The sequence below is a fragment of the Macaca nemestrina genome, chromosome 2 (assembly GCF_043159975.1).
Source record: "Macaca nemestrina isolate mMacNem1 chromosome 2, mMacNem.hap1, whole genome shotgun sequence".
Taxonomy (NCBI): domain Eukaryota; kingdom Metazoa; phylum Chordata; class Mammalia; order Primates; family Cercopithecidae; genus Macaca; species Macaca nemestrina.
The window spans coordinates 118,997,829-119,069,355 of NC_092126.1; the positions used below are offsets into that span (position 1 = coordinate 118,997,829).

General features: G+C 44.8%; 2 protein-coding genes across 21 annotated transcripts in view; both read right to left on the reverse strand.

Moving 5' to 3' along the window:
• Positions 1–4,343: 4,343 nt before the first annotated feature.
• On the reverse strand, positions 4,344–43,772 carry LOC105480585 (Wnt family member 5A). Of its 6 annotated transcripts, XM_011739682.3 has the most exons (7): positions 32,252–33,157; positions 31,691–31,746; positions 28,608–28,740; positions 19,390–19,523; positions 17,905–18,155; positions 12,875–13,167; positions 4,344–9,176 (listed from the first exon to the last, which is right to left on the reverse strand). In XM_011739682.3, the coding sequence occupies exons 3-7, from the start codon at positions 28,728–28,730 to the stop codon at positions 8,718–8,720; spliced, it is 1,260 nt and encodes a 419-aa protein (XP_011737984.1). In that variant the 5' UTR covers positions 28,731–28,740; positions 31,691–31,746; positions 32,252–33,157; the 3' UTR covers positions 4,344–8,717. The 6 variants fall into 6 exon arrangements, with proteins under 6 accessions (XP_011737984.1, XP_070948025.1, XP_070948026.1 ...); XM_071091924.1 differs by adding an exon at positions 43,690–43,772 and having other exon boundaries at positions 28,608–32,333; XM_071091925.1 differs by having other exon boundaries at positions 28,608–31,746.
• A 3,056-nt stretch (positions 43,773–46,828) lies between these two features.
• The window catches only part of LOC105482397 (ELKS/RAB6-interacting/CAST family member 2), a 981,466-nt gene continuing 956,767 nt past the window's right edge, over positions 46,829–71,527 (reverse strand). For 10 of the 15 annotated variants that reach the window (XM_071091912.1, XM_071091916.1, XM_071091914.1 and 7 more), the window contains one exon: positions 46,829–49,791. In XM_071091912.1, coding sequence (XP_070948013.1) covers positions 49,552–49,791 — 240 coding nt within the window. In that variant the 3' untranslated portion in view covers positions 46,829–49,551. The remainder of the gene's footprint in view (positions 49,792–71,527) is intronic. The other 5 variants (XR_011620093.1, XR_011620095.1, XR_011620096.1 and 2 more) reach the window with 4 other exon arrangements.

The following is a 71,527-nucleotide window of genomic DNA, read 5'->3' on the forward strand; positions in this document are numbered from 1 at the left end:
CTTTCTCAGATGGCAGGGAGGCATCCCAGCTGATGGAGGGAGGAGCCCTTTTGATACTGAGTGTGGCCAATCAGGAGGTGTCTGAGTTTCCCAGGGGATGGAGTTCTCCAGGTGAAATGGCATGCCTCTCAGGAGCCTGTGAACCCTGGGGTGGGGTGGGATGGCCTGCAAGGGACCTTCCCAATCTATGACTCTGCTGGCTAGGGGTCTCCCATTGAGTTTGGGGACTCAGTGACAACCTTGGAAAGTACCAGGAGAAACAATGTGTTGGGTAGAATTACTAATTGCTGTATCAAACTCCAAAATGGTACTGACTTAACATAAAACAGAAGTTTACAATTTAGTCACTCAACAGTCTAAGGAAGGAGTTTCTGGTCAGATGCTAGCTTTCTTCCATGTGGTGAGCCAAGGATCCAGGTTTCTCCCATGTGTGGCCCAATCAACCCCTAGGACTTCAGAGTCCTCTGCTCCCAGCTGGTGGAGGGAACGATGCAGTGAAAAAGTCACTCTGACTTTTCAAAACCCTGGACTTCAAAACTGACACACTTCACTTCTGTTCCCCTTCCATTTGTGGGAACTAGACCTCTAGCCATACCTGGATGCAAGGGAGTCTGGGAAATGCAGTCTTTGTTTAGGCAGGATCAAGGCCACATTGATAAAGGGAGAGCATGCATTTTTGTTGGACAAATGGACTCTTGGGTCAGACTTAAGCTCTCCAATCTTCCATTTCTTCATCTGTAAAATGAGGATAACAATATTATCTCAAAAGTGTCTTGGTAATCTTACTGAAATGGGATAAAAGATAAAATCCTTACCAAGTGCCAGGCACAAAAGAAACGCTTGTCATATATTACCTTCCTAAACCACTGTAATTTTTTTGCTAGTAGAAATGAGATTTTTCTGAAGGTCATGGTCAGAGGACAGCTAAATCTTCTCAGTCCTCATTTGCTTCCTTTGCATTTTATGCCTTTCCCCTCCTTTCCTATCCCCTTTCTGCTTTTTCTTTCTTCCTCTCTCCCACCTTTAGGTTTAGTTATGTCTTAGGAGTCTCCTTGTTACCTCCCAGAGCACATTCTTCCCCATCCCACCACCCAGGCTATAAATAAGTAGATTAACCGCCAGTTGGGACCAGCCCTCCATTAGGAAGAGGAACAGAAATGTCACCAGGTAGCACTCCCTACCTTTGCAGCCATAAATTTCAAGCCAGGGAGCTCTTCACCTCAAGAGAGCATATGCCCACAAAACCTGCCAGAAATGGGTTGCTCCACCCCAGCACTTCCCAACTTGCTGAGAGGATGGTAATATTAACAGGTCTCCCATGAAAGGAAGTCAAAAACTCAAGTCGACAAAACTCCCAGTTAAAGAACAGATCTCTTTCTTGCAGTTCTTTGATTTTAGCATTGCCAGTATGCTAAGGACCATCATACATCTCTCAGCAGGGCAAGGATCCATCAGTCCTCATTTCCCAAACTTGTTCGGCCATGAAACACTTCCTGTTGAGCATCCTTTGGGTCTGTGAGTGATGGAACGCTCTTTGGAAACTGCAACTCAAAAACAAGCATCAAAAACTGGAGCTCGTATTTATTTATTATTTATTTATTTATTTATGAGATGGAGTCTCGCTGTGTCGCCCAGGCTGGAGTGCAGTGGCGCGATCTCCACTCACTGCAAGCTCAGCCTCCCGGGTTCACCCCATTCTCCTGCCTCTGCCTCCCGAGTGGCTGGGATTATAGGCGCCCGCCACCACACCTGGCTAATGTTTTTGTATTTTTAGTAGAGATGGGGTTTCACCGTGTTAGCCAGGATGGTCTCGATCTCCTGACCTCGTGATCCACCCGCTCGGCCTCCCAAAGTACTGGGATTACAGGCCTGAGCCACCGCGCCCGGCCATTATTTTTACTTTCTGAGACGGAGTTTTGCTCTTGTTGCCCAGGCTGGAGTGCAATGGCACGATCGTGGCTCACCACAACCTCCGCCTCCTGGGTTCAAACGATTCTCCTGCCTCAGTCTCCCTAGTAGCTGGGATTACAGGCATGCGCCACCACACCCAGCTAATTTTATATTTTTAGTAAAGAGGGGTTTCTCCATGTTGGTCAGGCTGATCTCAAACTCCAAACCTCAGGTAATCCGCGTGCCTCAGCCTCCCAAAGTGGGAGGATTACAGGTGTGAGCCACTGCGCCCGGCCTGGAGCTCGTGTTTATTTAGCTATGCAGGGCAGGTTGGCTAGAAACATTTACCTGTTAATTCATTATCTTTGTTTTTAAAACGAATTCCACCTCTCATTGAACTGCTCCTATCATTAGGCTTTGGAGGTGGCCTTTTGCAGGTTCTATCATGTAATTTAAATATCAAGCCTAATTGGGCGGTGGCTTTTGTTCTCATGTTCTCCTGGTGGACGCTAAGTTTAGAGAGATTCAAGCATCTGTTCAAGGCCACACTGCAAGTAAGTAGTGAGGCTGAAACCTGGGAATGGTTGTGTTTTTCATCCATTCATTAAATATTTATTGAGTTCCTGTGATAGGCCAGGCATTCTTTACACCAAGAAACTAATCCGTTTTGTTTATTTCTTTGTTTTAGCCTCATTGGTTAGCTTATAAATATGTACAGACGTTTTTTATTTAAACCAGTGGTTTTCACCTGGGATGATTTTGCTCCCCAGAGGACACTCATCAATGTCTGGAGACATTTTTGGTTGTCACAAATGGGAGGGTGCTACTGGCATCTAGTGCGTAGATGCCAGGGATGCTGTTAAACATACTGTAATGCACAAGACAGCCCTCATGACAAATACTTATCCTGCTCAAAATGTCAATAGCAATGAGGTTGAGAAACTCTCAGAGGGAAAACACTTTAAAAAACAATTACAAATGCAAAAGCCTGCAGGGGCCAGTTAGGTGACATAAATGACTGGCTAATTAGACATGCCTAGCCCTGTCTAAAAGGGAGTAGCAGCTGCTTGGATCCAGATGATTGTTGCTACATGGGACCTGTGACACATGCTCCCAGGTGACCAGCCCTCCCCATTTTTCAAGCCAGAAATCCAAATTTTAATGTGAAAATACTCATCTTTTAAATGTTGGCAACTAATTTTTTAAATACTATGCCAGTCAAACAAAACACATCTGGAGTTGTGGTGTAGACAGCAAGCCATAAGTTTGCAACCTCTCTAAAACACTGGGAAGTGTGCCTTCCCACGCATTGAGCCAATAGTGTTAGGTGTGTTACATAGCACTGAGCCCACATTGCCTTGGTTTAGCCTTCATACTTATTCCAGTGTCCCTTTCCTCAACACCTTTCTTTCTCAGCTAACATTTATTGAGCTGTTACTATGCAGTAGAACATACTGTAAGCACTCCCTAAGTGTTAACTCATTTTTATCTTCACAACAGCCTGAAGAGGTAGATAGCAATGTTCTCTCTCATTTTAAAGACAAAAGCCTCAGAAACAGGGTGAGGTTATGCAACTTTCCCAAGGTGAAAGGAGTACTGGGATTTGAACCCAGGCAATCTGGCTCCAGAGCCTACGTTCTTAACTGCTAAGCCAGGCTTCCCTGGAAGAGATGCCACCTCTCCATACTCTACACAGTGAAACTCCCGAGGACTTGTCTCACTCATGAGTCAACCTAGGCAAGCAACAGTCCACCATGGTGGTCAGCCAGTATTTCCCAAGTGCTCAAACCTCAGTCCCTCCAACTAAAGTCATGGTTTTAAACTGGGGGTGATTTTGCTCCCCGGGGCACATTTGGCAATGTCTATAGATGCTTCTGATTGTCACAAATGGAAGGATGTTATTGGCATCTAGTGGGTAGAGGCCAGGGATGCTGCTGAACATCACATAAAATAAATCCCTACAACAAAGAATTATCCAGCTCAAAATGCCAATAGTGCCAAGATCAAGCAACCGGAACAAAATCTAAAGAGCTTACTGCCAACTGTTGCAAGATGAAAAAAGCCACCTGCAGAATATTCCAGGTGGTTCAGTCTGTTCTTCATCTTCAACATTGTTTAATTTCTCTCCTCAAGTCACTCTTTCTTTCCTTGCCCTAGAATTTCATGGTAGTCCCATCTCACTGTGCTAAATGCCTACACTAAAAAAAAAAATCTCACTACAACTCTTAGGGATTAACAGCAGCAGAGCAGATAAGAAATGAAGAAAATCAGCAATAGGCAAAAGAAAAATGAGCACTAACGTACAAAATACAGGCTTGAGCTTCAACCACCGTATCATCTACATACCTGAAATGTATGTGTTATTTTCTGGATACCCTAAGCCGTAATCCACGCCCACATCAAACTTCAATGAACACTCTCTCTGCTAAACACACACACATGACTGCACTGGATTTCATAAAATGATTTTAATAGAAAAGTACAAGATATGAACAAAAATAAATAATCTTTATCTCATTTCTAGCCCAGCAAATTGTACACTGCATATAAAAATGGTCTAAGATGCAATTTTCCTCCATTCCTTTTTTGCTTTTAAAATACTGAGACAGCATTTTAATTCAATCTTCTAGGTTCAAACTGATACATTTAAAAAAATCATACCAACCTTTAATCATTCTACATCCATTTTTTAAAGTTAGCTAACAAGATGATGTTTCACTAAAATGAAATATCCAATCATCAGATTAAAGTGTAAAGTTTGTATGAACAGGGAAATTAGATCTTTTTTTAAGTTTTAATTCCTATGTTTCTGAATGCTTCTTGAATTAAAAATTCATTTCATCATCTTACTTTCAAAACAAGGCATCTCTCTTTCACCATTCCACAGAGAGAGAAAGGACTAGAAAATACTTTTAAAAAAATAAATATTTTAAAAGTATAGTTTACAGTGACAATGTAGTATTTTAGACCTGTGCCTTGGTGCCTATTTGCATTAAATATATGCTTCAAGTTATAACTACCTTTTCTATCTCTCTATATATTGTGGGCCACTCAGTCTTTGTGGACTGATGTTGCTAATGATCTCTTGGAGTTAGCTAGTATCGGTCTCTTATTTACAGTACTTATTCTGCTATAGTATCATATTTGATCATTCTAGTGGCTTGAGTAATGTTTTGTAAAAACAAATTGAAACTTGGTATTAGCAAAATCGTATGAGAAAAGAGCTAAGGTAGGCAACTAAAACTTACACAGTGCCAGTCTCAGGAGGTCAGTAGCTCACAGAACTGAACAGATAAAACTGGATTAAAACTTAAAAGTCTTCTTTTTACTTGAGCCCATAATGACTATTTTGAACACGGCTCTTTTGCTGCTGCCTATATATAAATTTTTTGTTAATTTTCTTGTATTGGGAAGATCTTGAATGCACTCCAGGATGAGAAGAAAAAATATGCTGACACTGCTAAATCGGGTATATGTTTTTGCAATAAAGAACACTGGTCAATATACAACTGAGGAAAAACTGAAACAGATGTGAGTCCTAGAACCACAAGAGTTTGAATTTGCCCAGAAATGCTATTTTAAACACTCTATATGTTGGTCTACTGTTTTTTTTTTTTTGTGGAATAATGCATTCTTGGCATCCTTAAAAGGTTTCAATATGTTACAAGGTTATCCGGAAAGAGAAAAAGCAAAGACTAATGTATCAATCTGTGCAGCACTGTCCAGATTTCCCTGTACATTTTTGAAAAGCACAAGAACTTGTATTAATTGCACTTAACACAACAAACCTTTAGTTTCCAACCAGTTTTCATTCTCTGCAGACCGGGGCTTTCTTTTTATAAAAACTGCTTTCAAAGGGCATAGAGACACCACACATGGTCCACAGTAAATTCAAATAGAGAGGTGCAATAATTGCAGTGGTAAACACACACAAATAAAATACATTTTTTTTTTTTTGGACTAAAAATCTGGTCATGGATAAAAGCATGTGCCTTTTGGTTCTTCTCTGGGATGTTACAACAGCAACACGCTCTAAAACAATTAAGTTACATGCATAATGCTAAAAGAATGTGAGCAATCCTATAACCAGCTTTAAGCCATCTGCTTGATTTTTTTTTTTTTTTTTTTGAGGAACATATATAGGAAAAGAGAATTCCCCTTTTGTTCCATTACATATAGAAACCTTTTGAAGCTTCCAAATAGTTTGGTTGTGGTAAAATTCACCACTCTTCTATTATTTTGACATGTAGTCATCCTAAACTATCCGTCATGGTTTCTCCAAAAATCTCCACATGAATTATCTGAAGGACAATTGAAACCACTTACCAATATACAAGTAACGTTTTATTTTATATTCTATCTTCCATTTGGCATAAGCCTTTCGATGTTTGTTTTTTAAACCAGTGAAATATACAAATCACGCAAGACAGAAATATGTACATTAAAAGTACAGAATAAAGGCTAGAAGATATACATAATATCTGAATGACATGTAGAATATTTTACATTAAATAGTTTCTTTTAAAAGCTAGGATTGTTAAACTCAACTCTCTTCATAAACATGAATCACTAAAGAGGAACAATCTGATTTAGCAAATAAAAAAAGTACTTCATGGTTTTTGTATAATAAAAACCAAAAAAGTGACATTTTAAACTAATTAGTGCTTTTTGCTTTCAAGATCTTTTGCTCACAATTCACTGCAACTGAGGGGATGTGAATATCATTATGCAATAAATTAAGAGCCACAGTTGGCTGAGGTGATATGAAAGCCATCCTGCCTAAGAGGGGTATGAAAGATGTATATCTTACCAAACTTTTAAAACAATGTAAGTCTGAGATAAGAACATATTTGATGGCACTGTTTGGAAAGAGGTGTCCTTATTTAAAAAAAAAAAAATTAGCTATCTATGTAGTAGGCTGAATTTTCCTTAGGGACTCAATTAATAAGTACTGCCATTTCTAATAGGCATGGGTTTCCATTCTGCAGAATGAACTAAGAAAAGAGAAACACTGCTGATGCTTCTGAGTTTTGAATATCTCTTAATGTCCATGTCTATAACAATAAGTAATGCCCTCTCCACAAAGTGAACAGAAATGGAGGTTGGAGACAAAGGGATGAGGCAGGAAAGAAAAAAGATATCTTCAAGCCAACATGCATTTCAGTGAGTCAGAACTCAAGCTTCCTCAGAAATAAGGTTGCTTCGTCGTGCTCAAGATATGATCACGGAAGGGCCACAGCCCAAGCTCAAGACTCAAAAAGCTTTTGGAATAATCCCAACTGGACTGCAGTGAAGGACAACAATGCTCTAGACAGAGAAATAACCCCAGAGTAAACTGTAAATCTAAATCACTGGCTGCAATGAGATATATTTATATTTATATTTATATATATGTGTATATATATATATGTTATGTACAAAAGACTTTGAGATATCAGGCACCATTAAACCACATTTCCCCCCTTATAAATGCAACTGTTCAAGTACACTGGGAACAGTTTTAGGGTACACCTGCAGTACAATAGGAGAAGCTTGAGTGGATAATCTAAACACAGGATCATAACAGTGAAATGCTGCAACACCTCTGTGAATTCCATTAGCCAAGTTACGCCATTAAAACATAGAAAACTACTGCTCCTCAAAATAAAAGTTTTAGGAAACAAAAATCTCTAAGTAGTGAACTGTTTTCCAAGCAGAGCTCCTAAAGTTTCATTTCCTGTCCTACCACCAAAGGGGACCCAGTGGCGCTGGCATTTGGAAATGTGGCCAGCATCACATCACAACATGGAGGAATCAGAGAGGGCTCAGTGTGAAGAGGAAGGTGGATTTCACTGTTTTTCCTCAAACAGGTTGTCTGCTCTGGTGCAGTGCTGAATGGCACGCAATTACCTTGTTGCTTGGGCTAAGAACCTGTGAATGGGATTCATGTATTATTTTTATCATTATAATTTACTAACCAAGTATCCCTAAGAAAATATCAGGATATTTTCATTTATATTCAAGCCAACCTCCCCAAACAAAAAAATCTAGTGTCCAGAATCATTTGGGGATCTTTTTATAATCTGGAATCCTAATTCCCATAACAGCGTCAAATCAACATCTTGATGTGAGAGCTTTAAATTTTTTAATTTCTGGGGACTTTCCTCCCTGCTGCCTAAATTTCATGAGCTATTAGAATATGACCATCTGCAAACGGAATATTTGAGGAGAATGAAACATGTGATATACCTTTTTTCCTTGAGAATATGAGATTCTTGTCCTTACATTTTAAATTATCATTTTGAAAATGCAAAAAGCAAGCTAGCAGCCCCCCTGGGGTAGGGAAGTTTGTTTTGGGGTTTTTTCCCCCAAACCTTTTATCTTGCACCAGAGAATTTACAACTCATTTTGGTCATAGAAGCTGAATTGTGAATAGATTTCTACCACCCTCTTTGAGCTGGATCCTACCCATCCCATATGATCACATATTTGAGAAAAAGAAAACGTATTTCTTTACCTTCTGGATGTGTACCATGTCCACACAGCTAAGTTAGGGTATGTGTTATCTCCCCTTCATTCTATACTATCCAAAGAAGTCTTGTATTACCTTTTCAAAGATCCACAAAATAAATATTTTTCTTGGTTCCCACCCCCATTATTGCCAAATAATAATTATAATATTAATAATAAACCACAGAGTTCTTAGATGGTAACAGGAAAAAAAATGGTTCCGGTTGCAATTCTTGGGGAAAAATAAAAAATATTTTTAAAAACCAAAAACCAGAATCACTGTACTTTCTATAAATAAGCGGGTCCTGGGAGCGGGGCTGAGTGCTGGGCGGCGCCCACTACTTGCACACAAACTGGTCCACGATCTCCGTGCACTTCTTGCACTTGACGTAGCAGCACCAGTGGAACTTGCAGTGGCAGCGCTCCGTCTGCACGGTCTTGAACTGGTCGTAGCCGCGGCCGCAGCACATGAGCTCGCAGCCATCCATGCCCTCTGACGTCTTGTTGCACAGGCGGCCCTGCGTGCCCAGCGAGCCGGTGCTCTCGTTGCGCACGCAGTAGTCAGGGCTGGGGTCGATGTAGACCAGGTCTTGTGTAGTGGGCGCGTTGAAGCGGCTGTTGACCTGCACCAACTTGCCCCGGCTGTTGAGCCGCATGGCCGCCGCACTGTCGTACTTCTCCTTCAGGGCATCACCCACCTTGCGGAAGTCCGCCAGCTGCAGCCAGCATGTCTTCAGGCTACATGAGCCAGACACCCCATGGCACTTGCAGGCCACATCAGCCAGGTTGTACACCGTCTGCAGGGAAATGGGGACAATCAGTACACACATTCATGGAGGAGCCAGATGCAGGCTGTGGGAACAAAGTTCTCCACCTTCTCCATGGAGCTATGTTCCCCAGCTGAATTAAGGGCTGTATGATAGTTCCTTCACCAGAAGTCTTGTATTGCCTTCTTTAAAAAGTCTTCCAAATAAATATGTTCTTAGCCGCTCATTATTATATCATCATTATCAACAACCGTGGTTTTTTTAATAGGAACAGGAAAAAAAAAATTGTTCCAGCTGCTTTTTTTCAGAGAAACAGCAACAGCACATGTGGACACTCATCCCAGAGGTTGTTCACAATGCATTACCTGAATTCATCCCCAGTACCAGCTAGGTGAGAAGTGCTAGTATCATTCCATTTCACGGAGAAGGAAAGTGAAGCCCAGAAAGATGAGCTACTCAACCAACTCCTGGGAGTAAGGGTGCCAGGATTTGAACCCAGGCAGCTGGACTCCAAGCCCATGCTTAGTGACTTGCCCATGGATATCCAGCCGGTAAGTGCAGAATTGGGAGGAGTCCAGCCCCAGTGGGATCAACCTTCAAATCTTAACCCACTACTACTATTATTGCTGTGCACCAGGCACTGTAAGTGTCCTTACACTCATGATCTCATTTAACCATCCCAGCAACATTATGACATGGGCTGGATTGGATGACGGCACAGTGATGCTGAGTAGTCTGCACAGGTCACACAGCTAAAGTGTGGGGGGACTGGGTCTGGAACTCAGGTATCCTCACTCCTGTTTCCCACACAGTCCCTACCCCATCCACCACCCCCGTAGGCCAAGAGCATCCACCCTGGAGCCAAGCGACGTGGATTGTGTTCCTGACTCTACCCTTGAATTCAGACGACAGGCTGCACCTTTTTGGGCCTCTGTTTTCTATCTGTGAAGGCGGCAGTGATGGCACCAACCTCCAAGCACTGTTATAAGGATAAAATCAGAGGAGATGTGGAAAGTGCTTGGCACTTAGGACACAGTAAATCTGGTCTTTCTTTAGGGTGACAAGGGACACAATAAATCTGGTCTTTCTCCAGAGTGATGAGGACATGGCATCTGGGCCCTTGCCCAGTCACCTCGGGCCTCCCAGTAGCAGTGCCCATGGGTCTGGCCCCACAACACTGCCCAGCAGTCTGGGAGGTGGTGGTTGCCTATTTATAGACCCTGCTGCCCACAGTTCCTTGTGCCAGTGACCCTCCAGAGTCCACGTAGTGTGAGTGTGCTGGAGAAGACCTGTCAGGAACCTGGAGGCTGGGGGTGTGTCAGAAGGCCTCTTCCACAGACAACAGCCACCTTCTTCCTCCAGGGATTCACAGGGGCTCTTTTAAAGGGGGCCAAAGTGTACTCTCTTGGCATAAGGAGTTTCAGGCACTCAGCTAGTCTGAGGAAGGGTTTTGCAAATGTATTTAACCTTTGCTCCACATTGAGGAAAATTTAAAAGCTAATGCCCTGTGGAAATTCTAAGATGATTTCCTGGCATGGTGCCCAAATTTCCATCCCCTAGCCCCACCATCCTAGAGAAAAAAACTATCTTCTTCGTAAAGTCACTCACTGAAATCCAAACTCAGCTCACTACTCCAATGATCAAATTTACCCCCAAAAAACTCTCTACTAAAAAAATGCAGAAGTGTAACATTATAGGTGCTTTTCAAACTTCCCCAAATCCTCTCTTGCCACTTGGAAATCCCTTGACCCTCTCTTCTTGGTTGCCAAGTCTGATGATTTCTGGACATGACAGAAGGCTAAGAAAGTCCCAAAGATGTATGAGAGTACCAAATATGGGCATACCCCTGGATAGGGGCCTTTAAGAGTCAGACATAGCTCTCTTCTGGAGGCATTTCTGATCTGAGGCACTGGGCATGTCATATATAGAGATCCCAGTGATGCATCCCTGAAGAGGGTGAAAGCAAGGTTTTATGGGCTTCCAGAGAAAACGGGGCTGATCCCAACCCACCCCCCACCCCAAATTTTCATATGGCCCTGGGTCCACCACAGAGGAGGCAACCGACACTGCAGACACCATGGCAATGAGAGGCCTGAGAAAGGAGAGGCCACACTCTGTCTGTAGCAATTATTCGACCCCTCAGGGCAGCACAGGCAAAATTCTGTAGAGTTTAGTCCTTCCCCAATATACCCAAATGTTTAACATCAAATTTGAGAAGATACGCTAGCTGGAATTATCTACACGATCTTTGACTTCTCTATGTCTTTTGCTTATAATGTTTAGTAGTTATCATCTATCAAGCACTTACTACTGGCCGACACTAAACTAAGACCTTTAATTAAACCAACTGAAACTGTTATTTTGGAGGTCAAAAAGAGTCAAGTGTTGGCAATTTCACATGGTTCAACCTACTAGATGATCTCACTTCTCACAATAACCTCATGTGATTGTTTGCCATGGCCATTTAACAGATGTGGAAATGGGAAAACAGACGCTCAGAAAAAGCAAAGAACAGACAATGCTGCATTTTAACCCAGATTTCTCTAATTCCCACACTGCTAGCTCTTCACCACTTAGCTGTGATGCATGAATTCAATAAAAATGTACCTAGGCTTATATTTCCATTTTTGAATTTTCTCCCATGGTCATGAAGTGGTTTTCTGGGCCTCAGTTTCCCAATCTACAGTTTACTCTGTGATTATCTTCCTTCTCCCTCACCCCAAAATACAGAAGAGTGAAATCTCTGACCAGAAAGTTCCTGGCACCTACCTTGGGTTCTGTGAAAAAATAATGGCCCTGGTTTTCGATGCTGCCAAAGTTAAGAAAAGTTTTCACCCCTTCATTTTAAAACAGCCATAAAGTGCCATGTGTTTAACCGCAGGAAAAAAAGGGTCTTTTTAACTATTGAGAAGTAGCTTTTCATATCCCCACCAGGGGAAGGAAAGAAGGGGAACCAGGAGACTTGTGAGTACTGCAAAGATGGTCCTCCCTGAGCACTTCTGCTGCTCTCTTCTCTCCAGAGCTACTTTGTGATTGGCCTGATGGTCAGACCTATAAAATCCCACACTGTTAAAAATGCTGTCCTTTTCCTAGAAAAGCCCTTTTTAAAAAAACCCTGCATCCATCAGGCCTGCTACCTAATGACATAAAGAGAGGCAGGGAGAAAGAAAGGAGGGAAAGAGCCTGAAAGCTGGGGTGAGGGCTTTCCCATCTGGGGACCTAGGAAGACAAAAAATCCCTGTCCCAAACTGAAAGCCAACCACAGACATCGTCCAGGCAGGAGGCAGACAGTTATTCCCATTCTTATTTCTGTGCTCCACTAGCCGAGGGTACCGGGGACTACCTAAAAAGGCAAGGAAAGGTATTTTTCAGACAACTGCTGGATCACCTTTGCTGGGGGCGCAAAGGAAGGTTATCTCCCCAGGAGGCCCTTCTGGGATGTGCGGGGGCAACTATGGAGAGAGATGGAGGAAAGAGAGAGAGACAAAGGGGGAGAAGAGAGAGACAGGGAAGGAGGAAAGGAAGGGAAGAGGGAGAAAGAAAGTGAGACGGGAACAGGACGAGGAGCAAAGAGACAGGAAAGACAGAGAAAGTTAAGGAGAGACAGAAAGAGGCGGAGAGAGAGAGACAGGACCATATAGCGAAGGAGTGGCAGAGGAGGGGAAGGAGCGACAGGGAGGCTGGAGGGCAAGGCAAGGGGACAGAGATGCGTGGGCGGGGGCACTCACCCTGCGGCCCGCCTCGTTGTTATGCAGGTTCATGAGGATGCGAGCGCTCTCGTAGGAGCCTTTGGCGTGGATGCGCTCCCGCTCGCGGGCGTCCACGAACTCCTTGGCAAAGCGGTAGCCATAGTCGATGTTGTCGCCGCAGCCGCCCCAGAGCCAGTCCCGCGGCAGGTCCTTGGGGCGCGCGGCGCGGCTGCAGCCGCAGGTGGACAGCTCGCCCTCGCGGCACGCCCGGCTCATGGCGTTCACCACCCCCGCTGCGCTCACCGCGTAGGTGAAGGCCGTCTCGCGGCTGCCTGCGGGTAAGAACAAGTGGTCACTGGCCGCCTGCCCCACACGCTGGGTCGGGTTGCTGCCGGGGGCGGGGGTGGGGGCAAGGTAGGGAATGCAGGGGAGGTAGGAGGAGGGGGACAAGGTAGAGATGGAGGGGAGGTAGGAGGTGGGGTGGGGGCGAGGAAGGGAGTGGGGGAGGTAGAAGGTAGGGGAGGCTGGAGGTTGGGGGGAAGTAGGAGGTGGGGAAGCAAGAGTAGAGGGGAGGTAGAAGGGCAGGTGGGGATTGGGGGAGGTGGGGGTAGAGGGTAGGGAGTAGGGGTTGGTGGGGGTAGGGAGTAGGGGATCAACAAGGTAAAAGCTCGGGCTGCCCCATCCTTAACACGCACCAGGCCCTGGGCCCAGCTTGAGGGGAAGCCGAGCAAGATCCCCCAAACCACATAGAAGCAACAATTAGCAAAGGAGTAGCAGATCCCCGGTGTCTCGGCTCAGCCATTTCAGAGCTGAAGGCCGGATTCTAAGCAGTGCTGGATTGATTTTCTCTGTAACTCTTTTGAAAATAGTCAAAACTTGGTATTTCCAAAAATGCAGGTGAAAGAAGTCATTGAAGGAACACTCAGAATACGGGTAGACTGCCTTACACTTATTTTAATGTTTAGTATTATTTTCATTTTAGTTACATATAGGGCAGGATTACAGAATTTGCTAGGCCTTGAGTCTAAGGCAGACACTGCCAGCGGCCACACTAGTTTCTGCCACACTCGTTTTGGCCTTGTGTCCCCTCCTCCTCTGGCAGTTGTAACCTCTCCTCCCTCTTTCTTCACGCAGCAGAAAGTATTTCTCAGGACAAGGCTCTTTACTTTCCCAGAGGACAATTCTAAATCAGCTCACAGAGAGTTATAAATGAAGCTTGCTCTTCTTAAATCCCAGGCTGACTGGCCTGATACTTCTTGTTCAAGAATGAGTGTCTGCTTTTAAAACAGCCTGTTGTTCTTTAATGCCACTTCTGCAAACACCCCCTGCTCACTCCTCCACTGCCTTTGCCTCAAAGTATTAGAATGACAGCAAGAAGGAAAAAAGCACAACCTATGGGGAAAAGAGGGAGGGAGGTTATCTTCTTCCTCAAAACTTGTAAGGAATATCTCTGCATATAATAGTTACAGGGACCCTATTTGTAAGGAAAAAACCGGAGGCTATCATAGACTACCCTAAACTTCACTTGTACATAGAGACATTTCCGCATGTAACAAGAGCCAGTTAATAAAAATACTGTAATCTGGGAGAGAAAGAGTTATCTATCATCCAGCCAGCTGAAGCATGGGGTAGGGGTGGGACTGCGGGGCAGGCTCACTTTCCTCAATTGCAAAATAAGGGTACTTAAATAGATGCAAGGAAAGGGACCTCTTCTGGTGCTGAAATTCATGTACCCCAATCAGTTTATCCTATACTTACTTTGAGAGCTTGCTAACAATCTTTTTTCTGAGGGGGAAGTGGGGAACATAAGAAAAGCTGACAACAGGACTCAGTCTCAACCAGAAAGGTTATTCTGCAGGAGGACAGTGATGCCAGTTCAGGCATCCAGCAGGCCACCTCATTCTTGGTCTTTGGCTCCATGCCAGTCACAGCCATTTGTGAATGGTGATGGTTCTGATTTACCATATATCCTCCCCCTCCCATATTTTCAAAATGAATGACTTGAAGGTATGTGCTGGTGGTTGGCAGGAAGATCTAGAAAGTTCCTGTGATGCGTTACATCTATCTAGTAGGATTAGAGAGGCAGAGCACATCAGGGGAATGGAAAGGAATGAGGACAATATATAGCTTCTAAGGAGTAATTTGATAGTACAGAAAATGCCGTGGCCCTGGATGGGGGATTTATAGAACAAAGAGGTAGTAGCTAGAGGAAGAGGAGATGAAATGATCCTCTGGGGATAGAGGAAAAGAAGACACTGTCCTTTGAGTATACAGAGCATAAGAAGGCTTTATACAAAACACAAACAATGCTGCTTTTTTCATAAGTCTATTTTGAGCATTTCCTTTTATGCCCCAGAATACAAACCTGGGAGATCCCTCTAAGCTAATTGGCGACTGCAGGGTAAGCGTCAGTTTGAAAAGTATTCTTTGGCTAATTGCCGGAGGACACAGTCATCCTGGTTGGAATACTGCTGATTCAGTTAGGTTTCCCTTCCTGTGAAACCCACATCTACACCCCTTACAAGTGGTGCCTTCCTTACATATCTTTTCACAGCATGGAAACAAAGAAGAGACAGATGGGGACAAAAGCTGGAAGGAAAGGGTAGCATGATGAAAAATGAGAAAGTTTCCAAAATGAAGAGTGGGCCCTTCATGAAGTAATTGTGCATGGTGCCTCCAAGGCAACTGGCATCTCAGAAAAATGAGTTGAAGAGGGGGTCAGAGGTGGCGGCCTGAGTTTCTCAGACACTGGCCCCATCACAAGGTCAGATTCTCACAAAGAAGAATTACTCTCAATATCCTTGGTATACTGAGGGTTTTGGGGTGGGCGCACACACACACACACACCCCCCTACACACACACACACACACACACACACACACCTTTTGGCATCAAAGGTATTTTAAATTTTCCCTCAGCTCATTCTCTTCAAATATACTCTTAAGTGGAAAAGTGAAAGCGAAGAAATTTTCCAACTATTGGAACTGGGTCCATGTTCCCCTTTCATAAAAATCTATTGTTTTCTCTTCTCTCCTCTCTCTTTTTTAATTAAGTAAAAAACAGAAGGCCCCATCGGTGTCCTACCACAAGCCACCCAGCAGCAGCTTTCTGCTCTGAGACGCTAGGCACCTGGGGGACCTTTGGCAGGGGAGGATGCCATATGCACTCTCATCTTCCCAGGACATCAGCTGACTTGATAGTATCTAGGAGGGCTGTCTCGGAGGCTGTGGGGAGGTACCACTCCCATCCACTTCCCATGGACCCAGACAGTAGTGCCGTGCAGCTGAAGACCAGAGAGCATACTTTTCAGGGACAATTAAATATAGGCTTTTGTACCAAGGGTTCTGCTTGTTCCCTGAGGAAGCAGGCTCTTTGAATCTTGGACCGCATTTAAAATAAATCTCCAGCAGAACTCAAATTCACTTAGCAAATGATAGCTTATTCTGAACATTTTGGCCCAAAACAGGCTACGTATGAAAGCGAGAGGAGGATCTTAAATCAAAGCTGTGTTCAAGTGACTACACAGATAAACAGTTCCGACTGCTGTTTTCCTTCTTGGTTACCATCAGAGGTGTATGATTTTTGCTAACTCATATACATGTGAAAAAGTCGTCCCATAGTTTGCGAGGAAGGCAGTTTAGGAGGAACATATAAGAAGGGGGAAAAGTTGACAACTTACCATCCTCACAGAATTTTTCAGAAGTATTTAAGTTCACTTATGATATCAGCACACGGGAGAATAAATCTACCACACTCCCAGTTAACTACGTAAGACAGGCCACAGGCAGGGGAAACTCCTGTGTTCCTGAAGCTTAGCTCTTAGATTCAGATCCCAGTATATACATTAGCACATTTTAATCATTAACAGAAAGGACAAAGCCCCATGAAACTTTGCAGGCTGAGGCTACAGGCCATTCTCCCATTCAATCAGGGCAACAGCTTCCAGTCTTGTATTATTTTAGTTTATAAAACTGCTTGGCTCAAACATCACCTGACAACTCTTTTTTGTTCTCAATGAATGTAATTTTCAGGGTTTTGTTTTTTTGTTTTTTTGTTTTTTTAATAAAAAAAAGCATTTTATCCATCTGTGATGGATATTAAGCCAACTTTTTCTCTTCAGTCAGTATAAACAGTTAATTGCCTTGATAAATTGCTTCTTACTTTGGGAGTCACTGCAGTCATATTAATTATAAGGGCTTTTTTGCATAAAAGTAGAGAAACCTAAAATAGTCACACTAGAAAACACACATTGTACCACATCTGTCAAATAGTATCCTATACTATTTACACAAAAGCAGAGGCAAACAAACAGATTTTTGAAAATCTTTGCCTTTAGCCCATTTGAAATGCTGTCTCTTTGAATGGGGAAGTAAGATGTTCAACAATGTATTTAAAATTAAGACTCGGACCGTGAGCAATACTCTTAATTTTTTTTTTTTAAAGTTCCTAGGTTGACATCTCAAGCATGTGCTTTTATTATATCAGTTGCTGAAATCACAAACATAAATTGGATCACTTTTAATTAAAATTCTTTCTGGGACTAAAATTAAAGCTTTTAACGTCTATATCTTTGTAGCCTCAGGAAATAGTTCTATTAGGAAAATTAAAACTTTGTTCACTTTCAATATATCCAGGCTTCTAAAAGATGGCAATTTTTAGTTTGATGCTCGGGCCGTTTGACTTGTGGCTTAAAAAACTAACAGGCAAGAGAGTTTCGACGTTTAAAAGCGTATAAATGACTTGCTTTCCCCCACCTACTTTTAAGAAACCAAAATAAGTGTTCTGCTTCTATTTTAAACAAAATGCTTTATAGAAAAATTAAGTGTTTGTAAAAATGAAGGTGTCTGTGACACTTGCCTCCTGATTTAATTAAAATCCAAAACTTATCATCAGGTGTAGAGACAGAAATTAACATCATTTGCTATAATGACAAAAATGCCCAAGCCACAACCCAAGCTGGAAGGCATCCTTCTTCATGCTTTCTATCAAGCATGAAGTAAACGCTAAGGATTTCTTCTAGGAAAAAAAAAGTTAATGTTTTAAAAAAATATTTTAAATGTTTTCCTACCTATCTGCATCACCCTGCCAAAAACAGAGGTGTTATCCACAGTGCTGCAGTTCCACCTTCGATGTCGGAATTGATACTGGCATTCTTTGATGCCTGTCTTCGCGCCTTCTCCGATGTACTGCATGTGGTCCTGATACAAGTGGCACAGTTTCTTCTGTCCTTGAGAAAGTCCTTCCAGTTGGCTGCAGAGAGGCTGTGCTCCTATGATATATACTTCTGACATCTGAACAGGGTTATTCATACCTAGCGACCTGCAAGGGGGGGAGATGTGCATTGAAGATTTACGTGAAATCTCGAGGTGGGCCCCCTGAAAGCATGTCAGCAATACATAGTTTTAAGCACACAGATGCTTTTTTCTCTCCTGCTTGTCCTCATGACAAAGTATGAGAAGGGCTTCATAAAACTCCTCTGTTTAAACTGCACTCAGAAAACGGAGGTATTGTGCAGTCCCCATCCTGCCATCTGGCTCCTCAGTTAGTATTTTCACTCCCTTCCTAGCCCCTGTCACCATATACCTGAACCAGTATTTCCAAAATCCACTCAGAAAAGGGGGAAACAGCAGTTTGAGGGACAGGCCTCTGACATTAGAGAAAGTGACCCACTTTGCCCCACAAATTGGACCAATCTGCCTTAAAAACTTATGAATGCTGAAAGACACAATTAGATACGGGTAGGAGATAGTAGTTCCTTTTGACTGATGGAAGAACAGAGGGACAAGTATACAGACTGGAGAAAATTCACCACGTTTCTGGACATTTTAAAAGGGCTCCTTATGTGATTGTGAGGGACCCAAGGCAGGGTACCCAGTGAACAGAAGTCATGTTTGACAGTCAGAAAAATGCTGTTCATTTATAGGGAAAAAAAATATCCAGAACACGGTCAAAAACAATGCTCTGGATATATTACAGTCTATCTACAAGGTCCCTACCCAGTAAGAAACCCCCACTTGGGGACATTTGACTACTTCAAGTTAACCTCCTTTTGATCACATTACAGCCCCAATACTTCTGCACTTGGAGTTTAGCTGTCCTCCTAGAACTCTGCCTACTTCAAACTCTGTAGGTTAATAATAATCTCAAGTGACAGAAAATAAAAGTTGAAACCTCACTTTTACTACCTAGAGGTGGCAAAAAGTAAATTTTATAGATAGGCTTAAAATTATTAGCAAAGTGAATTTCTGTTCTTTTTTATTGCATGATGTACTACAAGCACACATCTGAACAAGGGCTTCATAGAAAAAGGCCTAGATTTATAGTTTCCCATTCCCTAGGAGCTGAAGATAAGCTTTACAATATTAACAAGTTAAAAGAAAATTCTGATTTAAAACTACATATAAGTAAAATATATACATATGTCTTGGATAAATACACCCACACTCACTATCCAGCTTTAAATATCCCCGCATCATACAAACAAATCTTTAAAAAAAAGAAAAAAAAAGAAAAGAAAAAGAAGAGGAAGAACACGCACATAGAATGAACTTACCACCAAGAATTGGCTTCTATTACAACCTGGGCGAAGGAGAAAAATATGGCCAAAGCCATTAGGAAGAACTTGGAAGACACTGCACTTCCAGCCATCCCCAAAGCAACTCCTGGGCTTAATATTCCAATGGACTTCTGGAGAGGGAAGAAAGGAGCAGATGTTTATTGCCTCTCAGATAATTTTCAAGCATACAAGTTTAAACAACGGAAGTATCCGGGGTCTCTTAAGTTTACTGTTGATTGACTGCGCTTCTCCTCCGTGAGTTTTTTGATGGCAAGATATAGGCAGTTTCTTTTTCCAAATTAATCCACCCACGCAACCTCACCAGGAAATCTGATTTCACTGGGATCCTGTGTGCGGGGCACGCCAGCGATTACAAACATGTCTCAATTCTGTTGAGTCAAAGCCCTGGTGCCAGGCGCTGCCTCCTTCCTGCTCGCTCGAGTCCCGCACCCCCTGGCTCCCCTCTAGTTGGTGCTGTACTCAGTCCCTCCCGGGTAATTCACTCGGAAACCCGCCGCGGCCACCCTCCGTCCTCTCCCCAACCTGGGCCGAGCAACAAGTGGAGCCAGAATTAATTCCATGGGCGAGAGGAGCACGGAGGCGAGTGGAGCGCACTGCCGCCAGCGGCTGCGGAGGAGGCGGGGTGGCCAGCGCAGTTGGTGGGGGGGGGGGGGGTGTGTGGAGGATGGGGGCAGGACGCGGGAGGGAAGGGCAGGGGGTGGGGGGCGAGGCCCCGGGGACCAGCGCGCGAGAGTGCCCAGCTGGGAAATGCAACTCCGAATTAACATCGTATGTTTCATAATCAGTTTACGAGCCGATTTGGGGAAAGCCACTTCCAGATGGGGAAGAGCAACCCGGATTTCCTTCAGCACGCTCTTCAGCCAGATTGGGGAGGAGAGAAGGAGATGGGGGCCCTAGGGGATAATGGAGAGAGAGGTCTGGTCTCCCAACCAAGGAAACCGGAAAGGAGTGCCACCCTCACCCGCGTCGCCTGTGGCCTCTTCCACGGACTGAGAGAAGGGATGGAACCCTAGAGGAAAGAAGGAACTCTGGGTCTCGCTGCCCGGAGAGAAGATTCCTTCCCTGCCCTCCCCACAGCTTTCTCCCAAATTCTGATTTTTCACTCTCCCTTCCACCCCACACCTGGTAGCTACCAGGGAGGGAGGAGATGGGGAGGTCCAGAGGGACTCCAATTTCCCTTGGTCCTGATCTGGGGTTGTGGGTCACTTTGCCATCGCGGCACTGCGAGCCTGGCGTTGGAACTCTGCCACCCTGCCTCCAGTCTAGCCTCTCCAGCCCAACTCAGACTTGGTTTGGTCAGTCCCGAAAGGCGGGGGTGCGGGGCAAGGCCAGAGTCCTTGCGGATGAGTCCAGACGGGGCCAGAGGCGCTGGCTCCCGAGCCGCAGCTGGACGCATCGATTCCAGGGCAAAGAAGCCCCCAGCGGCGAAGGTTCCCTTCCTGAAGAATTTCAGGGGTAGGAGTTGGCCTTGGAAGCTTCCGCTGCCGTTCCTCCCCACTGGTGACTTCTCCACCTGTAGGCGGCGGCGGAGCAAGTCGGTGGCCGGTGCCGGTGGGAGGAGCGGGTTTTAAAAATCTCCTTTCACATCTCTGATAAGTGTAACCCTGCCGCGCTGCATCGCCCATAGCCCCTTAAGGAGCCCCTTCCACGGAAAAGAAAAGAAAAATGAGCCTCTTTAAGGCGGTGGAAGAGCCTGGCTTGGAACCTGTGCCGTAAAAGGGACAGACGGTACTAGGCAGCCCTGGTAAAGCTATGGGGCTCAGGAGCGTGCCAAGGCTTTTCTCCATGAGCCGCCCCATTGGCCCGGGCGCTTCGGGGCTTCTCAGAGAGGAAATGCTTATGTAGTCCCCAGCGCCTGCTAAGCAGAGCTCCGCACCCAAGGCCCAGTTGTCCCCAAAATGCTGCAAAGCTGGGGTGGGGGGGCGCATCCCGGAGAATGGAAATCTGGGATTTCCCCAGCTAGGAGAGAGAAAGCTCTGGCTATCTCCCCACCCCCGCCCTAAGTGTCAAGTTTCCTCCAGGGGAGGGGGTGGGCTGCAAAGTCTGATTCACGCGCAGCCCAGGCTGCAAAGTCAACTCTCCCCAAGGGCAGCCGATGCCGCGCGCGCACACATTCATACAAACTCACACTCGGGCACATTTACACACTCACACGCGTGCACAGACACACACGCTGCGACATGTTTCCAAGTCAGCGGCCCAGACTGCTGCTGGCCACTTGCACTTTCTGAGCTTCGCAGCGGGCGGGGCGCGTGGGGCGGGGCTCAAGCAGCGGAGAAATTGATAACAGATTCGGCGGATTACAGCGGATCTCTTTGTTATAGCCGAAGCCACACAAACCGAACCCACTCCCAGCCCGACGCCCCCAGGGAGAGTCCACCAGTTCCCAGAGCCCAGGCCAACTGTGAGCGGGTCCATCCGGTCTCCACGACTTGGGTCTCCCTGGCTCCAGGGTAGAGGTAGGCAGAGGGTGTCCCAAAGGGGGATCGGAAAGAAGAGCCTCACGAGTCGCGTCTCCACTTAACCCCGCCGCTTGCCCGGAAACACCTTGGCCCTCTTCCCGCTTCAATCCCGGTGCAACCCAGAAAAGGCCCCACAAGTTTGAGATACTCAAGGAACTCACAGCGAACTCACACATACATCGGCTCTGTAGGGTAAAACATCCCCGCCTGTTTACCAAGAGATCTGATCCGAAAAGACAGTATGAAATGAGACCTCTGGGGAGACTGTCAACCCCAGGGGTAAAACAAAAATTCTGATCAGAAGCTGAGTTTCCCAAAGAAGGGGCTAAATGTTTTCCAACACTTTCGGGGCCCAGGGAAGATGACTGTAAGGACAATGAGAATCTTCCTCGCGTGCCACGGGGAGGAGGACTGGGGGCGTTTGAGGGGCTCAGCGCACCAGAGGAGTGAGGTGGAGGAAGGCGTTCCCGCGCCCTCGTCTTCAATCCAGAGCAGTTCAACGACGTGGCTCCCTTTCTATTTATCCCTGAAAGCCTTCGCGTTGGATTAAAGGTGTTCCTGATCCTTCTTTACCAACCGCGGTGCGGGCCAGGGCTGATGAGGGATGAGGGAGAGGAAACCTCAGTAGCAAAATTGTTCAGAGGACGCTCGAAGGGCGCGGGGAGCAGCCGAATGTACACCTAAAGTCTCGCAACACCCAAGTCCTCCGCATGCAGCCCCTTAAGGGAAAAGATTAAAAGGCCAGGCAAAGATCCTCTCCCTTCGGACCCGGGGCGCTGCCACATTCAATCTAGGCATCCCCTTCTGCTAGACTCTCTACGTTTAGGGCCCAAGTTTCTGGGAGTGCAAACGATGAGGAACGCCAACTAGGCGGAATAAGCCCGTTTGACACAGGCTCAAGGCATCGAAGGGGAGGATAGGAAACTCCAAAAAGAATCTCCACTCTTGGTGGAAAAAGAAAGCTGCTTTGCCCACTCCGATCTCTCCCTAAAGCAAGGAGAGAGATGGAGAAACTAGCAGGAAAGCACTCAGTTGCAGCCAAAAACTTGGGATGTCCTGCCCTGGAGAATGCGGAGAGCGGCGCGAGGAGCTGAAGAATGGGCCGGCCCAGGCGGGTAGGAGGTCCGCTTTAGGGGAGCAGACAAAGGAGCCACTACTGCCCATGCCTCGCCCCATGCCTGAGCGCAAGGGTTGTGTCCACAGCAATATGTGTGTTGGCGCGCGTGTGGAGCGGGGTGGGGGAGGAGGGGATTGCCAGATAGAGAAGGCGGAGGTTACACCTTGAGCCAGAATCAGTGTGACAAAAGAGAGCCACCCAGACCTCAGCACTGAAGGCAGGTTCCAGGTTCGGGTACAGTGAGTCCCCAGGGGAAGAACAATCTGGCCTGGTTCTCCTGTTTCCTGCGCCCTCGTCCATCCCTTAGACTGGGCTTTCCAACCCCAGGATACACACACACACCACTCACACCTTCTCACACAGGATGTCTAACCCTCTCGGCAGAGGATTAACTTTGTCCAGAGGTGGAGCAGAGTCCTTGGACACAGAAAGAAAGTGAAATGATAGTCAAACCCCTACTCTTTAAAGGTAGTTTCGCTCCCAATTTTTAATAGACGATGGAAGTGGGGTGAAAAGGGGGAAAGCAACACTTGTTCTCGACCACAGAGAGTTGGGAGGCAGCTGAGGCCAGACCCGAGGCCTCCTAGGGCGACACTCTCCTTCCCAGGCCCAGAAGAAGAGGTACCAACCCTGTGTCCAGTTGGCCGAGTCCCATTTGCTGGGCCGGACCTGTGGCCCCTTCCGTATTGCAGCGACTGGCGGCGCAGTGAAACTGGTCCTCTGGGGGCCTCCGAGGGCCCCTGCTGGGAGAGTGGGGTCTGGTGATCGCGAGGGATGAAGGGAGCAGGGGTGGGAAGTAGAGGGGAGCAGCTGCCCGCCCGCCCCAAGGAACCGAGGCTCGGAGGAGTCCTACCTCAAGGTGGCCAACAGGGGGCAGCCGGCACCGCACCGCGGGGAAGAAAAGACCGCGGGGATGGCTCCGAGTTCTGCGCGCATAGTGCTAACCCCTTGAGCACCGGAGCGCACTGGGGAGGGGAGGAGAAGACAGGGGATTCTTGGGCCGGGCCTCCTGGGGAGGGTCTTCCGCTGAGAGGGTCAGGGGGTGGAGGAGACGAAGGCTAGTACGTCCTGGACCCGAGAACAACTGATCCTTTACTCCCCTACACACACACACACACACACACACACACACGCGCGCACACACACGCACACACACACACACATTTGTTGGCCTGCGGTTTGCTGCGCACTCTCCGCATTGCCCCCTCGAAACTCCACTGGCAGACTGTCTAGAAACTAAATCTGACTGGTTCGGCAGTGAATGTGCAAATGTTGGCTGGGGGGAGGGCAGGGGCTGAGGAGGTGCGACCTCACGGACAGGCCCAAGTTACTTCCTAACAGCGAATTGCCTATTTAAAGAAAGAAGAGAGAAAAGACAGGCGAGAGAGAAGGGACCTCGATACCAGCCAGGGATTAGAAAGTAAAACAGGGCTGTGGGGTCTCCAGAATTTTTTTTTTTTTTTTTTTTTTTTTTTTTTTTTTACTTTTTTGGGGGAAGAGGAGTTGTTTTCCTCTAGGAAACATCTTAATTTCAATTCTAACCTTATTTTCTAAGAAACTGAAAATGGGAAAGACCAGAAAAATGGAAATAGGAATCGAAGCTTGGAGGGCAGATAAGAAAAATTGTTTAGAAAATAACAACTTATGTTGCAGGAAGAAACGTTAACTTTTCGTAAAAGTGAACTCTCAGTGACCCTCTGAGTGTGTGACTCGGCTTTAACATACAACTGACAATTAAAACAAACAAGAGTTCACAAACTGGCCCCCGCCTGCTCTCCCAACGCGGAGGCCCAAGTGTTTTCTAAAGGACAAGGCGGACTCCGCTCAGGGGGCCGGGGAGCGCTCTCCCGGAGTACGGGATTACAGCCACACCACCACAACTCCCCGCCCCCACCACTGCTGCAAAGTGCCTGAGCTCACCCAGTGGCGGCTAATAATGCTAATAACGCGACCCCTCTCCCCGCGCCGGGGTGCGCGCTGGCCCCCCGCCAGGCACTCTTAAAGGCAAAGGGGCCTGAAGCGCTCGAGTTACCCGGCCAAGGCAAGCCTACAATCTGGCCTCCGTCGGTGCGGGGGTGTGTGGGGAAGGTGTACGCCGCTCTGGGGTAGTTGGCCCCTGGTTCCTCTGCGGGTTCTCTCAACCAAGGAGTCCCTTTCCCCATCCCGAGCCCCGGCCACACACCCTCCCGGTGCCCGCGCAGTGGGCGCTTGGTAAATATTTGTTGAATTGAATCATTATCCTGTTACTGAAATATACATAGTAAATTACACTCGATGTTCTCAGAGCAAAAGGAAAGTCGTCAGTGAACCGCACTCAGTTTTTCTACTGTCGCTCTTCCCCATTTTTTCTCCAAAGACGAAAAGGTTTGCAGAACGGGTGGTGCGACGAGAAGTGATCTCCTGGGGCACTGAGGCAGTGCGCCCGGCGTGGGGGACGAAGGGGTAGGGGTTCCGGCCAGCGACGCTGGAGTTCCAGCTTCTCCAGGCGGTTGGGGAAATGGAGGGATAGGAAGAGGCGAAGAGAACTCAGTTAACTTCCAACAGCGGGTTGGGGGAAGTAAAGAAAAAAAAGTGGCGAGAGTCGGCGGCGCACTGAACACCTACCTTCATGGCGAGGGGGAGGGGGCGCGGGGAGGAAGTCGCCACCCCAGCGAGTGCAGCCGAGGAATCCGAGCGGAGCGACCGGGTTAAGCCTGGGGGGACGGTCAGGAGCAGGGCTGCGGAGTCCTACGAGGCGCGTCGGGCGGGCGCAGTGAACCCGAGCTGAAGCGGGCACTGGCGCCCGGGCCTGGACTCCCGAGTTGGGGCAGAGCTGGGATGCGCCCAGGAACGGAGGGCGCGCGGACGCGCGCGAGCCGGCAACAAGGGCAGGGCCTGGTCGGGGCGCAACTAGGGAGCCGCGGGTCTGGCGAGGGCGCGCAGGCAACTGTTCCACGGAGAGGCGCTCCGTTTCCAACGTCCATCAGCGACGGCGGTAATTAGGGCTTTCCAACCCCAAATGTGGGCGTGATTGTGCAAAAGACCTTACGACAAATAATAATAAAAAGAAATTCTTCACAAGAGGGTGAAAAAAAATGTCCCACTACTCAACTTTGGCCCGGGGCGGGGGAAGGGGGGGGCGATCTGTGCGCCCAGGTGCCCCCAGTTCATTCACACCACGGATTCTGCAAACTCTTGGCGGCTCACGCCTCCTGATCTCCAGCTCCTCCTCTCCGGGTCTGTAGCCGAAACGTCTGCTTCCAGACGCTGATCCTGCAGCCGCGAGTTAGTGTGGACGTCTCTGTACATACACAGACACACACCCCAACACACACACCCCCGCTGCAGCTTTGGGGCCACAGAACAATCAGGCGCGCATGGCTTTTTCTCCGGGAGATGCCGCTGAAAACGCACAGGTCGCCATCAGAGCTGCAAGAGTCAGCGCCAAATTGTGTCCTTTCATTTTAGGGTTCGGCAAAAACGGGGCGCAAATTAGGTGAAAGTTGCCCCGAAACTTATTGCTGTGCGGTAAGCTGGGGCGGGTGGTGCGATGGGCGACTAACCCAGGGGAGACGCGGGCTCCCCCCACCCGTATCCCGTTCTTTCTCTCTTCGGGTTAATCTCTCTTTTCCCCGTTTTTCCAGGGCGAAGGGCGAAGAGGAGCGAGTGCACCGCGGGCGCGAGGCTGGGGAGGAGCGAGAGCTCGGAGCTCCGCGGCGGCGACTCAGCTCCGGCGGTCCATGGCCGGCGAGGCTGCCCACCTCCTCGTTTGGCGCCCGGGTCCGAGGGGCGGGAGAGCGGGCCGGCGGGAGGCGGGCGGTCCCGGGCACAACGGCGGCGGCGGAAGGGCTCCCTGGGCAGCTGCCGCACGGACCCCGGCTCTAGGCGACGAAGGCGGCTCCGTGGAGCTCGCAGCAGATTTCCACGCGATCCTGTGCCCCGCAGACAGACTGACCGACCTCGGGGACGCGTCCCCCCCTCCCACCCCCCGGCCCTTCTGGCCAACTGCCTTACTCTCTCCCTCCCTCTCTCCAGACTCCTCTTTCCCCTGGTGTTCTCAGAAGGAAGAAAAAAAAAGGAAAGAAAGAAAGAAAAAAAAAAAGTTCTTCAAAGTTTCAGAACTAGGGGCGGCTGGAAAGAGAGAAGGAAGGGGGGGACGAAAGAAAAAAACTCAACTTCTCCTATGCGCATGCGTGGTGAGGCCGGCCTATGACAAACTCTGCAGGATTTTAAAGCCGTACTACGGGCTGGGGTGCCGGGAGGCGGGGTACACCCCCCTTGTCTCCCCGTCTCTAGGTTCCCCATCCCCCGCGGCATCTGCTGAAAGAGAGAGGTCCACTCTGCAGCCGCTGCCTGCCTGCCGCCTGGTTGTCTGCGCTCCTTCCAGAGCCACCGACCGGCGGGAGGCTGAACCCCAACTTCCCCGGCTGGACCCCTTGGCTCGCTCGCGTATCCCAGACCGCTCCCACTGGGGCTCCACGGAGACTGCTACCTTGACATGGAGCCTCATGGGGGACCTCCTTATTCTTACCTCTGGGAGAGGATACTTAAGCCCTGGGGCTGACGGATAGGGTTAGGCGCCCACCTCCTGCAAAGTCCCCAGAGTAGTAGGGACTTGGGTACTGGGATGCATGATTGCTCATATGGCTCTGGCCCAGAGCATCCAGGCGGGATGCGTGACCCTGCCACGGAGATCTTGGCCGGTGCCCTCAGGTGAGGAGATTGTGAAGTTTGGCAAAACCGGATTCCAGGCACCGGAATTTCTAGACGCTTCCAGATGCCCGTGGTTTTGGGGACTCCGGAGGGGCAGGGTTGGTGGATTGTGTCCGCTACCTCCAGCACGACGCGGGCCCCACCCCACAAACAGTGCCTCACACTGGAGCGTAATAGTTATTTTCCGCCGTCCGCATCCTCCAGTTGTCAAAGGTGAAGACACACACACACGATTCTATTTTCTCCGCTCATTGGCATGCACTTGACCTTAAGGCGAAAAATCCGTGGCCTAGGTGTTTTGGGGTGGTGGCTGTTTTGTTTTGTTCTTCCAGTCCCTCCACCCCCACACCCCAGGGCTCGCCGGCCCAGGCTCCAGCGATGCCGTTCCACCCTCCATAGCCCCTTCCCATTCCTTAATTGTCCTAGCCGACTGAACCCTTCCCCAGCCCTGGCCTCCTTCCTGGCGCGCAAAGATGGCAGTGTGAACTTCTCACCAAGTGCCAGAGACAGATGCTCCTGCTTAGCACCCTCCCCCGCCACCCACTTGCTTTCTTTCCCCCAAGGCGTGTGCGGCCTTAAGGAGGGGGAATCCAAGGTTCTCAAAGCTCCCCTTGGGACACCTCCCTTTACCTCCTGAGTCTCCATTCCTCTAACCTCCTCTGTAAGCCTTGACCACTTCCCGACCCGTGGGCATTTTACAGTCTTCGAATCTAACCTGAGATCTGCCCACAGGAGGAAGGTGTCTGAAAAAGAGGGTCTCCGCCCGGCAAATCGCCCCTGGGCTGCGTCCCTCCGCCCTTCCCCCTCTCCCCTTCTGTTCTGCCCAGTAGCCGCAGACTGAGATTCCCTGGCTGCGGGAGAGCACGTGCCTCCTGGGCAGACACCCCAGCCCCTCCCCGCGGGCATGGATCTCCGGGACCCACCTTACGTGCAGCAGCTCTGAGAAGGGGCAGGATATGAGCTGACTGTGAAAGGGGCTGCCAAATGGCGCTCGTGAAGAACGGAGAAACTAGCGTCCCAGTGTCCCAGAGTCCAAGGCAGTTCATGTAGAGGATCCTATTCCATGAAGAACAGGGCCGTTAACCTGGGAATTTCCTCCACACACACAGCCAGTGTAGAAACATTGGCTACCCAACCACAAACCCCCTTTTTTTTTTTTTTTAAATGGCTATTTTCTGAGTTATCTGGATAATCACCTGCTTCTCTCCAATTGCCTTTGCTTGTATAGACACAGCCCAAACAGTGCTATTTCCTGTTCTGCAGTCTTTCCTCCAGTGGAAGTCGGTATTGGTTAGTAGTTAAGAGTGCCGGCTGTGGAATCTAGAGTTCCAGTCCCTGCCCTGCCACTTCCCAGCTGTCACACCTTGTCTAGCCTCTCAGCCAGCACTTCAGAACCCTCTTACACACAACAACAGCAGCAAACAGAAATTTCATGATCTACCTTGTAGAAATGCATTGAGAGTGAAATGAGATGAGCTTGAAAATCAGGGGAGTGGTGAGAATGAAACATGATGTCTAGGAATGCTCCTAGCATGGGTCAGGCACTTACCTGGCACTCAACGCCCGCTCTTCTAGAAAAAAAGCAGCTCTGAAAACAGAGGTTTTCAAACTCCTGTGGTGGCAAAACCGGACCTCACATGACAAGACATAGTCTTGATTTATTCCACTTGCTAGGAATAGTCTTCACTGAATAAATATGAATGCATTTGATTACTGGGTATTTCCCCAGACCTCACTGGGCTGCTTGCAAATTAATATCAATGTGCAATTTTATTTTCCCAAAGTTTCCAACAAAACCATCTAGTCCCAAGGACTTCAGATAAAGAGTTGTGAGTTTTATCTGCTAATATTAATAATGAGTGTGCTGAGATTATACCCCAGAAGCAACAAGCTTCATGTCAGCAGGACCTCATCTGCGTTTTCCATGGCTGGAACCCCAGTCCTCAGAACAGTGCCTGACACTTAGTAGGTGCTTCATAGTAACAACCAAATGAATGGGCGAATGGATGAAAGAATTATTTCAGAGGACGGTGTTAAGGAGAACCAACTTGAAATCCCTTTTGACCCTTCAATAGTGGGTAGGGGTGGGGACTGCCTCCGAAAGCCAGGCTCAGTTGTAAGCACCAGTCCCATTATGGTATTGATTGGTTTGGCTGGGAAATGAGCAGACAGTTGGAAGGAGAGATATCAATGCCTTTCCATCTGTGAAGGTTCGTGTTTGACAGACCTCCAGTTTGTGGAACTTCATGTTTCCCCTTGCAAACCGTGTGTGCATTTGGGTGTGTGCCTCAGATTGAGTCATCCGAAGACATACTGGCAAGGCATCACCACGCTCTACTCATTAAAAATGCTTTTGAATCTGTGGAACAAATAAATCAATATTTTTGGCTGCTCTCCCAAGCGGATTATTCACAAAGCGGAGTGCAAGATAAGGAATTTATGAACGACTGCATCCCTGTGCCGCCTTTCCCAGCAGGAGAAAGCAGGACCTGGGTTGTCATTCTGGGAAAATCTACCCCCCTTTTATGCCCAGCAAATAATATTTTATGGCCCTGGGTTTATGGTGGTGTTTTAATGATCTGCTGTAGAAAGCGGTTTTCTCTCCAGTCACTAGAATTTGTCAAGAAAGGCTGGAGGCCATAAAAGAGGGATGGGCCCCAGGGGCAAACAGGCTCCATCTTCTGAAATAAACTAATAAAGAGCCCCAAGATGTTTACTCCTTCGCCTCAGAGTCAAGACCAGCAGGGCTGTGTGAGCAGGGCCACAGATGGAGCCCTAAAGAAGACAAAGAGGCCGGAAAGGGGTCAGGGGCTTCCTCACCACCACATGGCCACAGTCAAAGTAATACTAGCACTTTGTGCTGCCACTGGCCTGTGGGGGGAAAAGGCTCGCTTGAAATTATAGGACATTTTTGGATTCTGGGTTGACTCCAGGAGGCTCTTTGAGACTCTCAAGTTCTCCTTGCACTGAGCCTGATTACTCACTATGCCCTCCTAACTTACTTATGTGTTATATGCCAATTATCCCAGTACCGTTTGTTGAATAGGGTGTCCTTCCCTCATATAACACTTATGTGTTATGTGTTATATGTTATGTTGACTATGACCATTTCATAGTCAGTGGTGCCTTGGGGGGCACTAAATGGATGCTTTAATTTTGTTTCATGTTAGGGAACATGAGGGTCAGATGGATGTGAGTCTGAATCCCAGCTCTGCCTCTTGCTGACTGAGTGACCCTGTAGTGGTCACTTACCCTTTTGAGCCTCAATTTTCTCACCTCTACAGTGGACATAGGAAACAAACATATTAGGATTGTTCTCATAATTGAGATAATGTATAAAAGACCTTGGTCCAGCTCTGCCCATGGAGATAGCTTGATGAATGGCAGCTACTGTGATGATTTCTGCACTGTAAATGTCTCTCCCTGGGTCCCCAGGTGAAATCTGGAGAAAAACTAGGAGCCTGAGGAGAGTAAGGGTAAGGGCTGGGAAGAGGAGAGAAATGTGGCAATTACAGGATCACCGGCTATGCCTATATGATGGAATTCAACAAAGATGAGGCAGGTATGTGCTGAGATAAAAATCAGTAATAAACAATCACAATGATTGCTGGCAACACTTACTGAGCTCTATGTGCCAGATGCCAGCCCTGTCTAAACTCTTTACATTCATTGCCTTGTTTCATCCTCACTACTTTGTGAGATAGATCCTATTATTATCTGCATTGTGGAGAAAAGGGAAAGTTCAAAGAGGTCCTGATTTTGATAAAGCCAAGCTGTTTTAGGAGTTGCAAATCCTGACAGCTTCTGATTTCACTCCACTGAACACCAGACGTGCACATAACCAGATTCAGCCACACCAGGAATGCCTGATTCAAGCCCAGCTCAATGGAGCTGTCAAAGATTTGTTCTTATTTCATTAACTGGCTGGCTTTGACATCTCTGCCCTTGCCCCACCGCCCTCAAGAAAGACAGCATCCATACTCAGCAATTCACCTTGAATTCTTACCTTGTATTGGGCAGTGCCCTGAGAATTCCCTTCTCTCTGGAAAGAGCTTGTTGTCCCTGAAGGAGTGAATGAGGGCATGAGGGCTGTCTCTCCCTGATGCTGCTCAGGTCACGTCACATCTCTGCTGAAAGCCCTTCAGAGGCTCCCCGGAGTTTATCAGATAAAATCAAAACAAGTTAACCTGGACTTCAGGACAGCGTCATCCACATGCATCCTTTGTGCTTGTTCTTCCCTCTGCCTGCAACGCTGTCCCTTCTGACCAGTCACCCTCACTCCCTTTAAGTCACCTCCTCGTCGTACACATCAATCTCAAAGAAGCTGCTGTCCTTCCCCCATGATTCTCTACTCCCTTACTTTGTCTGATTGTCTTCTTTCATCTTGATCTAAAATTATCTTATTTACAAGTGTATTTGTTTACTTGTCTGTCTTGTTTTCTCTCAATAGAATGTAAGCTCCAGGAGGGCAAGGACCTGCTTGACCTTGTTCATAGTTGTGACACAACCCCCTACTGACTCACACAAAGAATGTGTTATAAATAAGTGAATAAGCGAATGATCTTACCTGTGGCCACGCCACTGCTAAGCAAAGTTTGAACCGTGGTGATCTGACTTTAAATACAAGGGACTTAATCACCACACTTTACCTATAAATAAAGACAAAACTATTTTTTAGAAGCTGTCTCTCTGGTTTCCCATGTGTGCCCCCACTTTTTCACTTGGCCTCACCTGTATAAGGCTTGGCTTAGTGGAAAGAGTCTAATAAGATAAATAGTTTTCATCTGAAGAAAGACGGGATTCCATTTACTCTCCCCTTTTGTCATAGTGTTTCTTCTGAAAAGTTGTTTGCTCCTAACTGGCATGTTTTATGAATGGTAGCTGGTATGTTCAGTCCTGTGTTTTCCATTTCATATTCTATTTGGCCCACTGATCATCTACATGCTGGGTTTAGAAGAATATAGATTAACCGGTTCTGGGGAATACAAATCCCTTAACTTACATGGAAGAAGCAGACTTTTTTTTATCAGAGAGATGGGAGAAAATGCTGGGATTGTATTTTGGTTGTTTTGTTTTTTTTTTTTTTTTTGCAATTGTCAATATTATATGTCTAAATCTGTGGCTTTGGGCTTTGGAAACCTGATTTGACTGTTCTCAATAATTACTTTTGGTCTCAAACAACTCAAACATGGCCATACTCCTGGGTATGTATTAATAATAGCAGGTTTTTAAACTGCTCGGCTAAGTCCATTCTCCGGAACGGAAATCTAGGAAAGTGGAGTGTTTTCAAAGTTTTCAAATTCAGCATGCTGTGAAAACAGATGGCAGAAGTATAAGAGCTCATTAGAAAGCAGCCAGCTAATGCTCAGGTTTGGTCCAAACTGGATTCAAACATATTAGGTTGGTACAAAAGTAATTGCGGTTTTTGCCATTACTTTTTTTTTCTTTCTTTTTTTTTTTTTTTTTTGACAGAGTCTCGCTCTTGTCTCCCAGGCTGGAGTGCAGTGGTGTGATCTTGGCTTACTGCAACCTCCGTCTCCCGGGTTCAAGCGATTCTCCTGCCTCAGCCTCCCGAGTAGCTGGGATCAAAGGTGCCTGCCACCACGCCTGGCTAATTTTTGTGTTTTTAGTAGAGACAGGGTTTCACCATCTCGGCCAGGCTGGTCTTGAACTCCTGACCTCATGATCCACCCACCTCAGCCTCCCAAAGTGCTGGGATTACAGGCGTGAGCCACCACGCCAGGCTGCCATTACTTTTAATGGCAAAATTAAATAGATCAAACTTATCCCTTCCAGAGAAGAAGCAACAAACAGTCCTCCTTTCAGGGCCACCTGGAAAGCCTACCTGGGGACACATTTGGACAAGTGTTAGACTTTGGCCAAAGAATAAAAGTGCATCCTCAAATCTCAAGACTACCACATAACATAATTTTTAAAAATTTTTCTATAAATAAAATTGATTTAGTTTTAATTGACAAAAATTGTACATACATCTGGTGTACAACATGATGTTTTGAAACATGTATACTTGGTGAAAAGGCTAAATCAAGCTAATTATTATATCCATTACTTCACATACTTAACATTCTTTTATGATGAGCACAGTGAAAATTTGTAGTCTTAGCAATTTTCACGTACACAATACCTTGTTATTAACTATAGTTGCCATATTACAATAGATCTCTTGAACTTATTTCTCCTATCTAACCAAAAGTTTGCATCATTTGACCAACATCTCCTTAGACCTCGTCCCTCTCCCTACCTTGGCAACCACCATTCTACTCTTGAATTCTGTAAGTTCAACTTTTTTAGATTTCGTATGTAAGTGGGATCATGCAGTATTTGCCTTTCTGTGCCTGGCTTATGTTACTTAGCATAGTCTCCTCTAGGTTCATTCATGCTGTCTCAAATGATAAGATTTTCTTCTTTTGTCAGACTGAATAGTATTCCATTGTGTATATATGCCACATTTGTCTTATCAATTCACCCACTGATGAACACTTGATTCCATGTCTCCATATTTATTGTAATAAATAATGCTGTAATGAACATGGGAGTGCAGGTATCTTTTTAATATGCTGATCTCTTTTCCTTATATACTTAGAAGTGGAATTGCTGGATCATACGGTAGTTTTTCATTTTTAGCTTTCTAAGGAACCTCAATGCTGTTTTTCATAATGGCTGCATTAATTTACATTCCCACTGATAAATGTTACACAATTTTTAATATTAAACCAATGGAGAGAAAAATGGTAAGAGAACTACACAATACTTCAACATTTCTAAGTGAAAAGGACAGAGTTTAGTCATTCAGTAAGTTACCTGGTATTCCTGACATCAAGCTGTACACAAAACATCTAGGAAGCTGACTGACTGTATTTTTTTTTAATTTTCAAGAATGTTCTGAAAAGTTAGAACATAAAAATTTTACAGGTTTTTGAATTTTAACGTGAGTTACCCTAATACTTTTTTTTCATTGTAAATATCCCCAACCTCCTTAAAAGATACCTGATGTAATTCTAAACAGCAGAATTAAATCCCAAGTCCTTTTAATTTTGTGTACTTTGCTGCTATAATCATCAATGGTGAAAAAAATGACTCTGTTATGACTTCCCCAAAATCTCTCAACGAATCAGTGAATTTTGGATAAAAGCTTCTTTTCTCCACTCAGTTTAATCTTCAGTTCAGTGATCTATATGTGTCCATTAAGGTCAAATGACAATTCATTGGCTTTGAAAAACATCAGAAATATTCCCAGGGCAAAAGATCCCCATGTCATTGAATGTATTTAAGGTAAGTGGTTTTGACTTAAGCAAAGATTTCTCCTTAACCCAGGAGAAAAGCAGTCACTCTTTGGAAATACCACAGAATTCAGGAAGGTGAAGTGAATAATAGCAAAGGATTAAACTTACCTATTCCGGCAGGTACATATATCTACTGAGTATATACAGGAACATGATGGCTCCACTCACGTGTCATTTGCGGACAACCCTCTTCTGCTCAACCCAGGAGCATGATCCTCCCCCTGTGGCCCTCAGTCCTTAGTCATGCAGCTATGTCATAACAGAGATTAGCGGGAACATAAGCGCCTTCCCTCTCTTGTCCTGCATGCATGCTCCATTCAAGGAGGTTTGAAAATCTCTCTTTGCTGTTTGAAAATGGGATTCCATCCAGAGGATAGCAACATCTATTTCAAAATTTGCCAACAGAAAATAAAAGCAAATCATAAATTTAAAGACTTTATTGGGACTGAATTATGGCTACAAAAAATAAATCAAAGAGTAGCTTGAAGCTTATGGAAAGTAAGGGCCGTAGATATGACCGATACACTGTGCATTCATTCATTCATCCCATTGTTTGCTCTTTCAACAAATATTTACGGGTCACCTACTGTGGATCATCAACCATTCATTTAACAAGCATTTGCGGCCCACCCATTCATTCATTCGTCAAATTAGTATTGTACGTGCCAGATCACACTGGTTTGTCCATTTTAGTCAACAGATAATTACTGAGCACTTGCTGAGTGCCAGACTTGAACAGGCTCTGAAAGACAGTCTCAAATGCATAGGTGAGGTGGGAGCCCCCCAAATATGTTTGTAAACATATCCTGGATGTTACTGCTACATGGGCAGTCATTAAGCCTGTGGCCTCTTAGCTCAGTAGTCCTGGAACAGGGCTAAAGGGCTGAAAGCCCAAGTTCAACATTAGGGATTCCTCCTTGTGCTGGCTGGCTAACCCTAGAAATCTGTCCAAAGGGGATCCAGCAAGCAAGTGAGTCACTCACTATTAGGAGACAAACACTCGGCAGTGGCCATTTCATTGGCAGGGCTTCCAAGCACTGTCATCCAACAGGTTAGGCACTTTGGACTCCGTTAGAGAAGGCTGGTTTGAGAGAGGGAGAACTTAGAACTAAAACAGTCTCTTGTTTACAATCCCTACTACCCCACAGCAAATAGAATTTTCTCCTATTTCTCTTCAAATTTGCACTCCCTCTAGTCTGTGCTGAGCATTTTACATATGTAATATCACTGAGCCTGACTGGAATACTAGTAATGCATATTAATATTCCAATGTTACAGATGAGGAGAGTAAGCTCCAAAAGATGAAGCAACTTGCCCAAGGTCACATAGGCAGAATTTAAATGAGCCCTGTAAATCAAGAGCTGTGATTCCTGCTAAGGGCAAAAGCAGACAGGAGCAGAAGAAAAATAGGAGAGATGAAGAGAGATAGAAGGGAAGAGCCAAGAGAGGTGGGAATGATGGAAGAAAAGGATGGAGAAGGGAATTAGGAAGAAAGAAAGATGCCAAGACAATTCTCCCAGAAGAGCAGTGAGAAAGAATTACATTTGTCCTCTACTTGTCATCTACAGAGGTTAAAATGAAATCCTGGCAGGATTTCAAATTATTGTATTCATGTTTAAATCAAAATTGTAATCATTTGCCTGTTGCCATACACCTCATGAAGTGTCCACAAGGCCAAAATTAGGTGGCTTCTTTCTATTTGTTTTGTTTTGAACCCAGCAGTGCAGACTCATAATGGCACATTCTTCAGTTTGCTTCCAGGTGTCTTCCTTATGTGACAACTGTCGCTGTTTATGATGGAGTTTTCACTTGAGCCTTAAGACCATGTTCATACCTTTGAACAGTGTCACCCCAGTTAGGGACTTGATTTCCAGGGGGATCATCAATTGCTTCCTTTTTGGAAAACTCACCAGATTATCTACTATGTATGTGCCAGGAATTATGCTAATCAGTGAGGATGGTGAACTAAACGAGCCACGGCTCCTGCTCTCAAGGACTCACAATAAAGCAGAGTATCCAGGCCTGCACAATAAGGATGATGAGAGTAACGCTGATTAATGCTACACAATGAGGTATGTGGGAGACACGAGGCATAGAGGAAAAGTAGATGCACTACTGAAGAAAGAAGACAAAGGATTATGTCAGCTATAGAGACAGAGCACCTAGTCTGAACACCTGTCCAGCATCAATTCTTTCTTCTTCTGTTAAGAGCACCTTTGACTCTCCTCTGAGGACTCACCTATACTCTCCTTCCGGGACAGATGATTTGGTGAGTCTAGCTCCAACCCCTGACTTAAGGTAGGGGCATGTGACTAAGGTTGGGCCCATCAGAAAAGAGTCATGTGACATAGACTAGACTAACAGGGATAGTCTCAGGATTTTTTTTTTTTTTCAATAGAGACAGAGGGGAGCTACCTTTCCTTTGAAATTTTTAACCTCTTTGGCTGTAAATGTGGAGTTTCTGGGTAAGGGTTGGGAGGCATCATATAACAAAAGCAACATTGAAGATGAAGGCAGGCTAGAAGTAAAGCCCAGCAATGCCAAGAAAAATGGGACACTGGTCTTCTGACCTCATTAGAGCCCTCACATCCAGTTGTGCCTAACGCCATTATGCTCCTCGGAAATCAAGGTTTATCCCTTGCAGTTGAAAGAGCTCTGACAATACAAAAATGTTTGGTCGTTTTAGAAAAATTAATGTTTAAGTAAAAAAGACAAAGTCAGGTTTAGAGTTAAATGGAAGATCCCTGTTCCCTGCTGGGATTTGGACAGCCTCACAGGGGCTACAGGAGGTTTGGTCTTCTCTTGAGGCAGAATATCTTGTCCGGCCAGGAAGAAACCATGGGAAGTGAATGCTGATGAATTAATGGTGCAGAGTGGGAGGAGACTCCATATGTGAGTTAAGCAAGTGGCTTGGGAGTACTTTGAGGACAAGCTCATGAATGCAAAGCAGGAAAACAGTAGGTGAGGAGTTTCTCTTAGAGACAGACCACTCTGAGGCTGACTGACAGAAGATGCAGCCTGTGACCTACACCTACATCTACAGGACATCTGGCTTTGACATATTTGGGACTATCAGTGGGAAAGTCACCAACTGTCTTTGAAAAGTTCTCTTGATTGCTGTGCTTTTTCTGATACTATTTCATTTTGGAAACACAATTTAAATGGTTTAAGTAAACTAAATCCATTAGCGGTTGACTTTAAGTGTTAAAGTCTATATTTTCACAGGAGAGAAGAAAAGACTTTAGATGCCCTATGCCCATTAGAAATAAAATTTAAGGCCGGGCACGGTGGCTCATGCCTGTAATCCCAGCACTTTGGGAGGCCAAGGCAGGCAGATCACTTGAGGTCAGGAGTTCGAGACCAGCCTGGCTAACATGGTGAAACCCCATCTCTATTAAAAATACAAACATTAGCCAGGCTTGATGGCGCGTGCCTGTAGTCCCAGCTACTTGGGAGGCTGAGACAGGAGAATCAACTGAACCCAGGAGGCAGAGGCTGCAGTGAGTCGAGATAGCGCCACTGCACTCCAGCATGGGCAACAGAACAAGACTCCGTCTCAAAAAAATTTTTTTAATTAAATTAACTAGATTTTCCCTATGGATTCAGCAATTTATCCCACAGTAAACACTTACTGTAAGCCTCCTATGTACCAGGCAGGGCCACAGAGTTGGGCAAAAATTAGATAAATTTCTGCCCTTCTGGAAATGAGAAAACAGGATTCACAGTGTTTATCATGTAGTTTTTTCTTAGTAAATGTCAGCTCTTCATAGCTACCCTGCAGGATTGCACCTGGAAAATCAAGAGCTTGGGCTAAATCAGTATGGACAGAAAAATATACTATGGGAATTTGCATAAATCCCTGACACAATTTCCTTTTGATTTACTATTTTCCTAAATCTAAAGTGCTCACAGAATGAGAATATTGTTAATAGATGGCCATGAATACCCAAGTTAAGCACAAACTCTGATGAGTTAAGTTTTGGTTCACTAAGAACTAGCACTCACTATACTTCTTCATGACACTAGAAAATGCATGCAGTTACTATTACACATATTATTAATGTGGACAATACTTCCTGACAGCTTGTCATGTGTTGGACATTCTGCTAAGCATAAAGGTAGCACAGGAACATTGAGTGATTTGCTAGGGGCCACTCAGCCAGGAAGTGGCAGAGACAGGTCTCAAACCTGTCTGTTTAACCCCCAAAATCTATGAATTACTGAAGTAGAAATATTCTGAGTTATTCCCTGTGGCCATGAAATCATAGTTACTTCCTCAGAGCTTCATGTACTATTTAGATAGAGGAGAAAGCCTGGTTTACCACAGGAGTCCCAGCACCAACAAAGAGAATCAGAGATTTCATAGTGATGAAAAAAGTTCTGCTTTCAATAGAGGTCTTTCCTTAGTTATAAAGAAGGAAAGAACATGACTCTGTAATAATGACTTCATTAAATGCAGCCCTACCCATCCATGGCCCTAAAACATTACCAACCAGAATAAAAAAAGAGGTAGAACGTTTTTTCTTGAGAATTTTCCAAGACTTTACAAACATGACCCCATTAATCCACTCAATACCCGGATGAGATAGGTAGTTGGAAGTTATTATTATTATCACTTTCAAGATAGAATATCTGAAGTCAAGAGAGATTAAGCAATTAGTTTGAGGTCAAATGGCGAGCCAGAGACAGGCCTGGGAATGAAACAATTATCTTCTGAAATTCCAATCAAATGCAAAAACTGATTGGCTGGCTACCACCATGTGCTAATATCCAGTTATATGCCCTCCTCCTTAAATGACTGGCCTTAAATGAGATTTCTGCAGCTGCATCGAACTGGATTGGTTCAACAGCAATGTCCAAACTGACATCAGATTTTTCTAAAGTATTGGCTAAAAAATAAAAAATACAACTCCTTGCTCCAAATGTGGTATTCATTTTACCTAGTTCTTACATTTAATCAGACCTGTGTGCACAGTTTTAGAGGATAAAGGGAGAATTGTTCTACAAAGAAGTGCTGGTTGTGTGTTCTTTTCTTTAGAGAATCTGTAGAACATAAAAAGGTTTAGGGAGCATCTTGCAATTTCTCTGATGTTGAGACTAAGAAAAGATGAACGTAAATGATCTTTGAATTGTACAAAATCTGGAATCCAACTACTTACCTTTGAGTTCATGTTCACTCTTCAGTCAAATACCCTTTACTCTTTTCAGCTGTATACTTTCAACAGTAGGTAAAGTTGTATAATCCAAAGTGATAGGTTAGGAAAAGAGAAGACTTCCAGGTGGGCCAAGAGAAATCTATTCTTTGAGCTAATAATTCCAAAGGCATATGTAAAGAAAATCAGTCTGTTGGAGAAAATGCTATTAATGACCCCTCTGGTCCAATTTTGCAAAAGGCCCTGCCCCTCCAAATTCCTGAAGCAAATTTTTATTCCTTTCTGTCCACTTGAGTCTTTGGTGATTTAAAATAAATTACTCCATCAATTTTGACTGGTTTGGGGCAAGGTGAGGTTTTGGTGAAATTGTTATTACCAAAAGGAAAATAAGGCCCCATTTAGTTAGATTGGAGGGAGGGCAACAACCCCTTTACAACTAGCCACACGTCATGCTATGAGCTTGTTCTTTAAGAATTCAGTGGCCACTTTTGGATTTGTTGGATTTCAGTTTATTTGAGCAGCCAAATCAGACTCTTGGAGAAATTCTTCTCCCATGACTTCATAATTTCTGGAAGTACAGGAGATCTGGGACTGGTCACCTCAAGAAATTCCAATTCTGTCTCCCATCACTGCTCAATCTGTTCAATCTTTTTTCAAACCCTTTGGTCCTGTGCTGACGGGGTCAGCTCCTTTCAGAAACACCAACTGTGAGACATGCCTACTGCAGGGATGCTAGCTTGCTAATGCACAGACATTGTGAGGGAAACAATTGTAAAGCTTTTCTATTTTCTTTTTTTCAAAAATTGAACACTTTTGTGGGATTGAAAGTCAAGACAGTTCCTTCGCTGCAATCCAGTTCCACCTCGTTTCTCTGAAGCTAAAAACATAATGTTCAGAAACCAGAATATCATCAGCTAGAGTTTGGGACCCAAATCTGACACCTTGCAAAGATCTATCTTAAGCACTTCCAAATGGCCTTATAATGTTTTAATATTTCCAAAAGTCCTAGTAGGTTTCAGACATGGGATATTTTCATAGAACCCATTCAGCTACTTTGTTTGAAGAATGTTGAACAACATGGCAAACAATCGTGCTGTAAAATCAACTAAGACAGGCAACTGTATTACAAAAGAACATTGAAAACCAAGGCTACGGATTTTGGACATAGGCAAAGGTACTGATTCCTAACCAACCCATGGCTAATCCTAAAGCCTTAATTCTTACAGATGTGTAAATATGCAGCATTTGTGTGGGAAAGAGGAAATGGTCCTATTCAAACTGAAGGCTTATGGTGCATATGCCATGCTGGCATTAGGCCTTTTTCTGTTTTTCTAACCAGGCCCACATTTCTTATCACACAAGTTGGGCAGGTCTTTCCTGAATTTTTAAAACCTGGTGTTTTATTGTCCAAAACTCTTGCTCTCAACTTGAGTTCTTGTGTCTTGTGGAAGTACAAGTGGTAATTATACAAGTCTTTCCTTCCCTGTCATTGGCAACAGTAACCAGGGAAATTTACAGCCCCCAATATCCAGATCTGGAAACTGGTTATTAAACGTGGTCGAGGAAAACCCTGACGTGGCAAATGGGATCTGAGCAAGGACCAGCTCAGCAGTGGTTCTTGTGAGAGAATGACTGGGAGTCAGCAATCTTACTTGATTGAACATTTTTATTATTTGTGATTTTATTACTGGTAATAATAGCTATCACTTCCATTTGTTCAGGATCTATTATGTGGCTTGCATTGTGTTAAATAACCATTTGATCCTTGTTAAAAAACAAAAACCAAACCTTCTGGGGCTGTATTACAATTTTAGGATGAGGAAACAAACACAGAGAGACTGAATAACTGGTCGAGGGTTACTTATTTGGCATGCTGTGGAGTCAGGATTTTAAGAGACTGTAAACTCAGATGCACTCAGGGGTCAGGCAGGTTATACGCAAGGGTGAAGTTGGCCAGGTGTAACATTTTAGAGAGAATTGAGGACAAGAGAAATGGCAAGTATACCCAACACTTCCACAGGCTTGCAGAGCTCCAAGCCTACCACTACTGCACCATCAAAGAATTTTAGCCAGGTGCAGTGGCTCATGCCTATAATCCCAGCACTTTGGGATGCTGAGGTAGGATAGCTTGAGACCAGGAGTTCAAGACTGGCTTGGGCAATATAGTGAGACCCCAACTCTCTAAAATAAAAAAATTAGCTGGGCATGGTAGTGCATACCTATAGTCCCAGCTACTCAGAAGGCTGACGCAGGAGGATTGCTTGGACCCAGGAGTTGCAGGCTGCAGTGAGCTATGATTGCACTACTGCACTCCAGGTGCGGCAGCAGAGCAAGACTCTGACCCAAACAAACAAACCAACAAAAAACAGCAACTAGAGAAGAAATTTTGGGGCACGGTGGCTCACACCTGTAATTTCAGAACTTTGGGAGGCCAAGACAGGTGGATCATTTGAGGTCAGGAGTTCAAGACAAGCCTGACCAATATGGAGAGACCCTGTCTCCACTAAAAATACAAAAATTAACCAGGTGTGGTGGCACAAGCCTGTAATCTCAGCTACTCGGGTGGCTGAGGCAGGATTGTTTGAGCCTGGGAGGCGGAGGTTGCAGCAAGCCAAGATCATGCCACTGCACTACAGCCTGAGCGACAGGGTGAGACTCAAAAAAAAAAAAAAAAAAAAAAGAAAGAAAGAAAGAAAAGAAAAGAAAAGAAAAGAAAATTTTGAGACATTATGCCTGCCCCTAAAAAGCAAAAACAGAAACCCTGAAGCCTACATTTATTCCATAGGCCTTAGTTTTCCAACCTCTGTGATGTGAAACTGGATTAACGCTTAATGGCATTAAAATTTTTTAGGGTAAACCTTTTTTTTTTTGAGAAAAAAAAAAATTGTTGACCAAGCTGGAGCACAATGGCACAATCTCGGCTCACCACAACCTCTGCCTCCCGGGTTCAAGTGATTCTCCTGCCTCACCCTCCCAAGTAGCTGAGATTATAGGCGTGTACCACCAGGCCCGGCTAATTTTGAATTTTTAGTAGAGATAGGGTTTCTCCATGTTGGTCAGGCTGGTCTCGACCTCCCGACCTCAGGTGATCTGCCTGCCTCAGCCTCTCAAATTGCTGGGATTACAGGCGTGAGCCACCATGCCCAGCCTAGGCTAAACCTTTTAAATGAGATAAAACAGAGAGGTAGAAAAGTACACAAATTGTAAGTATATCACTTAATGAATTTTCACAAACTGAACATGATTATGTAATAAATTTCCAGGTCAAGAATCCTAACTCCTAACCCTATATATTAATTTTGTCTTTTTCTGAGCTTTACATAGATAGAATCACATAGTATGTCCTCTTTCGTACATCTGCTTTCACCCAGTATGCTGTAAGATTTTTTTCCTGTAGCAGCAGGAAGCAATAGTTCCTTCTGAAGAGCTTTTATTCTCAAATCTGGTGCTTGATTTATTCCCCCGATGTATTAGTTCATTCTAATGCTGCTCTAAAGAACTGCCTGAGACTGGGTAATTTATAAAGGAAAGAGGTTTAATTAACTCACAGTTCAGCATGGCAGAGGAGGCCTCAGGAAACTTACAATTATGGTGGTAGGCAAAGGGGAAGCAAGGCACTTTTTTCACAAGGTGGCAGCAGGGAGAAGTGCAAGCAGGGGAAATGCCAGAGGCTTATAAAATCACCAGATCTCGTGAGAACTCACTCACTATCATGAGGACAGCATGGGGGAACCGCCCCCATGATCCAGTCACCTCCCACCGGATCCCTCCCACGATATGTGGGGATTATGGGAACTACGATTCAAGATGACATTTGGGTGGGAACACAGCCAAGCCATTATCACCTGAGTATCTTATACCTGTGCAAGGAAGGAGGAAGACTTCCTTCTCTGAATGTAGATTTTAAAAATGAAAACAAGCTGCTCTAGGACTTTGTTAGAGTTGTGGAAAAGTTTTGTTATTAAAATGTATTTTCTCATGAATTGCCTTGTTCTGTCCACTCACATCCCTTATCAGGTAGTTGGGAGCCATGTTATTCCCATTGATTATATTCAGAAACAGAGGTCACATGCAGTTACATGATTGTATGCTTTTCCCAAGCACAAGTGTGGCAAAATAGACAACTGAGATTTTAGCTGAGGTGTATTGATTACCAATCCGATGCTATTTCCACCTGAACACACACCCCTTAGCGTGGTCCAAAAGGCCCTCTCCCACCTCAGGGTTGGGGGGATCTCTTCAGTCCTCTGTCACTCGGTGCTCCATCTGCAACCCCAAGGATGTTCAGGGATGCCTGCGAGGTGAGCTGGGCTGGTGCCCAGAGACTGAGGGCTTGGAAGAAATCCAAGAGGCCCGAGGGTAGCAAGGTTAAATACAGTGCACTAAGCTTTGTCTAGGCTCTCCTTTTCCTTGTGTCTTGATTTCCCGTGGGAGCCACAGCCTTCCTGTGTGGTAGTCCACTCTCTTGTACTATTGGATAACTATGGAACTCAGTGATGAAGCCACCAGCCCCTTCAGGCCCTGTGTGCCATGTGGCCACGTTAGAGACCAAATGCATCCCAGAAACACTGAGTGGGATCTGAACCTCAGCCCCTAATGTCTCACTGGTCTGACCTGTGAGACACCTCAATACCTCCCCTAAGCAGAAGAGCCTGCTGGGCACTGGGTTCAAAGCCTGGCTCCACCACTTACTATCTGGGGGACCCTAGGTGAGGCATGTAAACTCTATAGGCCTTCTTTTCCTTGTCTGTAAAGTGAGGTTAATTATAGTCCCTGCCTCAAGGGATTCCTATGAGGATAAGAGTTCATGTAAGCAAAGCCTTTAGCACAACACTGCCATCAAATATACACTCTAGAATTGCATGCTGTTACTGGTCATCTCTGCGGGTCTCCATTTCCTTCACTGTAAAATGTGGGTCATGACAATATCTACCTCGTGGGACTGTTGTCAGGAATAAACAGTCGATCCATGTAAGTCCTTAGCATCGTGGCCAAGTTCCTAGCAAATGCTCAATAATGTTCAGTTATTTATTATTAGTATGATTTTTATTACAGGTCAGTACTTCTACGAATTAGAATGTCTCTACAATCTTTTGTAATGGCGGTCCACAGATATCAGATGCAGTCAAACCTCCAGAGTACCAACTTAAGTCTATGTGCTTCCGTGGAAGTAAAGGTACAGATGAACCTGCAGTTGGAGTCCAGCAGTGTGTCGGCCTGGTACCCTTCTTACCAAAAAGACCAACTTGCGAGTAAAGAAGCAGAGGTTCCATGTGGCCAGATGGGTTTATCTAGCCTGGCCTGAATGCCAGCTGCTGCTTCAGGAAATTCTAGGAGGCAAGAAATTCTTGTCCTACGAGAAGTTCTCTTTCTATAAAAAGGCAACAGAATGGAAAAGGCAAACAACTTTCAGGTTCCCCCAAATGTACCCAACGTTGAGGGAAGGTCACATGTGGTGGCTTTGAACCCAGAAATGTTTCTTTGAGTACAGAAACAAAATGATATTTCCCCCTATGTTGTCAAGGGTCCACTGGAGGGAGGTTTTGTTCCTTCCTCTCCTTCTCAAAGAGCCTCAGGGATACATATTCCTGTTTCAGGAGCTCTGGCGACAGTCTTGGATTGCCATGAACTTACCATGTATGTGTGGATCAGTCACTTCTGACTTGGCCTCAGTTTCTCCATCTGGTAAAATGAAGATGTTGGATTACATGACATCTAACATACTTTCTAGCTCTGACAATCAATTACTCATTGATTTCTGTCATGGTAAGAATGGAAATTCATTCCCTGGCATATAAATCAAACCATTAAAGGAACCGGGGGCTGGTTCTGCAGGCTAAAAAAGGACAGCTAGCACTGAGGTTCTTCACTGATCCACAGACAGGCTGTGAAGGCTGGCAAGGCCTTGCATGGACAATTGTGTGTGTATCCAAGTGGTGGCTAGCTAGTATTTTTGCCTGCCCAGCTCTCTTGTCCCTCTCTTCTAGAATAGAATCCATTTTTCCCTGTTGGAAATTGCTCCCCCCACCCCACCAGTGAGGCTGTCAATCACATGGCCTTGAAAAAGGTAATTGTGCACATAATCCAAAAAAGAACCACCAAGTGTCCCTTTAGGGGACAGATGTAGATGTAGCTCAGAGAGAGAAAGTCTCTCCTCTAAAAATCAAAACTACTCAAAGCTGCTGGAAGTCATCTTTACAACCAAGTGGAGAGAGCTTACCAGAGTCCAAAGCCAACCCAATAGAAAGTGCAGAGGGAAACAGGGAGAGAAGAAGCAGGGGAAAGGGAGAAGAAGGGGAGAGGGAGGGAGAGACAAGAAAAGGGAGAAAAAGGGAAGATACAAAAGATGGGAAGGAAGAAGAGAGGGAGGGATCAGGAGAGATAGAGGAAGAGATTGAGAGAGGGAGGAAGAGAAAGGTAAAAAGAGAAAGGAAAGAAGAAAGGAAGGAAGAAGAGAGACAATGCCAGTAACTTAAATTTCCTAATTTGAACTTCTGATTTTCTAATTTGAACCTCTAGATTCATATGTACATAAAGCAACACTTATGTCTTCACCTTTCCAGTTAAATGAGCCAATAACTTCCCTTTTTACTTAAGTCCATAGGGTTCTTCAAATGGGGATCCATGACCCTCAATATATTAGAAACTGCACAATTGGAGCATTTATTAGAGATAGAATGAACTCACTTCAGAAAGAAACGAGGTTTATTTGATGAATATAAATAAGGCGATCAGCACAAAGTACTTCTCATACACATGATAACAAATTTATGAACTGTACATACCTTGTACAATGTTCTACTAGACACGAGGTTACAATGACTGGCTAATACATGCCCACTGGTAGTTTCCAGGGTTCCTTAGTTTTATTTATTTATTTTTCATATCGATGTCCATAATCACATGGTCAATATCACAACCCACATGCCACTCACTTGAAGAAATATTACAAGAAGCACTATCAAACGAGGGTCTCGGGGAATTAGATACACTGACCCTCGGCAGCATTCAATCGCCACTCTACACAAAAACATTGCAGATAGAGCTTATGTCAACACATTTGAGGTCTCGTCATAAACACTGTTTAAAAAGTAAATTGAAACCCACTTTCAAATGAAAGTTGACACGCTGCTAACGTGCATACTGGATACACAAAAATCATTAAATACAAAATTGAGACTGTACATCGAAATCAAATGGGGTATCAAGTACAAGCCTGCTTTTGCACAAAGACCAGCTTCTCCTAAATGTTAGCCCAAACGTCTTTTTTCAACTATGTTATGATTAGAAGGAAACCTGCTGAAGTTCGCGCAAAGGAAATAGCTTCCCAACATCACAGTGTTTGTTGTAAACCCAGAGACTATTCTTAATATGTGAAAAAGGGATATTTTTGGTAACCCCCCAAACATCAGAGAATATTACATGAAATGGGAAAGGTTGTTATGTTAGAGAGAATTTAAATTTTAAGGGACTAAATGATGTGCCCCCATAAAGGTAAGATCAATATTACTTTTAACCAACGAAAGTTGGGCAGAAAATGATCCCTCCAAACAAGAGCTGTGACAAAATTGGCACATACATAGAAATAGCTAGCTATACATGGGTTGGTTGTTTTTCTTTCTGTTCCAAGGACCCATTTTCCCTACTGGATTTCCTACTTCCTACTTCAAGTATTCAGTTGCAGAGTTCAGGTCAAGACCTGGTCATAGGAGGCAGTGAGGACCACTTTTTGAGGACATTCAAACTGTTCACTGGGACGCATTTGTGGCCTGGGTTTTCAGTGCAACATTGTGTCAAAATGTGCTAAATAAGCTTGCAAAGAACTCTGCTTACATCTCTAACCAAGACCTAGATCCCTCTGATAGTTAAAGGACAAACTTTTAAAACATGAATGCATTTGGATTGTTTATGCAACACGTAAGCATTACATAGTTGGTTATACTTACTGATGACAAGAACAAAGCCTGAAGCAAGAAACCTGCTTGAGTATCTTAACCGCGAATGCACCAAGAAAGAATGGTGCAACTCAGGGACAGTTTCATCTTCCCCGACAAATAAGGTGTTTGTCTTTTAAATATCTCTATGGCTCACAAGAGAGGTCCAGAGTTAATTGCACCAACATTTAAAAAAGTAATAATAATGACTAAATTCAATGCAAGACTTCAGGGACATCTGTTTAGAATCCTTTCCACAGCAGCAAAGAAAGACAACTATATTTATTAAGGCCACTCATGCTTAAATTCACTGTTTGTCCTTTAAAAATGCAGGTTTTCATCTCCCACTTGCATACACGTGGAAGGGTTTCTTCCATTGACAAGAAAATGGAGCAATACAAGAGTTGCACATGTTTGCCAGACTCAGTCATGAGTTTTATGAAGTTATAACAATTTTAATTGTTTCTTAATATTCAGAGGAAGCAGTAGGAGTTTAATTCTCCTTAGTACCATATCACTGTATGTAAAAGACCTCAAAATTTGGTCTTTTTCCCTGGCATGTGCTTTAAATAATGACTGTATCCACATACATGTTGTGTAGAGCTATATACAGAGACACAGCTTTTGTGATTGTTCCTCATTCATCAATGTTTTCATGTTTGATGCTGAAATGCTTTGGAATCCATGTTGCAGACACATTTTCTTTAAAAGGAAATAAAAAGAGAAATGACCCTTCATTTACAGAAAATCTAAGCTTACACTGTTTGCACAGCATTTGGATCTTGAAATGTGAATGAGTCCCAGCTTCTTCATGGAGACCTGCACGTACCGGGATGGAAAGAGTCTGAGGCTTGGTGGCGTCCCCGCCGTGGGGATGTGCAGAACACAGGGACTAGAGAGATGCAGGTGCCTCAGGCTTTTGCCACTCTCCAGTACATGACGGGGTACTGGATAAAATTATGAATGATCAATTTAGATGTGCCATGCATTGTCAGAGACACACACCATGTTCTCATAAGGCGATTTCTTGGCAAGTATTAGTGGTTTAAAAAATTGATTTCATTTCCAACCTGGCCCAGAGGTAACTACTGGTTACACCCTCAAAATGCGGTTCTTCAAACAACAGATTAAAGAAATAGAGGAGGGTAAAGGCTCGCAATTTTTGGTGTTTTTTGTTTCTTTGTCAAACACTCCATGCATCATGGTATACAAGCACTGCCAACACCACTCACTCACAGCGAATTTACACTTTTTGATAATCTAATGCATTAGGAATGCCCAATTAGACTGAACCAGCAGGATACTGGAGATGAGGCTAGTTGTCCAACAGAAGCTGAATCCACAGTTAAAATCCCATGGAGTTCAAATTTATCCAATGATGTTTAAGTAACATAAACAAAATGTTATCAAATAATGACATTCAGCAAAGATGATCACATTCAAAATGCCCGCATCCCAACAAAAATAGAGGAGCTGTCACTTTTCTCCTCTGCATTCTTCCTTTCCATCATATCCAAATCCATGAGAAATGACATGAGGTGATGAAGGAAATATCAAGTAGAACAGAATCACGTTCAATAATGTAAGTGAAAACTCCCCTTCAGTTCTGATGAGCCGCTCCAGGTGGTGGTGGACAGTGATGTGAGCCTCACTGCAATAGATTATCAGAATATTGCTGCAGAGCTGCATGTTCCCTTTATTCAGCCCTTCTGATAGCTGCAACAAGAAGGCACATAATTTAGCAGGAGAAGAAACTGGCAACAATATCTGAGATAATCCTGGCAGAAAGTTTCCCACTCTTCACCCCTGCACGCCTCTCCACCACTCTCAATGGTTGGGATTGGGTGGGAGTGGGGAGGGGGTAAGGGGAAGAAACACAGAGGAAGGACAAAGTAAACAGAAAGATAAACTATGTCCTGCAAGTACATCTGAGAAGAGGCCTCTTTCAAAATATGTCACATATATGTACAAATGTCTCTTGATACACAAAAAAGGAAATTGAAGGGAAATATGCCAAAATGTTCCAGTGATTATTTCCACATAATCAGACTATATGTCAACTTTCATTCTCTCTACACTTTTCTACAATGACGACGTTTTTAAATTATTTTTTAATTTGATTTTATAGACATTAAAGAATTAAAGATGGTTAAGATATCAGAGAACTTAGCATTCACTTAAAAACCAACCAAACATAAATGCGACAGTCATCCATTTGTCTATTTACTGCCCTGGGAAACAGGTATCCAGGAGCACCCCAAGGTTTCTCACTGTCCCAGTGAGGAGCCCTGAGTGTGGATACAACTGCATCCTGGGAAGCAATAGTGCAATGGGTGAGAAGAGGGGTCCATCCCACACTACTGCTTCAGATGAGGACTTCCTTCCCTGCTGATGCTCAACTTTGTGTGCCTGTGCCATTATCATTCACATATGGCCTGTGAGTGCTTCAGGGTTTCCAGCCACATGAGCTCAGCTATCTGGGAAATACGGCAGGGAGAGAAAAGATCAAACATACACACACACCCTTGTGTACACACAAGTCACTTGTACACATATCCTGAGCTGTCTCATTTGGTGGTTGATAGGCAGCATGTTTCAAGTCACGCCGACTAACAAGAATGCCAAAGATCCCAGTGTCTGCACAGGTAGGCAGCTATTTCAAGCCATCATTAAGTAGTGCAAATGAAATATGTGGCTTGGATGAACTCTGCTAATTCATACTCTGAGGAGTTTGGTGTAACCCTTCTGGTTAAGAAACTTGAATCGGGGTAAAAAAAATGACTTTTGCAGAGCCAGAAAGTTAGGGAGTTCCTAGAGCAGATCATATTACTCATTCTGGCACATAAACTCTCTGCAAACTTTGTATGAAAATTGTAAGTCAGAGCACGCTTTCTGTTTCATGAGCTGTGCATAGCTCTAATTCTTTTGTGCATTAAGCATTTCTTAATCATCCTTTTAAAGGGCTGACCAATTTATTAAAAGGCCACATGATTAAAAGGTAAAGAGAAACCCTAAGTAGTATTCAAATGCACCAGTCCTTTTTTTTTTTTTTTTTTTTTTACAGATGGGGAAACGAGTGAAAAACAATTACAGTGAATGTCCGATGTCCTTGATGTTTTTCCAAGATAAAGTAGCAAAGAACAATCATTTATTCAGTTGTGAGAAAGATTTCCAGCTGGGCAACAGGTCACAAGGCAGAATACAATGCACCACAATTGCAGCACACTGCTTTCGGGTAAGGTTTATGCTGGAGAGAAGAGAATTCTCTAAAAGTGTAGTCATTCTTTCAATCAAACAATCCATTCACCAGGAGGCTTAACTGGCTTTAAGGAAAAAAAGAAAAACAACAAGGTAACCTCAGGTGACACCACCAGCATTTGGAAATGCAGATGATCCCTTGTGGAGGGGGCAAAGAAGCATATGCTTTAAAAAATAATAATAAAAAATGAACTGGCTTCCAGCAATGAGCCAATCTAGGCTGCCACCCACTGTGAGATGATCCCTGGCCAGTCCTCCCTCACCTGGACAGTCACAGCGGCCCTTACCCTTCTCCAGCTTCCTCTTACAGCACCGCACTTTCAACGCAGCAGCCGACAGCAGCGCCATTTCAATGGTGACATCCACTCCATAGTGCATTCCCTTTTACAGTTTACAACCCCTGTTTACAATCCTGTTTTTAATCCCATTGCCCTTAGGATGCAGGACTGATGGACTCCAGGCCATACTGGCGAGGCCCCATCTGGCCTCTCTGCAGTCCTGTACTTACCCCTGACATTCCACTCTTGTGTTCCACCGAAGAAGAATGTTCCACTGAAGCTGAGCTTGCTTCTGCAGCCCTAAAAATTTATTTTCTCCCCATCTCACAAGCGTGTCTTTCTATCTAACATGCATTTACACCAGCTCTTTATCTGATCAATCCCTGTTTATTCTTCAGTTTCAGCTTGGATGTCATGTCTTCCCAAGAAGCCTTTCTTGACCCTCTTGGGTGTGATATAGTGTGGGAAGTCTCACATATACTGCAGGGTCCCCTTCTGATGAATTTTCTAGACTTGTACATCTGATAGAGTGTATGTGTGTGTGTGTGTATATACATATATATCTTTCATTTTGAGGCAGGGTCTTGCTCTGTCACCCAGGCTGGAGTGCAGTGGTGTGATCATGGCTCACAGCAGCCTCGGCCTCCTGAAATCAAGCAATCCTCCTAGCTCAACCCCCCAAGGAGCTAGGACTACAGGCACGTGCCACCAGGTCTGGCTAATTTTTGTATTTTTTTATAGAGATGAGTTCTCACTATGTTGCCCAGGCTCGTCTCAAACTCCTGGGCTCAAGTGATCCACCTGCCTCAGTCTCCCAAAGTGCTGGGATTACAGGAATGAGCCACTAAACCCAGCCTACCAGTTTAGAGAGCACCTCAGGTAGGTAAAATCCTTAAATCTACTCCCTACCCAAGACTCCCTATCCTAATCCCTGGCACAGGGAGCGAGAAGGTATCAGACCACGTTTACTATAAAGTTACCTTACGATGTAGTTACTAATCAGTTGACTTCAAATTAGTCTAAAGGGGGATTATCAGCTGGGAGAGGTGGCACATGCCTGTAATCCCAGCACTTTGTGAGGCTGAGGTGGGCGGATCTTCTGAAACCAGAAATTGGAGAACAGCCTGGGCAACATGGCAAAACCCCATCTCCACAAAAAAAGTTAAAAATTAGCTGGGTGTGGTGGATGTGCCTGTGGTCCAAGCTACTCGAGAGGCTGAGGTGGGAGGATCAACTGAGCTGGGGAGGTCAAGGCTGCAGTAAGCCGTGATTGTGCCACTTTAGCCTGGGTGACAGAATGAGACCTTGTCTAAAATAAAAAATAAAAAATTTTTAAAAAGGGTGATTATCTGAGTGGACCTAATTTAATGACAGAAGCCCTTTAATAGCAGAGATGTTTATTTGCTGTAGCAGAAGAGAAAGTTAGGGAAATTTGAAACCAGAGGGATTGGCTGTGCTGTGATGGAGTGAGACGGGGCAAGGACCTGAGAGCTTCCTATACGATGTGAGAATGGCACCCAGGTGACTGTCAGCAAGGGAACAGGGACCACAGACCTACAACCACGAGGAAATGAATTCTGCCAACAAACCGAAGGAGCTTGAAGGTGGATGCTTCCTGGAGCCTTCAGATTGAAGTCCAGCTAAGTCCACCTTGACTTTGGCTTTACGAGAGCCTAAGCAGAGAACCCAGTTGAGCCCATCTGGGCTTCTGACCTATGTACAAAACTGTGAGCTAATAAATGGGTGCTATTTTCACCACCATATTTACGGTAATTTGTTATGGAGCAATAGACTAATACAGCACCTCTCTGGGTCAGGCAACGTGCTTGGTGCCAGGAATGTAATAGTGAGAAAAGCAGACAAGGTCCATGCCTTCATGGAGCCTGTATTCTTGGGGAGGAAGACAGAAACAAATAGACACACAGATCAACAAATGAATGAGAATTTAAACATTCGCACCATGAAGAAAAGGAACGGGGAACTGTGATAGGGATGCTTAAGATTTATTAAGTGACTGATGACAATTATGATGTCAATCTTTATTTTCTTTTGATGAGAAAAGATGTCTATCCACAACTTTTCAGTGGAAAAAGCAGATTACCATTTTATATGCATAGCTCCATCTCATTTTTGCATCAACATATACATAAACATTTGCAAGTGTATACATTAGAATATTATTAATATTTATCTCTGGGTGATGTTTTTAAATTTTTCCCCTTTATTTAATTTTTATTATTTTTTTGAGATGGAGTCTCTCTCTGTTGCCCAGGCTGGAGCGCAGTGGCGCAATCTCAGCTCACGGCAACCTCTGTCTCCCTGGTTCAAGCGATTCTCCTGCCTCAGCCTCCCAAGTAGCTGGGACTACAGGCGTGAGCTACAGCATCCAGCCATTAAAATTTTCTCCTTCAGACTTTTTTTTGGTGTGCTTTTTGGATTTTTTTAAACCTAAGAATATATAAATAGTATCATACTAAAATATAAAGCTATTTTATTTGTGGGGAGAAACCAGGATTGGGTAGGACTGCTGCTCTTGACTTGGTTCTAGGTGTGGGGGTGTGAGGGGCGGGGTGGGTGACCGAGCACAGCGTAAGATTCCACTCCAGGACAAACGCCCCAGGGAGAGCAGGCTATAAACGTGTGGTGTCTCACAAATATTCCTTCAGACTGTTTTTCTTTGGAATAAAGACACCTGCCCGATTATGGCTTTCTTCTCCTGCCCTTTCAGTACTGATTTGCAGAAACAGGCTGGGAGAAAGGGGTCTTTGGTAAACACGGAGGGGTTAAAGGGGAAACTGTTTAATAACAGTAGTAAAACGCAGGCTATTTTTGACATCTGGGTTAATGTCCATTATGTTCCATGTGCTTTCCAAATGTGTGCAGTGTGCCCCCAGGTACAAAAACAGACACCCATTCACGACGGCTTCAGATGCCCCTAACACGCTGCACGTGGTGCCCACAGAAAAGGCAAGCTCCTGATAGACTAATTAACAACGGTTGGAGGAGAAGAGCTGCTCCTTCTGGGGGCAGCGGGCATCCTGCAGAACAGCTCCATGAAGCCACTCTGCTCATAGCAAAACCCAATAGAGTCGTTTCTGCTAAACAAAAAAAAAAAAAAAAACAAAAAAAACAAAACTATAACTACATCTGTGTTATTACTTAACATCTTTAAACACGGAGTGGAATGGGTTTCCCGTTTTCCTCATGAAGATTTATTTATTATTGTTGTGATCAAAGTGGCAACAAATTATGTTAAATCATTTAATTTTCTTGATAGAAGCAACCACCTTGAAACCATAATTCAAAAATATGAGTGGAGAGCAACATTTTACCTTGAGAGTGGACTCCTACAGCTCCACAGGGCAATAAAATGTAACACTTCAGAACCCAAAGGGCTGGGGGCTGGGATGGGGGTGGGCCGGACCAGCCCTGTGCTCAGAATTGCAAACTGCTGTTAGGGATGAGGAAGTTTGCTGGGAGGAGGCAGCGGAGGGACTTAGTATTTCATCTTTGGTTTCTGTGCACGGGGTATAACTCACCCATAATGTTTTAAATGAAGGGATTCAAATGAATATAGGCTGTGTACATCAAAATGGCAGCACAGACTGCTATGTCTCCGTAGGATTTATTTTTGTCGTTATTATTGTGATCAGAATTATTACCAATAATTCTACCATTTGGTGCATACTATCTGCCACCACCCTCTGTGTTTTGCGTTAATTATCTAAAACCAGCTTGATAGCACTGAGGTACTGATGCAGTTGGTTAATGGCCCTTCATGCAGATGAGGAAACGAAATCTTAGAAGAACTGGATGCTTTTGGTAACATTCCCCAGCTGCCTGGGGCCTCATTTGAATCCATGTCTTTTGGACTCCAGCGACCATTCTCTCCAGAGACCACAGACTCCTTGAGGCAAGGATTTCCTAAATCTGTCTTTTGTGTTCTATTTTCCCATTTCTGTAACCTCTTCACAATACTTGTGATATGTAAGTAATATATTTTTTTAATTATCTAAAAACTGGCCGGGTGCAGTGGCTCACGCCTGTAATCCCAGCACTTTGGGAGGTGAGGCGGGCGGATCACTTGAGGCCAGGAGTTCAAGACCAGCCTAGCCAACATGGCGAAACCCCGTCTCCACTAAAAATACAAAAATTAGCCAGGCGTAGTGGCGGCCACCTGTAATCCCAGCTACTGGGGAAGCTGAGGCAGGAGAATCGCTTGAACCAGGGAGGTGGAGGTAGAGGTTGCAGTGAGCCAAGATTGTGCCACTACACTCCAGCCTGGGTGACAGAGTAAGACTCTGTCTCAAAAAAAAAACCAAACAAACAAAAAAACAAACAAACAAAAATTATCAAAAACTTAAATGTTTCCTTTTAAAAGAAATATTTATTTTGCTACCATAATAGAACCATTATCTGTCTAATATGCACTATGCTAATTGCATGGCTATTAAAGTAAAAGTCGTTGTTCACAGAACACCTAAAACTATCTCCTGGATATGCTCTTCCTGCCTTCAATCAGCCTTGCCTGGGAGACCGTTCCCAGTGCCCAGCCATGGCCTTCTCCCCACGGGCAGAACCAGGCACGAGTCAGCTGGTCTTGCATATACTCTGGCCACCAGCCAGCCCCAGCACCACCCTAGTCTACATTTTGGGCTTTTGTCTTCTCAAGGGCAGAAAGCAGTGAAATAAAAAATCAGATATCTGCCATTCAACACAAGCATTAGGTATTCTAGGTACTTTTTAAAGCACTGGTTGAATAGAAATGTATTTGGTTGTTTTTCCTCAAAAGAATACCTCCTTTAACTGGAGAGACTGCCCATGGCTAAAGGTCTTTGTCACTCTGCTCCAAGGTTTCTCCATCTCGGCACTGCGGCCATGTGGGGCTGGATAATTCTTTGCTGTGGGGGCTGCCCTGTGCATGGTAGGATGTTTAGCAGCATCCCAAGCTACTGCCCACTAGAAGCCAGTAGCACTGCCCCTCTCCCAGTCATGCAATCAAAAATGTCTCGGGACATGGTTCCATATCCCTGGGGGATAAAATTGCCCTAGTTGACAACCATTGGCCTATATGTTTTACACAATTGGTTGACTGTGCTGTTTTAAACAGTGATATATTGGTAGATACGTACAGTATATGCATACATGCATCTACCAACCTATGTAAGATATGAACACTTTCGGAGAAATAAAGATCAATTTCTAAGCTGCTTTCATACTGTTTCAGAAACAGCTGCATAGATTTAAAAGTCCTGTGGAAATAGGTACAACCTCAGTAATAAAAATAATGAAAATGTGCAACTTATCTGACATAAAAATAGAAATGCTACAATCCTGAGATAGCAAGACACCTAAGACACTTGCTGAGTTCAGTGAAAAGGTGAAATCTAGTTTAAATGTATGGCATTCCTTCAGTGGCCCTCTAGGAGTCTGGCATTTTGCCAGGGTTCCTTGTTAAAAATTTGTTAAACGTGTTTGGCATTAATGCAAACACAAAGTGGTCATTTGTTACAAATTCTATTGGAATGCATTCATTTAAGGCAATGAAGTAGTTACTAGAAAAGAAAAAAAAAGTTCATTAAGTACATTTTAAAAATACAATGATGTATGCAGTGTGTAACTGTGGCGCCCTGGTGGCTATATAAATCGCTGACAGAATAACCACACATTGTGTTTAGTTTGAAATTGGAATCTTTTAAACATAACTGATAGAACAAAAACTGGTTTTGTTTGTTGTCAAAACTAATGATAGTCTTTCTTTTCTGAACTAGTTAAAATAACCAAAGGTTTGGAATACAATTTCTAACATCTGAAATCAGTGAAACAGACAGGTTTAAAGAAGTCTTTGGGAATCTTTGCGGGTGCCACTACTGACATCAGAGATGGGGGCTGGTCCAACAAACAGAACACCTGCACTCTGGAAAGAGGGGGATGTCCGAGCTATCCTGGAGAACCCCACTTGGGTAGCGCCAGGACCTCTGCTCTCTGAGCTGCCTGAGGTTATTAGGTTACCTGCAGAGGGAAAACCGTGGCTTTCATCACAGAGACAATGGAATCCTATGAGCAAATATCCTAAGCCTGTGTCTAGAACTCCCACCCCCTGTCCTGCCCTAAACTGTTCACACAAAGGAATTATTGCTGAGTAATAGTGACTCCTTAGCTTGCTGAAGAAACAGTTATGAAGCTCAGCTCCCTGAAAAAGGGGATACTTGACATCATCTGACATGTGGCCCTGCGGCATGCCTCGCTGTGGGTGTTAATGTGGAATACCTCATCTCAGGGCCCATTGATGCTAGCTAAAAATCAGTGTTAAAGGTGAATGAAAAACTCACCATTTCCAAGAAATATTCAGAAATGATTTACTACTTTCTTCCTCCCTTTCTCTTTCACACACTGACATATTTAATACTTACTACCATGAAAGTGTCCCGATAATAGAATCCCAGTGGTCCTGAGACCCTAGGACCAGCTCAAATTCCCACGGCTCCCAAACTTCCTTAGGTTGATCTCTTCTGCCATCTGGGTTTGATATTATCTAGGCTGCCCTTGAAGCAGATGGATCCAAGATCTCTTGGTCCCAATCTCTGGAAACATTCTCCTAGTTAAGAGTAAATTTAGGTTGGGCATCATGGCTCACGCCTGTAATCCCAGAGCTTTGGGAGGCTGAGGAGGGTGGATCGCTGCCCAGAAGTTTGAGACCAGCCTGGGAAACATGACAAAACCTCCTCTTTACAAGAAATACAAAAAATTACCCGGGTGTCGTGGCAGGTGCCTGTAGTCCCAGCTACTTGGGAGGCTGAGGTAGGAGGACTGATTGAGCCCAGGAGGTCAAGGCTGCAGTAAGCCATGATTGTGCCACTGCACCCCAGCCTGGGTGATAGAGTGAGACCCAGTCTCAAAAAAAAAAAAAAAAAAAAAAGAAGGAAGGAAGGAAAGAAGGAAGGAAGGAAGGGAAGGAAAGGAAGGAAAGGAAGGGAAGGAAGGAGGGAAGGAAGGAAGGAAGGAAGGAAGGAAGGAAGGAAGGAAGGAAGGAAGGAAGAAAGAAAAGAAAAGAAAAGAAAAGAAAAGAAAAGAAAAGAAAAGAAAAGAAAAGAAAAGAAAATTAGACAAAACCTTGCACCCTGTATGTGGCCTGGAAAAGTTTACCCTACCCTTCACAAATGCCAAAACAGGCTCAAGAAACAAAAAGTCAGCCAGACATGGTGGCTCACACCTGTAATCCTAGCACTTTTGGAGGGCAAGGCGGACAGATTGCCTAAGCTCAGGAGTTCGAGACCAGCCTGGCCAACACGGTGAAACCCTGTCTCTACTAAAAATTAAAAAATTAGCCGGGCGTGGTGGCGGGCGCCTGTAATCCCAGGTACTCAGGAGGCTGAGGCATGAGAATTGTTTGAACCAGGGAGACGGAGGTTGCAGTGAGCCGAGATCGCGCCACTGCACTTCAGCCTGGGAGACAGTGAGACTCTGTCTCAAAAAAAAAAAAAAAAGAAAGAAAGAAAAAAGAAAAAAAAGAAACAAAATTTCTAAGAACAGAGAGAAAAGACTTATCTGCAGAAGCAACAAGAAGACATGATGGGAAAGGGTAGAAACACACCTTGAATACTGTGGAACACATCTTGGTTTTGTGTGGCCTAAAGTTCATACCATTTTGGAGGCCTTTTTGAAGAAAAAGAATATATAAATAATTGAGTATTTCAAGCTTGATAAAAATATATGGCCTTGTGAACACTTCATTGGGGGCACCTCCCAGGGCCTTGGAAAAATCAGCGTACCTGAGGTGCTCCAAACATAAGCTCCATTATCTTCATGATCATGGGCCCTGTTATCTTATTTTTGAGATGGCATTTTCAAATTCCAATGAAAATAAAGTAAAACATTGTTAAAAAGCCCCTTACTGAAAAGAATTTGGTTTTAAGATGAGCCTGCCATAGCATAAACAAGTCACAGGAAGACATCTCCCTAAACTGGATGCTAAGAAAGCTGTCATGTTTGGGAAGGAGATGCCCCCTCCTAGAAAAGGAGCCAAAGAGGCATTCTGTAGAATTTGAAACATGAAGGAACAATTTGATATCTCAAGTTTACTGACCAGAAGTGGCTCCAATGACAAGTGTTTACAACAGGATCTTCATAGAGCCAATAATGGCAATTAGTCTCCAGGATTTGAAGGCGCCCTTCCCGCCTCACTGAGGTGGAATGCCATTTACTCTTGGGCTGGTGACTAATTAGGGGTCTCGTTTGAAGATCAAGGTTTTGCGATCCCTGCTTCTTAATAACATGGTTTGCCTGTCGGCCACCTGGGTCCAGGCGAGACCTCCCTTTCCTCCTCCCCAAACAGCAAGCACTGCCTTAGGCCAGAGCAAGTGTGGGCAGGAAACCACAGATCCAGCCTTTTGAGCGATTTAACCTCTTCACCGCCAGGATCCTACAACCCAGTGCTTGATTCAGCTGTGCAAAAATGGAGGCATTTGACCTTGTTTCTCAGTCAGGGCTGAAGGCTTCCCTGTGGTGCAAAGAAACCACCTTGGAGGTGAAATGCTATTCAGCATACTTTCTTGGAGAAGAAGAGAGAGAGGAAGACTCCACTTTTCCAGGTGGGTAGCTCATCAAGAGGCTCTCTGCATTTCTTCAGACTGGGCCGTTTCCAGAATGCCTAATAGAAGTGACTGGCTAAAGAAGGGGGGAGGCAGAGCCCTCATGTAACTGCTCATGAGACCCAAGAAGCTGAGGTGCCTGCGTCTTCAGACATCTTGCCAGGACCCCGTGGCCTTGCTATGTGAGGCTGGGCTGGGGCTACACTTTCTAAGACATGGTGGGGGAGAGGCCAAAACAGCAGGAAAAGTAAGCTGCAAAGAATTAAGCTTGTAACAACTTGGGCAAAGCACAAACAGTGACTGAGGTTGGTCCTCTGGCTGTTGACACACGCTGGCCTGGGTCGGTTGTGGTCACTAAACCCATTAGCGTTCCAATGTGGCAACAGCTAATGCAGCAAGTTCAATGTGTTTTTGTTTAATTTCTAAATGCTGGGTGCATGCCTGCAAGGATGGCCTGCTGAAGACAGACAACCCCACTGCCATAAACACAGTCATCATTGTCAGTGATCTGAAATTCATTTTTTAAACTATTTATTTCTTGGCAGATTGGGGCTAAATGGAGTTTTGCTTTTCATGAACTGTTTTTTAATTTCAACTTGCTACACACTTCTTTGTGTTTTCTAAGCAATCACCAATTCAGAGTTTCCCCGCAACAAAAGGAAATAGCCTTCTCTTGGGGGAGGGGACCATCTTTGGTAGGGGGGAAGGGAAAAGGGAAACATAAACATAAGCCAGCAACCAGCTGGGTGAAGTCAGGCCTTTTAAAGATATTCTGCCTCTCTGGGCCCTAATCCTCACCTGCAAACAAAGGAACAGGAAGAATGCTACCTCATTTTGGTCTGCAGAGTTGAAAGGGAAGTGGGTTCTTTTTTTTTTTTTTTTTTTTTTGAGACGGAGGCTGGCTCTGTCGCCCAGGCTAGAGTGCAGTGGCCGGATCTCAGCTCACTGCAAGCTCCGCCTCCCAGGTTTACGCCATTCTCCTGCCTCAGCCTCCTGAGTAGCTGGGACTACAGGCGCCTGCCACCTCGCCCGGCTAGTTTTTTGTATTTTTTAGTAGAGACGGGGTTTCACCGTGTTAGCCAGGATGGTCTCGATCTCCTGACCTAGTGATCCGCCCGTCTCGGCCTCCCAAAGTGCTGGGATTACAGGCTTGAGCCACCGCGCCAGGCAAAGTGGGTTCTTAAATGAGATACAAAAGCAAATTCAGTCTGGATTTTATATTGTCTTCAAGCTATGTTTTTTATGAAAACTATAGGAATACTTCCTTCCTTTCTCCTTTCCTTCCCACCATTCCTCCATCTGTTCCTCTCTTTCACAACTTTTTTTTTAGCATTTACCAGGAACCATGCTAAGTACTAAGGCCATGTGGCTGAACAAGACAGCCACTAGCTCTGACTTCATGGAATGCACCTCTCATAAGCATGCCAGACATTATATTCAACAAATCATTAAACAGAAGATGTGACTATTTAAAGTCATGCTAAGTAAAAAAGATGAGAATGGCTCGCCAACATTCACTGAACACAGACACTCGTTTTACAACATCCAGTCCTTATACTCTGAAGAGGTTGTCATTATTAACCCATCATACAGCTCCAGAAACAGGTGTAGAGTGCTTACACATGTCCTCGTGTGCGAGAGTCACACCACTGCCCTACCACCTATTAACCCTATAGCTAGTAGGTGGTGAGGCAGTGGTGTGATCCTTGCACAGTAGGACGTCAAATCCCCAGCTTGCAGGAGCACACTGGGACCCTGACTTGGTCTGACAGGAAGGTTGGAAAGACTTTCCAAGGAAGTCGCATCTACTGTGGTGTATGCACATATACTGGAAGAGAAGGACTTCTTATTCTGCACTGCAGTAATTGACAAGTAACTGTGGATTTTCATGCGTTCCTAGGGTTTTGTCCAGACTCTGTGCTTTCAAATTGATTTTCAGTCATTAATTTTTGTTTCCCAACACAAGCTCACCTAGAGCCTCCTTCAAAAGCCTCCACTTTTGAAGGCCTCCACTTTTGAAGCCACAGGCATCCTCCTTCCCCTCCATGAGTTTGCATTATGGTCTTCTGGCTTCATGGTATTTGAGATGATTAATCACTTTTAAATATGAAAAAAATTAACATGTCCGAAGCATTCTTCCTGACTGTCAAATGTTTTGCCTTAACAAAGATCCAGAATGTCTCTCTTTCCCTGTCACACCAAAGCAATACATTTTCTCCTGGAAATTCAACTGCATAAATCCCATTCAGAAACCTCAAGCAATATATCTTGACATCTAAATTTCATTTAGGAGGAATGCAATGATTGATCATTTATCATTCTGAAATTGAGTGAACTATCGGGAGGATTCCAATCTATTGCTTCTATGAAACTGATGGGATATTCACATGTCTTCGGGTTGCATGAGGGCTTTGGGGTCCAAGTTGTCTTTGAAAGAGTGGGGATGCTAAAAAGATTATTGAGGGAAGGTATGCCTTTACAGGCAAAGTATACTTCCAAGGCTTGACTTCCTCCAAATTAGAGCCTCCCCCAGCAATGGCCAAGATGTGTGGTACTCAGTTACTCCCCCTCCTCTATCTCCATACACAGAATCTTGCCTTCCTGCCCTTTTCCTTTCATAGGTAACACTTTGAAAGGACTGGGGAAAACTTGACATGAAATCCATCGATACTGGTAGAACTTGCCGTCTAATCTATAAGGTTTCTATTTAATCTAAAGCTGTTTTGTCCAACAATTTTTAGTGCAGTATAAACAAAATGGCACCTTTCTGGTCCCAGGGCCAGGCCATTGGCATTGTAGCTGACATTCTGGTTCCCACATCATATAACGTCTTTATGTTGAGTAGAATTGCTTGGCCAACAGGAGAACTGGCTGGGGTGCTACAGAGTAAGGTTTTTGGAGTGTGTACAGTGTCACTGCTCTTGTGCTACATGTGGGGGTAGGGGCAGGACTATCAAAGCAACAAATAACAAGGTTCTCAAGTCCAAGGATGTGTTTGATAATGCTAGGTCCCAAGTGAGTATCCATTATGTATTTTCCATGGTGTAGGTTTTGAGAAACAGACAGAATTGGATGCTTCCAGAATTGCAATCAATCCCTGCAAATGCACACATGACAGCATTTGCTCAGGAGGCCCCTTGCCCAACAGACCACCTTAAAGGGAAACAATAATATCCTCCTCCAAAGAATGAGGAGTTTGAGAAAAGCAAGCAGAGGTTATTTCAGTGGGAATCTGAGGCCAGTCACATTTCACAGTGCCAAAAAGCAGACATGCTCTCCGGTTTGAACTTATATTTAAATCCCATGCCAAAGCCTGCCCTTGTAGGTCTGCATGAAGCACAAGGGCCCAGGGCTGAAACCCTTAGTCTCCCATCTCCAGCTCCCACTCAGGGATATAAGTGAACTCTGTAATTGTCTCCATGTGTAACTGGGAGAGCTGTAACAATGGACCTCTCAGATGGGCCCATTCTCCCCTCTGTTATGGGGCTTCCAGCTGTCATACATGTTTCCAACTTAGATGTGGAGGTTCCCTGAGAGGGAATTTGTGTGCTGCTTTTGTCACTGGTCACTTTGAAGATTAAAGAGAGGAAAATGTGTTTTCATAATATGTGAACTGGCTGGAAGTTTCCCTATTAAATCCCAAAGTCCTGGCAGGCAGAGGTCAGGCTTAACTCCTCTAAGACTGGTTGGCATCCATGACTGAAGGCTAGGAAATGCCTTTGGGCAGACCTGGGCCAGAGACCAAGGGGCTGGGGCATGACAAAGTGGTCACCTGAAGCATGATGCCAGTGGGTTCTGGGGGCACCCTTGAAGCCACTGCCAAAGCCCAATGCAGCAGGACCACAGAGTCCCCTGGAAGACCCATGGATATTCCAGAGGCCTCAGCTTTGCTATGGAGAACTTCCTTGGGAGCTAGTCCCTTGAGTGATATTGCAAAGCTCTGCAGAGATGTATGAAATTCCTGATCAGGGGTGCCAAGCCATGAACAGAGATTCCTACTGCTGGAGGAGGCACATGCCTGGGTCTTCCTTCAGAGCTTTTGCATAGATGTTCCCTCTTACTTGGGCACTTTCCCCATCATCCTTTACCTGGCTGCCTTCTGCTGATCCTTGGATGTCAGCTTCAATAACACTTCCTCAGGGGAGCCTTCCGACTTCCGTTCCTGGTCAAATCCTCTCGCCAAACACTGTCCTGACAATTTCTCCCCCCTCTCCCCGTATGCACTCCTGCTTCTGGGCAACCCGGCATCAGACATTTGTGTTAGGATCTGATTAATGCCTGACTGCATCCTAGGCTGCCTTCATGAGGACAGGCTGTGTGCGTCTTGCTCACTGAAGTGTTTCTTGTGTGCCTGTCACACAGTGGGCACGCAATAAATATTGAAGTAGATGAAGAAGAGAGCTAAGTTCATTGATGGTAACACACATTTATCAAATGCTGACTATGTGCCAGGAATAGCCCTAAATGCTTCTGCAGCAGTGATTTTCAACCTCAGCACTACTGACATTTTGAACTAGATAATTTGTTGTTGCCATAATCACTAAACGTGAGAGCCTGAGACAGGGCCTAATAGGAGCTTCATATATGTGGACTACCTATTACTACTTCCCCTTTCCATTTTGCTGACTGCGGGTAAGTCATTTAACCTCTCTGAGCTTCAGTTTTCTCATCTCCAAAGTGAAGATAGTAACTCTAACCTCTCCAGGTGGTTGAGAATATAAAACAAAATGAACTCTCCCTTACTAATGGCTGACATATAACAGGAGTGCAATGAGAAGTAGTCCTTATTATCTCCACCTCTATCCTAGCCCATATACAGCAGAGGGCAATAGGATCAGCTTGATCCTGAGTGCAGAAATAACCAGAGTGGGATGTTCATGCCCAGGTTAGGTATGGGCTTGGTCATCTTCATGAAAAGATGTGTGCAGAGTAAAGAGAGAACGCATCATGGGGGCCAGGAAGAAAGAGTGGTAGAAAGAACCCCAAGCTTCCCCAAAACTGCAAATTCCCTGCCTCCGACCTGGGACACCTCCGGCAGCCAGCCACGTTGGCAGCCTCCCACTTTCTCTTGGGCTCTTCCTGCTGGCATAGCCCACCCTGTTTTACAAAACTCCAGTGGTTTTTTTTTTTTTTTTTTTTTTTTTTTTTTTTTTTTTTTTTTTTTTTCTCATGGCTCCAGCTGTTAGATAAAATTTCAAGGATATTTCTGTGGCAGGTACAAACCTGGACAGGAAGCCTTGGGAAGAAATCCTAAATTAATTATATGTCAACATTTAAGCCACAAGAAGGAGCAGTTGTCATAAATTTTTGGAAGGTTAAAATCCAATTTTAGTTGTAAATGTGAGCAAGCTCACTGACTCACTTGTGAACGGGTGCCAACAAAATGATATATTTTACATTCTTTCACAGCTTGTTTTGGCTAAACACAATGAAAAAAGAGAGAGAGAGGAATTACAGTTTTTATTCTTCAGTGGGCTGAGGTGTTCAATCATGCAAAAAAGCTACATGTGCCAAAGCAGAAGAAATTAGCTGAGTTTATCCATATTTTTGGGTGCCTTCCACCTTTATAGAGAAAGGAAATGGAGCTGAAAACTCAAAAGATGGCCACCGGTACCACATTGGTCATCGTTAGTGCTGATGGCCCAAGGCTGGACATTCCTGATGACAAATCAAGACTCCTCCAGGAACTACCCTCACGGTTTGTCCTCAGTCCTGACCAAACCCTGGCACACTAACAATTTCCAAAGCATCATTTCTCTGAATATTTGCTTGCGTTGAATTCAATGGTAGGGTGTCACGAGCAGAAAGGCAGAAGAATTTCCTTTAATTTTCACAAAATTAGGAAGGTGGCTGGGATACAGTTATAATTTTTGCTTATTTTCTCATTCATTCATGCATTCATTCAGTTCCTCAATTCAACAAGCAATCACTTTTGCCAGCCATGGGCCAGGACTGGGGATTTGAGGGGGAGTAGGACATAAACCCTAATCTGGGAGATTTGCAGCCAGGTCAGGGGCACAGACGGGTAAGAAGACAACTGAAATACAATGTGATGTGTGAGTTCATCGGGGCCCAAGACACCCTGAAACACCTTGTATGGTGTCAGAGAGGGCCAGCAAACATTCCTCATGGAAGATGACTTCCAGGTTGAGATGTGAGGGGTGGTGAGTAGGAGCTACCCAGTGGAAGAGGGAAGAAAGGAGCTATCTGAGCAGAGAGCAGCATGTGGTAAGGCCTGAAATAGAGCTAGGCCAAAGCTGACCCAGTGAACCTCAAGCACCAAGGACACAACATGGAACGGGAAGCGGGGAAGTGGCAGAGTCAGGGCAGAGAGACAAGCAAGGCCAGTCCCCCATCAGGCGGGACTTTATGGCCACATTAAAGAGACTAGATGCTGCCTTCAGGCAGTGGGACACCATGGAGGGGGAGTGACCTGGCCAGATGTGTGACTTCAGGGCAAAGTGGAAGCTGGGTAGAGGCAGCTGGGGACTACATAACCTTTCCTTAAGGGAAGAACAATTCCTTGGGTGGTGTCAGTTAAACTCTGTCTCCTAAAAAGATATTTTCAAGTCCTAACCCTTAGTAACTGTGACTGTGACCTTGTTTGGACGTAGGGTCTTTGCAGATATATTTGAATTAAGGTAAGGTTATACTGAATCAGAGTAGGCCTTAATCCCATGACTGCTGTTCTTAGAAGAGGACAAATTGGACACAGAGACACAGAATACATACAGGGAGAAGGCCATGGGGTGATGGAGGCAGAGAGAGGAGCGATGCATCTATAAACCAAGGAATGTTAAGGGTGCCAGCAACCAGCAGAAGCTGGGAAGAGGCAAGGAAGGGTCCTCCTCTAGAGCCTTCGAAGAGGGAATGACCCTGCCATCACCTTGATTTTGGACTTATGGTCTCCAGAACCATGAGAGAATAAATTTCTGTTGTTTTAAGCCAGCCAGTTTGTGGTACTTTGTTATTGAACCCCTAGGAAACTAATACAGGAGTCATGGTGGAGTTTTGCTGCACTGCTCCCAACAAAACTGAAACTCCAGGCAGCCTTGGTGCTGAGACCATCGGGGTCCATTTGGGAGAGGGTCATCTGAGATCGAAGAAGCATCTCATCTTGCCTCTATCTCCCTTTGACCTGGTTGAGCAACTCGTGCTCAAAGGCCTACGTCGTGGCTCTCCCAAGGGTGGCCGTCTGTCCGTGAGAGAGTTAGCACCAAAAGTCAATATTTGTCCACAGGCAACAGTTGTGTTTGCACTATGAAAGCCCCAACAGGTTTTTTCAGAGACTTCAATTGGCCATGAAGTAACCTTGTCCTGAGGAAACCCCTGAAGATAAGCCAGGAGGGACAAAAGTCCTAAACAGTAGGCTCTGGCAGGCAGCATCACAGGAAGCATGAGGGAACTCGTCCCCAGGCCAGGGTCTTCACAGGGCCTTGGTGCACAATCACTGTGCTTGTGCTGCTGCTGGGGTTGGACTTCCTCATGAAGCTCAGCCAAAGCCTCCTGGCCCTCCCTTGGTGCTGATCAGCTGTTCCCAGCTGGAAGCAGCAATGTCATCCTCTTCCCAGGACTCCAGCTGACACAGCTGATGGGTCTGCAGGCCAGCAGGAGCACACGTGTCTCCACACCTCCTTTGGGAGGAAGAGATATCCTGGCCACCCCAGTTCTGTCCTGGATGGGGGCAGGAGAGTCAGGAAGCATCTGCAATGGCTATTCAGTACCTAGCACAGTGCCTGGCACTAGGAGGTTCTTCATAAATGAATCAGTGAATGAATGAAGACCTTGGGCTCTTTAATCCAACTGAATTTGAGTCCAATTGTGGCTTAGCCCATGATTAGCTGTGCAACCTTGAACAAGAAACTGCACCTTTGTGGGCCTCCACTGCAACATCTGTCAGACGGAGATAGTGAAAATATCTGCTCCATAGAGGTGTTGAGAAAAATAGCATAGACCAAACATGTTAGTGCTTAGTGGGGTGCCTCACAGTCTTAAGGGCTCAATAAATATTAGTCAATATGACTATCATTTTTATCATGGAGTTGTGTGCCAGTGTAACAGAAGTGTTCATATTTGCCAGCTCTAGACTTGGGGAAAAGGATGAGAGAAGAGAGTGTAGCGAAATTCTCTTAAGACTCCAGTTCACAAACCCTTGCTATTACATTGATCTCAACTGACCGTCACGATAACTCAGTGACACAGGGCAAGGGTTGTCATCTCCACTTCTGATACGAGAATCTGAAGTTCAGGGCAATGAAGTAACTCAGGCAAACGCTTTTCAGTGATAAGTAGCAGAGCAAAACCCCAACCCAGAAATCTTCCCATGACATCACAACAGAGCACAGAGGCATGCCATACTTCCTCCTGGAATGAATGAATGAGAAACTCTATCGCAAAATGATTCTCAGGTATAGGTGGGAAGAAAATAAGAGCTAAAAAATATAGGATGGAAGCATCAGGAGACTTGGGCACTACTTCTTGCGTGGGTTTGGGCAGTCAACTCCCCTTTTCTGACCTCTGTCTCTCAATCTCTTCTAGATCTCAAATTCTAGGAGGAGGCAATAGGGTAGAGTCAGGGTAGAGTCAGAGGCCACTCATCAGCTGTGATTTAATGTCCTGAGCCTCAGTTTCCTTATCTGTCCAATAAAGATGGTAACACACCACAGGCTTCCTTGGAGGATCAGGGGTAATATGTACATGAAAGGGCTTCACAAGCAGCACTGATATTAAAAAGGATGAAGCAAAATATGACAGCAGATTGGAAAAAAGAACCGGAAGGAAATGGTCCAAGATAAAAATGCATTAATATTAACCAACAGATTCCTTTAGAACAACAAAGCAATGAAACAATAATTTTAGAGAAACAAAACCCTGCCTAGGAACAGCCTGCTAGAGGGAGCGGAAATGAAGGCACAACCAAGTGGCCCTTGGCTTACCTATCTGGAAAATACAAGATGAAAAAGATTCTTTGTAAACCAATATTTGTAAAAGCCCCACTGGGCTTTCTGCCTGCACAGACTGCCTATTATCTTGGCAAAGGATGAAAACAAGTGAATTCTTATTTAAAATGAGTATGAAGCAAATTCAGGTAAATGTTATCAGCATCATCATGAGCTGCCATTCACTGAATACCTACTATGTGCTGGGCACTGAGCCAGGAACTGTGCATAGATACTTTATTTGACAAAAAAATTTTAGCATTATCACAAGGGAGGCATAATCGATCATTCATATATTCATAAATGTTCATGTTTCTTTGTTCAACAGATATTTCTTGAGCATCCATTGTGTGCAGGTATGGTACTGTCTGGTACAGACACAAGGATAAACAAGGTCTAGTCCTTTTCTGTAAGATAAGTCATTTCTGACTTGTTGAGATTATTCTTTATTGAAGAATTCCTTGTGGGGGTCTGCTCTATGAATTACAGGATGTTTAGCAACATCCCTGGCCTCCACCCACTTAGATGCCAGTAGTACCCTAGTTTGATAATGAAAAATGTCTCCAGACCTTGCCAAATGTCCCTGGGGGTGGGGAGGGATATGGGGATGGGGTTGCTCCCGGTTGAGAACGGCTGACTTAGATCTTAATTTCCACATATTTTAAGGTGAAGAGAGTGAATCTCAGAGAGGCTAAATCCAAGGTTGCAGTCAAGTAGGGGATTCCGCCATATGAAGCAGAAACCAGAGCTGACCTTTGAAGTTGATAGGGTTTTGTTTCTACATGTTGAGTTCCAGGAGACGGGAGTCCCCAGGCCACAGCTCCGGGATTCTGTCTCATTTACTATCAATGCATATCCACCCTTCAAGTCTACCTTTGGATTCTTTGACTTTTTCTCTCCATATCTGCCATATTATAACCATCATAAACATTTAATTATTGAAAGTTGAAGGAAACTCTAGCTAACCCACATTCTGAACCCAAGACATCCCTGCATATTGCTTGAATGTGAGTCAATTTTCCAGTGAGCTCCTGGATTGACTTTGAAACACAGTTCATGTTTTGACTCCTTAAACAGTAAGTCAGTGAGGGCGTACAGAAAATCTTAGAGGAAAGAGAACCGGGATTATTACATTCCCAAAATATCTTGGAATTTTTAAACTTCCAAGTTGTATTTCAGTTCCAAGAGTAGCCTAACCTTTACAAAGGTTATTTTGCAAATATACGCAAGATAAAGAATTCCCTGGGAGAATGTCCACCAGGATCCTAAGCCTACATTTATATTTAATTTACAATCGCCCTGAAAAAAATGGGTTCCTCTTTCAAGGAGCTCACATTACCCTTGGTCTGACGTTATGCAGAGGAGTGACAGGTGCATTTTACATGAATAATCACCACAATCAGCCACACTTAAGAACAAACCAGAGATGTGCTCTTCAGGGGGAGAAACTGCTGCATCACACAGTCAACTACTGCTCCCTCAAATGGCGCCCAGGCCACTGGCTGCTATTGATCAAATGCAGAAGACACAGAGAAGTAATATGGTTGACTATTGTGATTCAAGTACTCTGGCCTGGGAGATATGAGTTCTAGTCCCAATATTGCCATTAACTCATTGTATGGCCTGGAAGACTTTTCCTTCACTGGGCCTCACTTTCCCCATTTTCAAAAGTAGGTCATTGGTCTAGATGGAATAAAGGCTCCTCTTTATTCTCTTCCTAAATCAAGAGGGATAAAGGATTCCTCTTTGGAGATGATGTCATTGGTAACTGTGATATCTCACAGTAGGCATTCCATGAATGAATGAATCAACCAGTGAGTGAGGTTTTCCTGCAGCTGCAATGCTGAGCTACCTCTGCCATCTTATTTAATTCAAAACCAAGGATACCTTATTCTGGGGAATAAATGATGTACAGGTTTATGAAAACCATGCTATGGACCAGGGGTTGGTAAGATAGCAAAGGGCCAGAGAGTAAATGTGCTAGGCTTTGCAGGTCTTATGATCTTGTCACAGCTACTCAATTCTGCAATTGTGGCATGAAAGCAGTCACAGACAATAAGGACATGAATGGGTGTGGCTGTGATCCAGTAAAACAAAAATGGGAGGCAGGCTGGATTTGGCCGTGGGCTGCAGTCAGCTGGCTCTTGGTATGGCTTGAAATGTCTGACCTGATATATGTTCTCTCCATCTTGATCAGTCCCTGGTGCTCAGGGCCTGGAGAGCAGCACAGCAGCTTCCCAAGATATCTGCAATAATTACAGCCCCATCACTCCCTCAGCTCATCTCCCATGGTCGGAGCCTACAAAAATCTCCCTGCAAGAATCTCCTTTTCAGCTCAGGAACAAGTATCTCCAAGATTATTGGCATCAAAAGCCATACTTTCTCC

Bases quoted from the DNA above. Each gene is read 5' to 3' on its own strand.
- LOC105480585 (XM_071091924.1), bottom strand. From the start codon at position 28,730: ATGAACTGCCTTGGACTCTGGGACACTGGGACGCTAGTTTCTCCGTTC. The intron at 19,524-28,607 runs GTGGGTCCCGGA...TTCCCTCTCCAG, and splicing joins TCAGAGCTGCTGCACGTAAG to AAGTCCATTGGAATATTAAG. The intron at 13,168-17,904 runs GTAGGAAAACAT...TCTTACCCGCAG, and splicing joins TGGCAGGGTGATGCAGATAG to GCAGCCGCGAGACGGCCTTC.